Source organism: Streptopelia decaocto, assembly GCF_964273445.1.
Source record: "Streptopelia decaocto genome assembly, chromosome: 4".
NCBI classification, from domain to species: Eukaryota; Metazoa; Chordata; class Aves; order Columbiformes; family Columbidae; genus Streptopelia; species Streptopelia decaocto.
This window is the reverse complement of record NC_138658.1, coordinates 8,908,238-8,966,107: the sequence shown is the minus strand read 5'-3', so window position 1 is coordinate 8,966,107 and position 57,870 is coordinate 8,908,238. Positions and strand designations below refer to the sequence as shown.

The 57,870-nt window shown below is 45.0% G+C and overlaps 1 protein-coding gene across 1 annotated transcript; it reads right to left on the bottom strand.

Moving 5' to 3' along the window:
* Positions 1–14,947: 14,947 nt before the first annotated feature.
* Positions 14,948–48,013, bottom strand: ALPK1 (alpha kinase 1). The gene is made up of 13 exons (XM_082051132.1): positions 47,860–48,013; positions 42,431–42,585; positions 30,854–31,052; positions 28,813–28,872; positions 27,032–27,118; positions 26,246–26,322; positions 24,236–24,331; positions 23,627–23,731; positions 21,183–23,172; positions 20,341–20,494; positions 19,103–19,265; positions 16,207–16,393; positions 14,948–15,588 (listed from the first exon to the last, which is right to left on the bottom strand). Exons 1-13 carry the CDS (start codon positions 47,978–47,980, stop codon positions 15,392–15,394), a joined length of 3,591 nt encoding a protein of 1,196 aa, XP_081907258.1. The 5' UTR covers positions 47,981–48,013; the 3' UTR covers positions 14,948–15,391.
* Between the last annotated feature and the right edge of the window lie 9,857 nt (positions 48,014–57,870).

Genomic DNA, 57,870 nt, shown 5'->3' with positions numbered 1-57,870 from the left:
TTAATTAAATTAAGTGGAAGATCATTTACTTTTGCCTCTCAGTACAGAAGATGCTGTGCAGCGAACAATGGATGGATGGATGGATGGATGGATGGATAAACTGTCAACACACTTCCTCAAACTGATGGCTCAGGGATTTTACAGAGAAGGACATAGGAAACAAATGTTACTGGGAAAAAAATCCTGCATGGATTTAAAGAGAAGAACTCAGTTTCTCTGTTGGATGGATGAAACCCAAGTCACAGGCAAGTCCTGGAGGTTCAGGTCAGCATGGTCAGCAAGCTGCACAAGCCCATGGCTTACAGCACTCCTGGCTGTCCCAGGGGACTGTGGTGTCCACATCAAGAGGCGATCGGTGGCAGCTGGTGGTGGTGCCAGTGACCCGCATTGCCGAACCCCGCCCCGGTGACTGCAAAGCCCTTTATGGAAAAGTTTCTAGTTTTTCCACTGATGCCTTATGTTCTACAGAGGCCACATCACAAATTTTAAGTAGGACCAGTGGGTTCCCCTTCAGTTCACCTCCTTCCAGCCTTGCCCTCGCCTCCCCTGGCTGCCCAGGTGTCCTCAGGCTCTGTGTCTGTGGTGTGAGCCAAACCCAGGCAGTTGTTTTCAGTCCCTTTCTAGGTAGTTTGGACCTGTTCCTGGGCAGGTCTCCAGGGACACCTTTGCAAAAGCTGGCGGAAAACGTGGCAAGGGGATAAGGGTCCTGCCATCCACGCAGAGGAGGGGCAGGCAGGAAGCCCACCCCAGCAGTCCAACTAGCCACCGGGGCCGGACCTTGGCCCCCCATGTGGTGATGGGCCCCTTAGGGAGCAGGGGTGGCCCACAGACCCCCTGAGCACTGCCAGCTGGGCTGTTACCAGCCAGCACAGGCTCCATCAGCTCAGTCCCCACAGAGCGTGGGTACGAGCAGCACATGGCTGGGCACGCGTGACCCTGCCAGGCCCAGGGGTGTCACCGTGGAGGGGGATGTCGGAGGCTGCCGGCACGGCTGGCGTGCTCCAAGGCCCTTCAATCATCGTCCCATGCACCCGGGAGCACTTTGTGACTTCTGGGTACAAACACCTGGAAATCATTAAAAACCAGCAGAGGCGCCTGAATGTATTAATTAAATAAAATGTGCGGCACATGAATCTGCCCGGTGCCCCCGGATCTTGGGAGCGTGAAACCCAGCCCTCGGAGCGATGTCTCCGAAGGGGGAGAAAAAAAGAGAGAGAGAAAGAAAAAAACGTGTGAAAAGAGAATTAGTGAAATTAGGTTAGGCCAATAAAACGTGCGGGGGTTCGCCCCCCCGGCCCCACAGCCTCAGGCGAGCAGCGCTATCTAGCCTGATCTATTGTTTCCCCCCCTGGCAGGGGGGTTATTGTGTGATAAATAATTCCTTAAAAAAAAGTAGGTACATTTGCATAATCACTGCTTTGATGTGGCCAGCAATATGAAGCTGTGTCCCCCCAAATCTGCCATGGGCCAGAAGGAACAAAACAAGAGGCACCCTTTCAATCCACTGGCAGTGCGTGGGGCAGCCCGTCGGGAGCAGTTTTTACTCTCGCTCTCTTTTAACGACCCTTTTAAATGATTAAACTCCAGGAATGCCAAAAAGAAGGCTAGTGCCTTGCTTGCTCTCTCTGTCTTTTCTAAGGCCAGGCTGGTTGGGCCTCATTGTCCTTCCCGGTTTCTCTCCTGCTTTTGAGAGGGGCTGCAATAGGTGTGTTTGGCTCTTCAAAAGGCCAGGACGGATGGGATATGCGTTCTCTATGGAAGGAGGGCCATGCAAGGGCAAGAGGGACATCTTGGGTGGCTCAGCACCAGGATGCTCCTTCCACTGTCCTCAGGGGGGGACATTGCATCTTGCCAGGTTTGTCCTCCTGGAGGTATTTCCTTCCATCCCAGGTATACACCCTGTTATCAGGAGCATCCCCTGTCCAGCTGGGGCTGTGGGAGGGGGAACCACCGTGGAAAAAAGTGCATTTCCTTTATCAGGAGGATGGAGTGGGGACTGAGAGAGGGTTTTCTGTGGACCGGGACCCTTGAAAGTCAAACCTTCCCTGGTCCCCAGGCAGGGCCACTGGCTGGGCTCAGCTGTCTCACTGCTGATGTTTTACACCCCGAGGGGGTAAGGACGCCTTTAAGGAGACGGGCCCGAGCGGGGCAGGCTGGGAGGGGGAGGTAGGACAGAGCTGATAAGGGATGAGCCAGAGGCTGGTCCGTGTTCCCAGCCTGGCAGGGCTGCCGCTCCGTCCCGCCGCTGGACGTCCCTGGGCGGCTTCTCCCTGTGGGAAAGGGGAAGGTAAGGGGCTCTGGAGACCTCCTGTGTCACCCCCATGCCCGGCTCAGCCTGCCCTTCAGCACATGAAGGCATGTCTGTTTTCCTGCGGGGTGAGCATCTGTCGGGAGCTCAACCCCAGACCGCTGCGGAGCGGGGGTGCTGCCGGCCCGACCCTGCAGCCCCTGTCACCTACCCTGGCCAAGTGGAGGCTGCGGTGGGTGGCGCTCAGTGGGTGCGGTCGCCCCAGGGCTGCCAAAAACCTCATGAAGCGGAAAAGATGGGGGGTAGCTTGCTAAGCATCAGCAAAATCCCAGGTGAAACGCAGCAAGGACTCCTGTGAGTCTTGCCATCTGATTTGTTACTTAACCCAGTCACCCGATTTTCTTTTGAGTGAGGCCAAAAGAGTTTCTTTCCCTTTAAACTTGAGAGATTTTATTTCCTTCTTTTTTTTTATTTTTTTATTTTTTAAAAATTTCCATCTTGTTCATCAGAAGACTTGTTTGGGAGGTCCCAGACCCAAGCAGTACTGTGGTTCCCCAGACTATTAGGAATTCAACGTGTGGGTCCAGAAATTATTATGGTGAACCTGAAAGTGTACCAGGGGATGCAGATGGGAAAGCACCTCTTTGAGTTAAGTGTAAAAAAAAGGGATGGTTTCTATGGCAGCATCTAGACATAGAAATGTAATTCCTAAAAAAGGTTGTCTTCCCTTTAAAAATGTATTTATGATCCTTCTGTGTATTGTATTTTGGCATAAAAGCCTCTCTGCGCTGTCAGAGCTGGAGAGGCAGCTCTATGGCTCCCGAGGGGGTTTATAGCCCTCCTCGGCATAAGAATAGAGACAAGAAGCCAAACTAGTGCCAGTGTGGCAGCAGCCGCACCCCAAGGGCTTGCACTTGCTTTCTTTCATGCCAGACATAAATCTTTTAACATATCACCATAATTAAAAAGAGTGTTCCCAACGTGGCCCTAATCTGGCTGGCTAATTTTAAGCCCAGCTTTCACCCTCCCTTGTAAATGAGCACCTATAGGCAAAGACAGAGAGCTGGCCTTTCAGGCTTGAGCATCTTGCCATTGGGCCCCTCTTCCCTACCTGTGTGCCATCCGGATGCTCACCAAGACTCCACGTCATGGTAGAAGACCTGAGAGGACTGTGAATTCAACTTAGTTTTCTAGGTAAATGTGAAGACATTTAGGCTCTATATGAAGAGTTTAGCTTAAAACCAAAATTCCCTAAGCACTCAAGCTGAAGGGTCAAGCTCTCAGCTCTCATGAGTTTGTTGTGCATTCTTGTTTTAATATTTCTTGTATTTCGAAGCCTTGCAACCCTTGCCCTTACTCCACCAGAATGCTAAGGCAGGTCTTATATTTGCCTTTTTAGTGGAAATCTTTCTAATGATTTTATTGTCACAATGACACCTGGATTTCATGATGGTGAAAAAGTAATGCTATTATGCACGGAAACAACTAGATTAGGGTTCACCTGTTATGGGGCATCCTTTGGTGCTCTGTAATGACTTTGCTATTGAGAAGTATATTACATTAAGTAATTAAGCACACACTGACTGTTTTTTAACACTGGATACATTAGGTATTGAATAATGTTATTTCAACTGAGAGGACCAATCATCTGGAATAGTGAACAGTTACATCTTTTCTTATTTCATTAAGAAAATATGTATGCAGCTGAAAGAAATGTAGCGCCTCTGTAAAACATATTTTAGTAAATGAAAGGGCATATGTGTCTCTGCAGTTAAAATGCAAGTGTCAAAATTAAACTTCAGATGAGCTCTGGGCCGGGTCCTGCAAGGAAAGAGAAAGGCAGATGTGGGAATCTGGAGACAGGTTAACTGTACACAACATTCAGCTGGCTGTAATGGAAGCTCTTGTCAATGCAGATGATACTGCGTATCAACATATGTACTGAAACAATGATTAAACATCATTTTACCACAGTGAAACTGAATTTGGGCTCATATCTCTATTATGACGACTATAATTACTCATTTACATACAGGTGTGTGCGGTGTAATTCAGTGTACTGTACTTCCCACAGATCCTCTGACCATAGCTTTGAAATGCAAGTCCTGTGAAACAGCTGGCATGGATACGATTCACATAAAATGTGCGTTCATGTCAGTGGGATCACACGCAAATTTTGTTGCTACCTTGTGCCTTGGGACAGGCATTTTGCTGACATTCTCCAGTTTAGCAACGCTCTGCCCCTGTCACCTCTGTGTCCTTAACTCCATCCCAAATCTCTGATTTCCATTGCAGAGAAGGCAAGTTTGGGCAACAGCCCTGTTTGCTCTTTCCAGGGCGCCAGGCAGGCAGGGAGGGAGCCATGTGGTGGGGACAAGGGTGGGGACAGTGCATGGGACCTACCTTCTCACAGCATGGCTCAGGCTCTGCGTTTCCCCACAGGATTTTGGTTTTGCATTTCACTGATGGTCTGCTGTCTCCTTGGGGACTCAGCCAAGTCTCCTTGGGGACTGGTGCAAGCTTCCTTTGCTTGCTTTTTACATAGGGCTGCTGGTCCTCAAATTTCTGTCTCATACTCTCCAGGTAGGAATTTCATGGTCTCTTCGCACTGAATTGTTTTAATGCTGTTTAACGTGCCAAGAGCTTTTAAGCTGTTCTCTCAAAAAGCCACCTTTCAATTTTTATGATGTGTAAGAATTAGTTAAGAGCAGCTGCTAGAGGAAAGTCCATCCCCACCTCAGTTCCCATCACTGCTGAGCTCCTCCAGCCTTTAAAGTTCCTGTTGCACATGCTTGTGCCAGCTCAGTTGGTAGACTGATTAAAACTCATTTGTCTTTTTTCCACATACATAGCACCAGAGATAATTTTTAAAACTTGTCCCCAAATGACTCTGGTGAAGCATCGAGAGGCTTTTCTGTGACAGATTGCCCCCTGAGATGCAGCTGCCCCTGGGTTACCCGTGAAGATGCTAGGGGGCACCAGAAACAGGGCAAATGCCGTGTCTGGGAAGGTTTTCCCATTTTACAGCCACACCTGTGGGAGTGGGTTTTGGTGCCCAGGGCTTGGGGAGCTGGCAGGCACAGCAGCAACCCTACGTGCTAGGAAGGGGGACCGACGCCCCAGGGGCACAAGCCGTGAGTGGCAGCTGCTGCCCCGGCCACAGGGCAAGGGGACGTCCCAGCAGCCACTCCAGGTGGGCCCAAGAACCCCCCAGGGAGAGGGATACCCAGGGGCTGCAGGTGGCTGGAGGGATGTCTGGTTTGGTCCCTGGCTTACTCTCCCTGTGATGCTCTCATGGGGCAAGAAAAAGCGCATATCCTCCAGGCACTGGGGGACGTGGGTGGCAGGGGAAGAGACACAAGTTAGGGGGTGGCAGAGAGGGGCACAGCTCTGGGTGGTGCATGCAGAGCGGGTCAGGAAAGGCCTGAGAGTAGGAGTGAGCCTGGTCCTGCTGAAGGGACCGTGCATCTGCAGGCGATGGTGGCACTCCCGGCATTGCTGGCAGGAGCGCGGCTGAGCTCTGTGTTCCCACAGTCTCCTCAACCCCGAGGGGCTCAGCTGCCAGCAGAGCCTCGCAATGTGCTCCTCTCAGATAGAGGCAGGGAAAGGATCAGAACCAGGTCTTGGGTCCCCAAAATGGTGTGGGCGCTTGGACCCGCAGCTTCGCAGCCAGGACCCTCGACTTTGCAGTAGAAATCAAGGCATTGCTTTGCCTGGCAAGTAGTAAAGCCCTTGCTGCTTGCTCAGCCCCCCCCGGGCTTGTCCCGCAAGCTGCTCTCAGCCTGGGGGGGACACTTCAGCTGAGCACTTGAGCATTCACCAGGGATGTCAACAGGCCGTCTGTTTCCCTCAGCCGAAGTAATCAGATAAACTCAGCGTGAAGGAATAAAAGTGAGCCAGGAGCAGGGCTAATGGTTACATGAAACTAAGCCAGTGTTTTCCAAGGAACAGGGAGCTTAGCAGGAGCGCCTTCCTCAGCGGCAAGCAGCTCAGGGCAGCTGCGCTCAGCCACACATTCAGGCTGGTCAATGGTGGAAAGGGGCTGCTTTCCCTAATCGTATTGCATCAGCAGGGAAAACAAGTTTGCACAGAAACAGGAGCATTAGCTGCCCCACTGGTAGCGCCGGGAGCTATGGGCGCAGGGTTTGCTCTTGCAATCCAGTGTTTGGGACAACACAGGTCTGAGCAAATGTACGGTGTTTATTTCTGATCTTGGAAACCTCTGGGCTGCACATATGGTAAAGAGTCACCAGGGATTTTGCAGGGCTCTGCTGACACATGGGGATCAGGGGGTGGCAACTTGTCCCTCCCGAGGTGAATCATACACACCAAATCCTGTAAGGGCTGTGACTTCATAAAGTTTTGCCTTTATTATATGTGGATTTGGCCTATGCAGCCCCAATTCCAATACCATATGGACAAAAACCCCCCATCCTTTATATAGTAATTGTAGTACTGCAGTCCACTTGGATGAACAGAAATCCTAGTGGGATTTTTTTTTTTACCTGGTGTAGGTTTTTACCTGGTTGTCTTACTATGGGGCCAAACCTTGCGCCTTAAAGTCTAAGACAGACTCTTTTGCTCTGGTGAGCTAGTCGATACCTTCAACTTCAGCACATATCCTGCCTTCAGCCTCTGATGCTGCAACATTGGTTCAGCAAACTTCTGGCAACCTTCTCATCCTTCTGACTTCTTGTACTGAATTCAGCCTTGTAATTAAACGGAGGTGTAATCTTGCAGTGCTGAGATTTAAAATAAAGCCTTTAAAAAATGGATTTGAGAAACGACTCTTTGGACTGCTGAATGAGCAAGCGTGCCGGAGATGGAGGGTTGCAGCAAACGGCAGCGGGTGACGGCAGGCGGTTGTGCAGGGAGGGAATATTGATGGTGCTGGGGTGGCGGTGACACACAGCCGTCCCCTTTCTCTCGCCTCCCCTCCCCCTCCTTTTATTAAAAAGAAGAGAGAGTGGACCAAAGCTGATGGCATATTTACCTTCATGAGTTTTAAAAAAGTTAATTACTGCTTGGAGCAAGTTGGTATGGCTGTCCTGAGCTGTCTTTTATTAGTAGTTGCCTTCATTAATTTCCCTCGCTGGATTTGCTGCTAATAGCTGCTTGGTCCTGGGCAGCACAAAGCAGCATCTGTGCCATTGAGCAGAAAAGCGGGAGTCAGGCAAAGGGGGGCGAGGCGGGGGGGGGGCTGACGCTGTTTGCAAATCAACCTCTATTAACGTGATGGCCTGTTCGGAAGGGACAGCAGCCCCGGTAGCCAGCACGGCAGTTTGGGCTCCGCTGGGCTGTTACTGACCCCTCAGCCAAGGGAGGGAGGAAAGGCACCGGCTGCCACCCGGGGTTTCCTGCCCTTTGTTGGCCGGGCTGCACCCCTTGGAGTGGGAGGGGAAGTGGGGTGCCAGCCCTACACCCCCTCAGTGCTGCTGCCACCATGCCGGCCAGCGGGTGCTCCGCTCCTGTGGCACACGGTGCTTCCAGCCGAGGTGTTGAGCAGTATCTAGCCATAACTGAATTATTAATAACTTGGTATCTTTTAATGAAAGATACAATCCATCTTAAAAATAGTTTACCAGATAAGATTTCTGATTAAGTAATGGGATTAAGTTCTATTTGAGAAGAATGAACAAGGGTTTAATTTTTTGTTTTTTTTTGGATGGTCAGACTGGCGTGTTACACTGGTATGAACTTCTCCAAATGAGCTGCCTTACTTCAAGCACCATCCGTGTGCCACGGACAATTTATGGTCTCCCCTGCTGTGGGGGAGCAGGATGCCGTGGTGCCAGAGGGGTGATGGGACAATCTGTGCAACCAGCCCCGCAAATCCACCCAACTGCCTGGTGCAAGCCTGGATTTTTGCTGGGGCACAGAGTTGCTGTGGGCAAGCTGGGGGTGGCTGAAGGCACCACAGGCTCACACAAGCCGGGGCAGAGGGCGGCTGCAGGGACCAATAGCCCCATCTGCTCCCCCTCTGCAGAGTACCGGGGATGATTTCATCCAAGTGGCATAAAGGAGGGTGGTGCGTGCCATTCCCAGGAGGGGAGTGACAGTGGTAGGCTGCTGCCGTGGGGTCCTCAGGCTGCTGGTCTCCCTGCAGGGCTGGGCGAGTCACCTGGATACTGGTACAGGGACTTCCCTCCAAGGCAGCAGGTGACAGTGACAGTTACTTTGCTGCAAATAGCCCTGTTCCAGTTATTTAAAGGCAGCAGCACTTACAACAGTAAGTAAATAGTGTGCTCTTCTCGACACAGATGCAATGCCTCGAGACACACGTGTGTGGGAGTAGTGCTTGTTTTCCCTCCCCTTGGGGGCTCCCCCAGCCCAGACATCAGTGGGGACCCCCCGCGGCTCTGCCGGCCGGGGGGCAGGATGCACTGGGAGAACTCCCCAGCTGGGGAGAGCAGCCCCGTCCCCGCTACCAAGCTGTACCGGGGGAGTGGGAAAGACATCGCTGAGGACGTGGGTGCTGCTGTGTTCAGTGTTAGTGTTGAGTTTTGCTGAAGAGAAGAGATCTGGCAGTGCCAGGCTGCCTTTGTGAGCTCACTTACGCAAACTTTTCTCCTCAGTACCCGTGTAAGCTGTGAATAGCTTCCTGGTAAAGGACTGATGCCTAAATCCAGCAGCTGGGCTCTTGGGGCAGCTGACGTGGGTTTTATAGCAGCAGGGACGTGCTGCCTCGCGTGCAGGGGCTGCCTCACAGCTGGAGGGGTCACTCGGCGCCCGCTCTTGCTGCCCTTAATTGCCCAGGCTGCTGCTGGCTCAGAGGGAGAGGGAAGGAGGCAAACCTGGCTCAGCCTCCGCATGGTTTTACAAGTGTTATTGTTGGGATAGCTGAGGATCTCCCTCTTACATGGCACCTTTTGTAGGAGAAGTTCACCAAAGTGCTTCATAGTGACATTAGGTATTGGCAAAAGAGTGAGAAAATCATTCTGTTTGCAATTAACAGGCTTTGGCTGTATCAACTTGTTCCTTCTTGATATCAATTTGCTAACTTTTATGCACAAGTGCATAACACACAGCAAACGAGACTTCTGTCTCTCACCTGAACACTTGCAGAAAGGTAAGTGGAAAAAACTTTCGTAACCAAGTATCTTCCCCCAAAGACTGGGAAGTTTGTCATCGCCTTGCCAAGAACCTGAAGTTTTTGTGCTGGACTTAGTGCAGCACTTACACTGGGTGTAAACTCAAGTCCTTGAGGTAGATGCTTTAGCCAACAGGAGGGAATGTTTCTTCAGACTTTATGTCCCTGTAGTTAATGGTAATATTTCACTGTACCAGCACAAGGTAGTTTCGCTCACTTAGTGGAGACAACAAGATGACTGGCTCTTAATGGTCATATCGAGCTCTTATGTCAGACTTTGGAGTGTGCTATAATTAATCAGCCCCCAAAAGCACCCTTGGTAGCAAGTTGCTTAATATAAACCACCGATTTTCTAAGGAAAAAAAAAGATTAAAGGGAAATAAGAATTCCCTAAATCTTGGTCAGTTCAAATGACTTGCTTCTGAAATCAGAGGAAATAACAGAACAGTGGGTTGTGTTGTTTTTGTTTGTTTTTTTTTTCTTTGGTCATTAGTTCTAAGATGAAACTTACAGGCATAATATTAAATACTCTGTCATCAGTCTGAGTCAACTATTTATTTTCCCTGCTATTTATACCACAAATACCAAACAGTAAGTTTTGTGTGTTTTAAGCCATAGATGTGCTGCAGCTGCCCACACCTGTCTTGACCTAAAGCCTGGCCACACACCTGGGCCTTTTTCACCAGTAGCTGCTAACTCTGTGGGAGTTACTCCAGGTTTATATTGATCCAAGGCAACAAGGCTTCGCCCAGATGCGCCTCCTTTAAAACTTTTTCCAGCACGGCCAACTGGGTGCAAGGTCTGTGGTTTGGCTTAAGGAGAGATTCCACTGGCCAATATGGGGAGAAATCCCACTGGGAGCGACCGCAGCGGCCGCAGCCTTCCCGACTGCTCTGTGCACGCCGGCTCATGGAGCTTTGGGAAGCGACACTGTGGCTGGTGAGTTTGCAGCCTGTTGTGAAACTGTCAATGTGTGAGACCCCCCTGAAGTCTGCTCATATCCCTCTGGGCTAGGGGCAGGGAGATTTGTGGCCAATGCATTCAGAGCTCAGACTGAGACTGAGCGTGATGGAGGTGACCAGACAAAAAGTGCTGGGCACATCAAGTCAAAAAAAAGAGGAAAAACTCAGTAATGCATCATTATTACGACTAACTGCATTCTGCAAATGGAAAACTCAGGTATCAGGGATGGGAAAGGGACAGCTGTTCCAATGTTTGTATGCAAGTTCTTCAGTCAATGAGCTTATAGAGCACATAAATACAGGATTTCCAGTTTCCAAGCACTGGATGAGGGCAGAGTGCTAAATGCATTTGTGAAGAACTGAGACCTCTGAATTTGTGCCTGAGCCTGTAAAGACTAAGACCAGTATAAGCTATGAGGTTAAATATGATGATGTCTGTTTTACCGGGGAACTGGACAAGCTGATAGTTGGTATTAACTTTTAACTGTGAATAGCTGTAACTTTGGCTGAGATGGTAAAATGTATTCGACAAGACAACAAAAGAAATGAGCTGCTAAATGCAAATACTACTATAATAGGAAGAATTCGGAATATTAACATTTCCCATATATCAATTTATTAAAAAGTCTATCCAAACACATAATTTTCTTCTCTCTTTGAACAAGAGGCATAAGCTGGAAAAGGCGTTACTTTTCAGGGGTCTCAAAACTGCATGTGCTATTACAACAGCCGTTGCAGGGCGGCTGTTGACAGTGTATTAGGACACTTTGTTCTGCAGCGATTGTCAGGAAGGTTTTGTTTTGCTTTTAATTGTCACTATAGAGGAGGGAAAGCCTCTGCCGAGAGGCTTTAACACAGTGTCTCTGCTGCCTTTTAATTCCTGAGATCTTGCTAACTAGCTTTGTTTCCTCCTTAGGGTCTAGCACACTGTTTTGCCGGAGCACGAAGCTATGTGTGCGCAGCATTTGTCACTTGGTTAAAGCCAGCATCGATTTCCTACTGCTGCAGACAAGGCTGCCCTTTATTGGCTGCAGAACAAGATAACGGACTTAATCTTCCCAGTAACACGTGAGTTTTCATGTATCACTTTAATCTGCAAAACACTGGGGCTGGGTGTACCGTCACATGCCGATTTTACTTTTCTATGAGCGACTGACTCCCGGGCTCAATGATGGATTGTTTGCTCTCTTTTAACAACAGTCAAGATGGTGAATGCCCTGGGGTGATAGACAGTGTGCAATGGGAACGGCAGCAAATCTGATGGCCCAGTTCAAGTTCACCTGACAAAGCTGAAGCAGTCTGCAAGCAGCATTTGAGAAAGGATTATTCACACTAGCATTATATTTTTGAATGCATTTTTCTTCCTGCGCAGCTGCCCAGCTCCCCAACACTGAAGGTTTATGCACCATAATAAAGAGATTTAATTTTTTTTCTCTTGCTTCTCCCTCTTTACACCTAGTTCTAATCGGTCGGTGCAGTGATAGGGCATCTTTCCAAACAACTCAGCACAAACATCGTGTAGAAAACAATAGCATTGATAAAAAGTGGGAACAAAAGCCTAAAAATCTCTGCTGGCTGCAGAAACAAAAGCGGACGGTTTTGTTAAAGCTAACTCTCTGTTGGGGACCCATCTTTTTGTGGAAGTTTGATGCTGTGTTCCCTTTCTCATCATGAAAATCTCCCCAAAGAAACAATCCCAGCCTTTGCGCTCTGGGTCTGTGGAATGCCAGGGCTTTGGAGGAGAAGAGGAGAATTTGAAATTAAGGCAGCTTTTCACTGCTTATGTAGCAGAAAAGCTACTTGTCATCAACTGGATGAAAAACCCTGTAATACACGTGCGAGTGCACACACGTGCACACACGTGCACACGTGCACACATACATATATTCTGGAGGTGCTGGCATGGTCTTTGAAGAGTAGAATATAGGCCTCATCACATTTTATTTTGGCTGGAGACCCAGGTTCCTGAGAAGCAACATGTTTGCTCCAGTCCTGCGTATGTATTCCAGTTGTATGTGGCACTGTTAAGGGGAATATGTGTAACTGTTTATCGAACTTCCCTACAAGTAGTTTTTCTACCTACCAGCTAAACTAATAATGCCAGAAAAGATGTGATGAAAGAATATAAGATCATGTGCTGGTTTGACTGAAAGCAGGTTAATTTTCTTCGTACAGTTAGAAACCTTTCTTTTTTGTAGCTAGCATGGTCATTGTTGTTTGGATTTGAGAACGAGATGATAGTACCCTGGAACAGAGTTAATGTTTTTTAGTTGTTGTTTGGGAGCCAAGGACTTTCAGAACTCTCTGCCCACAGGTGCGAGGCAGCTGGGAATGAGGGCATAGATGGGGCAGACCTTGACTGGCATCCAGAATAAGAATTACCCATGCCATTAATGTCATGCTTCACATTTAAGGCAAGTTGGGATTTTCCAGCTAGAGGGACAGAGACCAAGATAGAGACCTATCCCGGTTCTGCTCCGTTTCAGTGGAATTCCATTCAGGAGTTCTTTTAGTTGGGCCTTGTTGCCATCCTGCCGTTTTGCGGAGGCCTCTGGGTGTTTCTGCCTTTTCCCTCTTCCCCTGGGATCTGTTCAGGACCAGGGTGCTCGCTCTCTCTTCCTGGGACTGGCTGCTCAGTGTGGACAGAGTTTGTGAGGAATGGCATTGAGTATCTTTTATTTTATATTCTATTTTCCATTTTATATATATTACTAGTAGTAGCGGTATTAATATATTAGTATTGTTATTTTATTAACTGCATTTATCTCAATCCAGGAGTTTCTCCCTTCCCTTTCGATTCTCTCCCCTACTTGTAGGTAGGGGGTAGGAAATGAGTGAGCGGCTGTCATGGGTTTGAATTTCTAGCTCAGGTTAAACTGGGACAGATCACTTGCCTTCTCCCGTGGAACAGAAATTTAGCTGCCACATGTATATGCAGATATACGCTCTCTGCTTTAAATCAAAATACGAAATGCATCCCTAACAGAGGCTGAAACAAGCAGCCTCCTGTAAGCCCATGAAGGTTAATCACCCATGGGAAATTAAGGTTGAAGCCCATCCATCCTGGCCAGGTAAACCATTAAAAGTCTGACCACAGTAGGCATAAAATGGACAGTTGAATTTTTTAGGACTAGAGTGCAATAGTGAGCATATTTGATTTGAAAGTGCTTCTTTCATCAGAATCTGAATTTGGATAATATTGCCAATAGCTTTTGATTTTTTTAGTTCAACTAGGCACTCTGGTTGGCTTAATTCAGCATTGAGTCGGTGCAGCACTTTGTGTGAGGAGCTCCCATGCCCTCTTTTTTTATGTCTCTTTTCTCTACGGTACATGTACATATTATCTGGCCATGCCAGAAAGTTTTACTCTTTCCAGCTAACCAGCCTGTGTGGAGGAAAAAATGTGTTCTCAATGGGAAAAGACCAGCCTAGCTCTGCATTTCATACCTTCCAGTTCTCCACGTGGTGGCTGGAGTATAAGGGGGTCACATGCATGAAGTACAAGGTTTATTTAAAAAAAAAAAAAAAAACAAACCAAAAATCATAAGACAACAGAACAACAACAACAAAACAACCACATAAAAGATTGTTTCATAAGAAGTAAAAAGCTGCAGCTGCCCCTAACCCAAGCCCACACTACAGAAGTGTGTGGTCGGCATACATGACACAAGCTGCTCAGCCCTGGTGTTAAAAATCGGGCTGAGTATGCTCTATGACAACCACTAATAATAGCAAAAATACTGCTGAAATGTTGGAGTTAAAGGACTAACTAAGTTGCAGCTCTTTGTATATGTGATAGTAAAGTGTGATCTCAGCACAGGCATCGTGTAGGTATGAACTTAGTCTTTGGCTGTAAGGATGGAGTGGAGATGGAGTGGGTTGTTGGTAGGGGCAGTGTGTAAATATATCACTTAAATATTATCGGACATCTGTTTTACTTTCATAAATGTGTTTTCTGCATTATGCCAGAAAAGCATGAGACTGGAAGCTCTGCAGGCTGTGCCTCAACCAGCACTGAGGCACAACCCAACAGACACGTCTTCCTTGCTACTGGAAGCAAATTGCAAGTCCCCTTGCTGGGGACTCTGTCAAGAAAGGTGCCTCTCTTTCCTGAACACCTTCTATCTTGCAGCTTTGTGAGCCTGGATTACAGAGCCTTGAAGGGAGAAGTGCTTTGCCTGTCCGGATAGAATGAAAACTGGCACTGAGGCTGCTCATTCTGTATCAGTCCTTGTGCTTATCAGATGCTGGACTGCCCCCAGAACCGCTCCTTTGTACAAGTGGGTACGTTCACGTCCAGTGAGATTACGTGTGGGAATTAGTTATAAAACTGGTCACCAAATCTATGACATTCACAGTTTCATTACAAGCAAAAGAGATGTGCTGGCCTAAGTGGGAACTATTCTTGGGAAAGTCTTCTGAGAGTTTGTTAAATGTAGCAGTCCTAAATTATTTATGTAAAGCATCTCTTGGTTCAAGTAAAAGATCTTTTCCTTGCAGAACAACTCAGTTTTCTTGGCTGTTAACAGTTAAAACCATATTTCCATTTGTTTAGATGTTATATGGTCACATATACACATACACTTCTGAAAGAAACTTTTTTATTTTTTGAGCAAACCAGAACATTATCATTTGTTCCCTGAAGCATTAATACAAGTTTTTGAGAATTTTACAGCTTGTTGAAATACAACTCTCTGCTTCTGTCTCATTCCATCTCATTTCAAAGAGCAGATGGTGCACATTGCCTTTACTGAGTCTGCTGATGGATTAGAAGTGTATACAGTCTTGTAGTACAGCTCGAGCTGAATTTTTGAGGCTGTTTTCTTACTCTTCCTATGTTCTTCTGTTAGTTTTTACAGAAGGTTATAACAACATGATGTTCAGATGGTACAGAAGATGGTAATGTGGTATTACCAGCCTGGATACAAAGACCAGAACTTGCCAAACTCATGCAGGTAAGGACTGGCCCGACTCACACGGGTATCATCACGGTGGCTCTGTTCTCACAAAGACAGTATGTTGCTAAGTGTGTGTAGGATAAAATACTGTCCAGCTTATGCGTCATTTCTTGTTTGACTGTCTTGTGTGAGTCTACATTGGCAGCTCTATTGAGGGTCTTGTTAAAGAAAGGCAGCGACAGATTTCATTGCACTCCACATGTTGATCATTGAAGAAGTAATAAATTCCTTTCTTCCCAAAGTTGGAGCGTGAAACATCTTTGCTATTAAGAGAATGAATCTGGGGGTCTGTGAGGTAGATGAGGCCTTTCCCATTACCTGTCACCCAACCTGTGGAAGAAAGGATGCATCCTGGTATCAAACATCACAGCATTTATATTATCGTACTCAGGACTGTCTGCTTGGCACAGCCCATGTCTGTTAATGTCACTTCAGTAATTCCCAGTTTGCACCTATGTCAGCAAAAGCAGAACCCTAAGAGGTACAAAATGAATATTTAATGAAATTAATATCCCAAAGATACCTGTGAGCTAAAGGCTGAGTCTGAAAGGTTTTATCCTTGACTCTCAATCAAAGAGGTCAATTCTCCTTTAGCTGAGTAGGGGACCCTTTTTTAGGTTTGCCAATTTTAGGAAGGAGGAGGTGTGACAAAACTCGCTGCTTCTTTCAGTGGTTCTCTTTTAGATGGTTCTACAGGACACATCCTTGCAGACTGGCTTTAGTCTAATTGGATGCAGACCACTCCATGGCATGAAGCTGTGGCACACCTGGGAGTGTGGCTTATGTTCTTGCTGTGATGCAGTGGTAAGCAAGAGCACTGCTCAAGTCAAAAACATACCTGCACATACCTCCCTTGCTTTATGTCATTTAGAGACAGTATGTCCTTTATATAGCACATTCTGTAACTTGAGAGAATATGCAATAAATGAAGATCGCTGTAATACAAACCTTGCAGATCAACAACAACGTCTGTTCCATTGGAGAACTCATAGGAGAAATGGCCGTAGGCCAGACCATACTCTGTGGCTTTGTACTCATTCCTTACTACCTTTGTGTTATTGGACAGCTTCACAAATTCCCCAGGGATGTAGGGCTCCACACTCACACATCCTTTTATAGTTCTGTCTTCCAGTATCTGAAAAGAGAGTTTTAAAGACAGTAATGCAAGCAGAGATGTGAAAACAAGGATGCTAAAGCTCTTCTAACTGAAGTCTCACTTTTTCCTCCTAGAGCTTTCCATCTATAAGATCGATAGAAAGTTTCCATATTAACCTTCTGCTGACTCAAGACACAGGCTGTTTAAATAAGGAGCTCACATTTAACTAAAACAAAAGGTTGTACAAGATCCAACACGAAGTCAGCCTGACAAGCCAAACTCTGTAAGCAAAGAATTCTAGAAATGTGTAGTTTGTCTAGAAAAAGGAAACTTATTTCAGGAGACTATGTCTAAAGAATAAGCTAGAAAGTTGAAAAAGATTTGGGTAAACCTGAACCCAGTCTTTCTGCAGTGTGTGAATACTCAATGGAAGATTTTGGCATTTTTTTAGTCACTTCTATGTTCAGAGACTTGGAGATACTGATGCCAGGCTCTCATTAGGCCTTATTAGCAAGTGGCATAGAGCCAGATGTAGTGTTAAAATGGCTAACAGAAATAGTAATATGCATAGCATGCTATCATATACGTACTTATAACAAAACAGTGAATGCAACTCTGTACTGTGGAGGGTAGCTCTCTGGATTTGACACACAAGTCAAATAGAAAGTTGAGCGTAAGAATATAGAAGAGATCCTTTACTTTCCTGCTGAGCTTTAACCTCTATGCCAGATGCAGCTCCTGCCTCTCATGATAAGGTTGGGTGCTGGCACTGCAGGGCTGTCTGCCTTGTGGCTTTGAATGCTGCCCTCGTAACCATCTCATAGAGGAAAGAGAGCAGAAGAAAGAGCTGTTACCTGAAACACGTGAGACCACTATGATCCATGCATTAAGCCTTGAGGGCATGTCTAATGCAGCCTTTCCAGCCTCCACGTATTTGGAAGTGAGCGAACAAAGCAAGTATCTCCCATGATCAAAAGTGCGTGTTGCTTTAGCTGAGTTGTAGGTATTTTAGCAGCTGTTTTTTGTTGTTTAAATAGACTAACCACAAAGTGCTTTTTCTCTTGAAATGTCTAGCTTCTGGTTCCTTGTTTTTTCACCCCACTCAAGAGAAAGTAATTCTTGTGACTGCTGTCTCTCCCTCCCAGGCTCTCTCAGATAATGCTCCACATCCCACCAGCTCTCAGCCGCTTGGTTTGTGTGTCTTTCAGCAGGCCGTCTCTGAGGTTGGACCATTGGGATGGAGGGACAGAAATGCTCCTCAGTGAGAGGTGACTGATGGATCTGTGGCCCTGCTGAAGCTCATAGCCCTGCCAATTCCACTAGCCTTTCTTCATCTGTCCACATATACTCAGCTGCATGGAGTGCACAGGTATTTCCTTCTTGTGACAGAGTACATCCCATGCAGAGATGTGGTGAAGAGATACCAGTTGTGCTGCCAGGGACAAGCCGGAAAGGAGCCGAATGTAGGGCACTGTATCAGTGGTGAGGCTGTGTCAACAAGTTAATTGAACTGTGGTTTAAAGGTGTCCGTGTCAGTGGAGCACGCTTCACAGACGTGTGTTTGGCATGGGATGGAGCAACTGCCAGGGAATGGTGTCTCAGAGAGAGGTAGGGCACTTCTGCCCAGGCAAGTCCCATCCCTCTGTCCACAGAGGTGGGCCACTTCTTAATTTGGTGACCTATTCCACTCCTTATAAGAACTATGCTAAGGGGCTGTTCTTTAGGAAAAGAGGGGTTTTTTTGTGATAGCCATTTGAAGGACAACTGAGCTGCCAGTGTGATAAGGCCATGAAAAATGTAGATCTCACTAAGGGTAAGGATCTCTGGGGAACACTGTACAGTTCTGATCATCAATATTTAAGAAATAGGAATTCAAAGTAGAACAGGCTCAGGGCTTCAGGAATGAACAAGGAAAGACAGACCTGTATCTTGAGGTGACACTAAACAAAGCTCGGCTTCCCTAGCTGAGAGACCAGAGGTTATGAGGAGGTAATATTGCTGCTCATTTCTTAAATCTAGGCCTCAGAGAAGTAGTGAGAAAAATGAGAAGTGTAAACTGCTTTATTTTAGGTCAGAAAATAACAAAAAGTTTCCAGTCATCAGGAGAGCAGTTCTAGAATGATTTGTTATTGGAAACAATGGAGGTTAAAATACAAACCACAACATGGCCACTTTTAAGATCTGTCTTCATGAGTGTAAAAAGGGATTATGCAGTGTTGTTGCCTGTGATATCAGGGCACAAGACCAAATCAGTCACAGAGAGGTCCTTTCCAGTGTGTTTCTGTGTTTCTGAAATTTAGCATGCAGGTACGGCCTCAAAGTTGTCCTGCAGCAAATTATCTTGTCTGCAAGAACCTCACTTACTGGGTTCTAGTGAAGTTCAGATGTTTTTGTGCTGCTCAGAAGGGGTCACTTTGTTGTTCACATTTCATAACTACCCCTGAAAATAGATGTTCATGTACTATAAGAATGATATAAAAGGCTGGGTGACTCCTGGGCTTCACTGACAAGTGAATTTCTGGCTTCTAACAGGACACAGCATCTTTTCTGCCAGTTTACCCATGAACTCATAGCTCTACTGTAGGATTTTCTTGTCCTGAAATAAGCGAATGCACCTACCAGGTAAGATCACATGAATTATAGTGTGTCATCTAGAGGTGGTCTAACTCCTAATATTTTAAAAAACAAAATTTACTTAAGACCCTCTTCCCATCAATTAATTTGTATTGTTTAGAAGATAGTTCTTACCAGGAGTACTGCAGATGGGATATAAAAGATTTGGGTAGGGACCTTTTGCTCATACAGTCTTTTGTTGAATTCTGTCACATAGTACTGGGCAGTCATTTGCCGTTCCACATCACTGAAATGATGAAGAAGCCCCTTTTCTTGTTTATATTCTTTCCCGATATACCTAAACAACACAGTGATACAGAAACATCACTACAAAGCAGAGCTTGGCTTTTCAGAAGCAAAGTCAGCTGTTGGTGGTATGTTTAAAATGGCAGTGGGTTTTTTTCTTTTATAGCTCTTAGAGGCATAAAATATTGTACTGATCAATCAAATCCTATGATGGGGGTGGTTTCATAACACCAGAATGTTTAAAGTCAGCTCTTCTTGACTTTGTATTGAGATCCTATTTAGAGATACCTAAAATACTATTCTTAACCCATAAGAATTCTTAAGCTGCTTCTAGTAACAATGCAAAACCTGCAACTAGCAGTTATCAGAGCTCTTCTGGTGCACAGGCCTTTATCAAGCAAATAATTGATTTTAATCCTGCTTTCAGAGAAGATGAATCCATTGCATAAACGCACAGCTAAAATTAAAGAAAAGCAACTTAAACACCTTTTTGCCTATAGGTGTTGAGATATTTACATATATATATATCTGTATATCTTGCTATGTGTATATATATATATATATATATATATAGCTGTATTACTAATTCTCTAATGCAAAGATAGAGGTCAAGTTAAACGGAAGCAACATTTAAGATCTCATGAGATTATCCCAGCACAGACAAAAGCGAAGTGAGGCCTAAGAGCTGTCATGAGCAAAGAGGCACTAACGTGGCAGTTAGAAAACAACAGTGAAGTAGATTTTTCTTCCCAGAAATTCAACAGTAGAGACTTACATGGGGTGATGGGAAGAATTAGCATAGTAGAGATTGCCAAAGTGCCCAAGAGATTTGGGAAAGCCATAAAACATTCTTGCTACAGGAAACCACTCGAAATCTGACCAAATGTAAACTAGGTTGAAACAGAATAGAAAAGAATCAATCTTCTCCCACTGTAACTATGATTTCTGTAGCTGTCCAAGTAAAAACTTGTACTATCTTCTGTACTTGCTAAAAGCTACTGTCCAACAAGGCACTGGACTAGCTGAATCATAGGTATAAGACAAACCTTACCAGACAGTTTCCATTCATATTTACATAGAAGTAGCACTGATAAACATTCTGTTTCAGAAATTGGTTTGGTCAATACCTTCCCAGGCTTTCTTCTTGGTGCAGGAAGTGTATCCAAAATGCACTTCTCTGTTTGCCTTCCTTTGCCACATTCAGGTAGTCTCCAATGAATACAGCCGTTTCTTGGCCTGTCCACAGGCCCGATTTCTTTGAGTACTTTAAAAGAAGAGCTGCTATAAAAAGAAAACACCATAGGTAGAAGGGATAGTTCCACAGGACTGCTCTAAGCCTGTGCTGAGGATATGCAGCCTCCTCTGAAAGCAAAGTATTGGGCTATAAAATATACAGTAAGAGATATCTAGATGCAGAGTTGGATATTTTACATCAATGACAAAAAGTGGGGCTTGAGACATGCAAGATGGGATGAGCCCTAAGTGGATTGTACTTACTGAGTTCAATGAGGCATCCTATAGTGGTGCTACTCCTAGCTTCTGTATTTCTTAGTATATTGATCAAGTGTCTGTATATTAAGGTATGGTAAATAAATAGGGCCATTATTTATGATTAATTTAATAATAATTATCTCACATGTGGTTTTCGGGGAACTGAAGCAGGAGGGACTGAGTGGACATGAAGACGGAGCCCATTTCCATGAGGCTGTGACTGATGTGCAAATGGGAAAGAATGAATAGGAGAAAATGGTTCAAGGGAACTATGCTATTACTAGATGCTACTAGTATGTAGTTAGTTAGTTACTAGTATGCTATAACTAAAATTCTTGTACAGAAACTCATAAACCAACAGGAAATAAAGTCCTAATAAACGATGACTAAAACATTGTTAGAAAGCCTCAGTCAAGACTGTTCTCTGTAGGAGCACCTGTTGTTGTGTGAAAATGCCCATCGCTGTATGGAAACTTACAGTATGCTTTATGAAGCTGATTAGACTTAAAAATTCCAGTAGGCATCAGTCTCTGGACAAGCCAATTATGTTCTACCCCTGCCAGAAGCTGCATGTAATCATCGTCCCTCAGAAATCGAGCATCAAGGACTTCTTCCTTTGTTCTCCCAGGTATGAAGAGAAAACCACTTCCCCTTGTGTTCAGAAACGCACCTTCAGGGGAATTCTTGGACATCTGTGCTGATTTGTGCCATGAACTCAGAGATGAACTGGACTGTCTCTTGCTGCTCACCACGTCCTGAGACTTTTCTTCATTTTCCTCAGTAGTGGCACATTCAAAGTGCTTGGTTATGGATATCTTTCCCCTCAAGGACAAAGCTGTTCGTGCACTGGGAGTTGGCTGATGCTCTGGAACCGATGCTGCAGGATAATTGTTTACTAGGTCTCCAATTCTGACAAAATCATATTCAGTGTCATCTTCGTCTCTTGTTTCTGCTTGAGGATCTACGTGGGGCACTTTGACTGTTCTGTTTCCCACCACGGCAGATTTCCTCAGCCACTCACACACAGAGGAGTCACTGGCCATTTTTGGAAAGATGCTCCTCGACAGCACCGCAGCAGCACCGCCCTCCCTGCCGCTGTCCAGGGTGCTGCAGCCCGGGCCCACGGGCGGGGCTCCGGCCACCGCCTCCAGCTCCGCCCAGGACGAGCCGGACTCCTCCTCCTCCTTCTCCTTCTTCTCCTCCTCCGACCTGGTAGGAACAGACAAAGACATGGAGAGGGATGGAACGGTGTTGTTATCTACGTCTGCGTTATCCACCTTCCCAGCTTTCTTTTCTGAAGATCTCCTTCCATGGTGTCTTCTTTCACGCAGCTTTTCTCCACCGAGAGAAGACTTCTCCACCAGCCTCCCAGCTAGGGGTGTATCTACCTCTTGGGAAGGTGGAGGAGATCCCAAATTGCTATTTGAAGGCTCTGGAGGACAAGCATGGCAGGCTCTGCGAGGCAATGAATGCAAGTATGCAGCTTGACCATTTTCATCAGATTCTGTTGTGCAACACTGCTCCTCCGCTGGGCCCTTTTCCTGCTGAGACCCTTTGCTGCTATTATAGTCCAGTTCCTCCCAGCTGGAGGAGTAACTTGATTTTGACAGCTTGCACCAAGAGTTCTGTGAAGTAGTCGTTTGACTCCTGTTTTGCCACCTGCTGAAACTGTTTTCATCATTTGTTTCTATTTCTAGTGGTTCAGTCTCTTCATCAAAGGAATTTTTCATCACATCAGAACCAATGTGCTTATTTCTTGTTTGGCCACTGAGTATCTTCAAGTTACTTCCTGCTGTTGGTGAATTAAGCATTTTGGCAGGACCTTTCCTCTGGTTCACTGTTTCTTCAGTGTTATACACAGTGTCTATGTTTTTGGTTTCTGTTTTTAAGGTTGTGATACAAGCTCCCACTTGGTTTTCTCCCAGTGTGGTTTTATGAACCCTGCAAGTGTTTTTGAACACTTCACACACTGACAGATGATGCTGAGAATGCTTGGCCAGGATTTTCTCAAAGCTGGCTTCCCCTTGCAGGATTGATTTTTCTGCTGTGCTCTTATAACTGTCTGGAATGTAAGACCTGGCATCAGAATTAGGGAAGTTTTCCACTTGCAGGCGCTTCTTAACAGATGTTATCAGAGCCATGATCTCTTTGGCAAGCATTCCTTTCTCTTCCTCTTCTGTACACGAAGTGCTGTACGTATGCAGCTTCCCCAAGGCTTCTCTACATAGTTGACCCACTTCATGGAGTTTCTCACTCTCCCCATAGAGCCATCGATGCACGGTTGTGAGGCAGAAAGCAGCTTTAATAAAACTATGGAGCTCCTGCTTGCTGGTGACAGAACTGTTATCATTCTTGGTGAGAAGGCCAATCTCAAAGGATTCTTTGGCTTCAGACAAGTAGAACTTTCTTCTTTCTGGAGGACAGTCCTTGGAATGACTATAGGATAGCAAACACACCCCACGGATGTTCTGGGAGGGGACAAAAGAGGAATCAAGGAATTAAAAACTCGGACCTCTGTCAGAGATAAATAAAGGCAGGAAAAAATATGTTTCTTTCCCTTATACAGTTTGAAGTGAATGGCTGCTCCTAACTCCCTGCTGCTCTGCTTCCTGCAGGAAATAAACTTTTTTTTAAAATTTATTTTTTAATTTATATTTCCCTCTGAAATATAGCTGTAGTTATAGGAGAAGCAGGACTCCTAGATAGGTTTGAAAGCCCATCCTTACTCTGTGGACAGATGCTGCTTTCTGCCCATCTTCTTAGCTTCTGATGGGAGTTCAGAGTAACATATAGCAGCATACCCACAACACAGACACAACCCCCTCTATGATGCAATGATTGAAAGCTGGATTAGAGCCAAATTTAATAGCCTGAACTCTTCCCTTATAAAAATAACATTTCAGAATGAGGACTAACACTTACCACGGCCGTGAGCACAAACAGCGGGGTGTACTGGCTGTAGGCGGCCGCCAGCTTGCAGGCCTCAGCAGCTGCTAATAAACGATGACTGAACTCTTGGAGAAGGCCCTGGTGAAGCAAAAAAAGCGAGAGGGGAACCCTTATCTCAAAGGCTCTCTTTTCAAAAGAGACTGGTCTACCTGGTAAGCAACCCTGCTAGATTGAAGCAAGGCAGCTTGGGATTCGTTTATTGTCTTTTGTAGATTCCCTGAGGTCTCTGAGACCTTTGAGTCCTGATAGAGCAGGATGTCATATCTTAAACAACAGCCAGGTCCATTTCTGCATGAGCCTTTTTGATTACGTTTACCATAGATGTGTCACTTTTTCACCCTATACATATTCTAGATATAACACAGACTCACATACACTCTGTAAATATTCTAAATGTTTTCCTTTTCCTGAAGCAAGAAATTCTTCCAACTAGGTGCTAATTAACTTTTTCAATGGGACTTTCTTCAGCCCTCTCAGCACAAGAGAGGAACTACAGGAAGAACAAAGCACGGGTGAATTTGGCACAATGACATACAGTCCATCTGAAGAACCTACACACACAAATACCAAACCAAGTCTTACCAGGTCAATCTCAGCATTGGTTTTAAAACGTACATAATCCTTCTCATTCATGGAAGCAAAGATGTCTGCCATAATACCCAAAGAAGTAGCAATTCCCTGAAAGAGAAATGGAACATTATAATATTGGTTTTCTCCTTGTATTTGAATTTTACTGCTCACAATAAAGTAGGTTCTATGTATAACATACCAGAAAAACAAATAAGAAAAAACAAACAAACACAAAACCAACCAAACAACAACCAAAAAAAAAAAAAAACCCAACCAAACAAGATTCAAAGAGAAGCACTGCTAAGAAAATCAGAAATGTCATCTTGGCAGGGTTCTATTAATTTCAACTTGCAGAAAGTGCAGCCTGGTGGATCCATATGAGTTTCCATGAGTGACAGCTATCCTGAGTACCACTAGCTCTAGGTTTCAACTTAAATGCCATTGGAAAACTTAGCATTGCATTTTCCAAGGTGCTGTTTGTGACAATGAAAGTGTAGTCTTGTGATGTCACTAAATCTGCAATAAATCCTTGGCTAATCATATCTGAAAAAAGACTCAATCTGTTTTATGATTGTTTTTCAGAGAAGACCATAGGAAGCCAAAAAATATGTTTAAGAACTGGCCAGTTGATCCCAGTCTTTCTGAAAAATACAGGGTATAGATGTCTAGACAGATGACAGAAGTAATAAATGCTCATCACACATAGCCTAAGAAAACACACTTTTTAAACATCCTTCCCTAGGTTATTGAACTGTTTGAAAAAGAAGTAAACAGAGCTGGACAAAAGTCAAGAGTTCTTGAGTTTAGAATTGGGTTTTTTTTTGATAATTTGTAATTGGTTTTATAGAACCAATTAAAAAATAAGACATGAATGTAACACATAGATCTATGAACTTGCTAGTTGTCTCTCTCTCTCTCTGGAAGACTTTAATTATTTGTGCTAGCTATGGGCCTGCTCAGCTAAACAGTTAAGAATGTCAGGAAGCATCTGTACGCTTTCTGCAAAATTCACTACACATCTTTGGTCCCATAGAAATGTTTTGTGATTGAGGTCAAGCCTTAAGGTATGGCAGAGAAGAGGTGACGAGGTCTGTTTTTGTGCTGTATCCTATGCTGGGATACAATTACAAAACTTCTTAAAGCATCACCCTAGGACTTGCAAGACTTAGGTTCACATTCCTGTTTAGCTACGGACACACGGTGTGACTGTTGCTTCATCTACAGTGAGAAGATTAGTGTGGGCAAGCCTCACAAAGCTATTAAAGACAGATATGGCAGCTGTTGCAAGGTGTTCAGATGCTGCAGTGCCAGGGAACACCCATTACTCACAACAGATAGTGTAGTGCAGCTTGTGAACACCCCAGCAATAGACATTCTTGGTTACTGGGAAAGAAATTTAATCTTTAGTCAGGAAAGGAAAGAAGGGAAGGAGAGGGAAGGAGAGGAAGGTAAAGGAAAAGGGAAAGGAAAAAAAAAAAGGGAAGGAAAAAAAAAAGGAAAGGAAAAAAAAGGGAAAGAAAAAAAAGGGAAAGGGAAAAACCAGGGAAAGGGAAAAACCAGGGAAAGGGAAAAACCAGGGAAAGGGAAAAACCAGGGAAAGGGAAAACCAGGGAAAGGAAAAACCAGGGAAAGGAAAAAACAGGGAAAGGAAAAAACAGGGAAAGGAAAAAACAGGGAAAGGAAAAGGAAAATCTATGACTGCATTCTGGGATTAGTTTCTCCTTTAGCCTGTCAGAAGCTCCTGTGACATACTAGGTGGTGGTTCACTTCAGATGATTCTGCTTAATGAAAACTATTACTTCCATTACCTTGCAGGAAAAACGGTGTCTGTAAGTCCGTGTATGCATGCGGAAACAACGTGCAATACCGACTTGGGCTAGAATATTTGTCCTGCATGTTAACCTTGTCTGAGGTGCATAATTGAAACTTCATTGCTAAAAGACTTTTCTGAAGTAAACAAAGGCTAATCTGGACTGATTATTAGATTGGCAAGGATATCCAGAGTGAAAAGGAAAATCCTACCTTTTTATCTGGTTGAGGTAGTTTGAAATATCCCACAACAGAAGCCCAAATCAACTCTGCTGCTTCATACCACATCCCTGAAATAATTCAGAAAAATAGTCACTAAGGAGATTACTGCTACAGATGGTTTTCAGTAATTTATTTTATATCTTCTTGAGTTAGGAGCCCTGAAAACAGTATAAAACCATACTACGGCATTTTTTGCTTTGACAACGCCAAACATTTATTGGTTTCCTTTAGTTTTTGGCTGTGCATAAACAGACATTTTATACTCATGAAAGACCTCAGCTCAACAGTCATGGAAGGTGAAAGGCTATGCCAAAAAATCTTAAAATGAAGGCTGTTGGCCTCAGGTACCAGGCCCTGAATACACAAGTCCATCACGCTGAAAATGAGGGATTTTCTTATCCTGAGAGAGGAATTGCTGGGATGTACCTCTGATAAGCTACTGCATGCCTTTGGGAACAGCAAATTTGGGAAGAGCATTAGCAAACACAGAGTAGCACAGGGCAGAAGGGAACAATGTTCCAGAATGCTTCTTGACTGCTGCTAAGATTAATAACATAATGCTTATTTCTAAAGTGCGTTTGCTTGGCACATGGCTCTAGGTCCTTGCTGCAAACAGATGTGTGTACAACTCATCTTCTATGGCTGTGTTATAGGCATCAGGCAGATGTTCTACACATGCTAAAATGCTGGCATATGACAAATGTACTATTTGAAAGCTTGACTGCAAAGAAAAAAAATAGGGGAAAACATCGAGCAGGAAAAACAAAACCATCTTACCAAGCTTTTGCAGAATCTGTCCTCTGATTTGTAAGCAGACTGACTGAACGAGAACCCTATCGCTTTCCTTAGCATATCGCCAGGTACCTGCAGAAAGAGTTGAAAAACTCAGTATAGAATGAAAAATGCTGCTGTCATTTCAACCCTCTGAGGGTAACCCAAATCCCAGTGAATTGCCAGGTTTCTCTCCACTGAATTCAGCTGGTTTGAGTCAGGACTTACAGCCAGAAAGATGACAAAGCCACAGTGCATTAAGGAATATACGTAGACAGGTAGATGAGCATGTAGCTTCAGTGACAGCAACACAGAGCATAGAAACAACATAAAAAGTAAAAGGTACCTCTCTTCCGTGAAGTAACAAAAAGTCATTGTATAGAAGCATCGTACAGAGTTACACTAAAAATCAGTCAAAAGGGTGAATATGGCATATCTTTGCTGTCATCAGTATATACAGCAGAGCAAAACACTTTTAATCATTGGCAAAACATGTTCTTTTCAGATATTAGTATCTCATGAAGACTAAAACAAAAGTTTTCATGTTAACACAGCATGATTAGATACACAAATGAAGTCTTTCATTATCAAATCTATATTGAATTTCAGAAACTAAGAAGAAATAAAATAATTAAGCTTTCCTGAGTATTACAAACATTTCACTGCAATCCTCAGCATGAAGTATCTGTTCAATAACAGCTCCTCAGTGTTAAACAAGCAAGTATGATCATTGAATATTAGGAAAATATCTTAAAAGAAAAGCATAATTCCAAGAGAGATGAAATGCAGTGTTTTCCATAGCCACTGCTACTGTAACAGTGATAGCTGGTATTTTGTTTAAAGCCCTCTTGTGTGGGGGCCCTTCTTGCATGAGAATCTCAGTTTCACACAAAAAATAAACCAACAAAAACCAGAACAGGCTTCTTACATTTTTCTAAGTTTGATGGTAGTAAAGAAACCTGAATGTATTTATTAAATAAGCCTGAAGGCTAAGAAAATGGATAACAGATATATAATTCTAAAATATATTGTCTCAAAAACATAACTAAATAATTATTATGGATGTCTGTCAAAGTTAGTGCTTTATTACCACTAGAAAAACTACACATCCCTCCAGATCTGAAACAAACCACATAACCAGCAGTATAATCATTTGACAGACGGGAAAAAAATGTTAAAAAAAAGTAATTTCTACAAACTTCATCATGCATTAAGGAATGTTCATATTTTTACTGTTTTGCACATCTATCCAGCAATAGAAGAAAGTGCTGTAACATCCATAACTTGCTCTCTTTCTTTCTTAACCCCAAAAGGTACTAAATAATTGCACCACAGTCTGTTACAGGTCTAGAAGAAATTATTCATTTAGATCATAGGATCAGTGTGAATTTGGAGGATAAGCATTACTCTAACAATCTGAATTTTTGAGGGGGAGGAGTTGTCTTTGTTTTCTAGATCAGTCAATTGCTTGGCATTGGTCTACATTTTAAAATTCTCTGGGCAGACAAATTACTAGGAAAGCTGTCGATCCAGAATATTTCTTCCACCTAAGAGAAGATACACAAGCATGAGTTACGGAAGTTTCAAAACAGAGTTGCAGTTTCCACATTTTAGCAAAGAATGGTAAAGAAAATAAAAATGTGATGTAAGGAGTCATGACAGAGGTCAGACTGTCTGTATTTGAAGACTGTGTGACTGTTAAAATGAGTACCAAAAAGTCCCACCAAAATACGAACTAGGAAATTGGAAGAGATATATATTATATAGATACATGTATATACACGTACCCGTTGCTCCATTGTCATTAATAAGGCTGCTTAGGATATATTCAGCTTTTAAAAGTTTACCTGATTAAAAAAAAAAAGAAAATAAATATAAGAATGTATAACGTGGCATGAAGTGAACAAAACCACTCATCAGTGAAAGCCTCTTCCTCCCAGCACCATCATTGTGTCCACACTTGGACTAAACTTTGCAATTAACTGCGCACTGCAGATGCTGCCTCAGGCTCAGGAACCTCTTTGACACAGGCTATTTCACAGGTACAAAAAATATTGCAAAAAAATGCTGATGAGACAACTGTTTCTAGCTAGACACTTGCTTCAGAAAACCTCATAGAGAAGCTGTGTGATATTTAACCTGATACATCCCAGTATCACCTGCACGTAGGTTTGTTGTTGTCAATAGTCATAAATGTACAGGTGCTACATTCTGTAATATGCGGTTGCACAGTAAGATGAAATTATGTGTACATCTGCTTTGCTTAACACACTATACATTCCTGAAAAGTGCTTAATCTTAGAACGTGGGAGTCAGGCTCTGGTATTTCTGTTGAATTTCTCTGTGTGCCATCTATGGTCTACACTGCAGCTTCGGTAAAGCCATCACAAGGAGCAAACAACAGATACCTCTCTGCGCATTGGCTTTAGAGTAAATCCAGGTGCTAAAACACGAGCCCCATGGTGTAGGCAGATGGCTCCAGGCACTCATTTCTCACTCTGCTCCTTCCCATGTGTTGAGCTGCTGCAGGATTCAGAGCAGGGGAGGTGGCAACAAGACTGTGGCAGGCACTGAGCTTCTGGCCCCCCCACCGGTTGCAGATCCTGCCCTTCTCTTGCAGAAGAAAGTAGCCTACCCTGCTTCCCTCAGCAGCAGAGCTGCCTGTTTCTGTCCCACAGGTTTTCTAAATGGAAACGTATTTTAATCTCACTGGGGAGTTGACCATGAGAGGAAGCTCTGCAGATGCACCTCAAAGCCAGCTGACCTGACGTCCCACCACAAAAAGCACAGCCACAGGCCATGCTGCCTCCCTGTCACTCTCTACCTAGCTTTTAAGAACCACCCTAAGCATAGAATATATAGCCAAAACCACAGCATAGAAAGGATGCAACGTGCAACACACGGTGGAGATTCTGCATTTCAGCCACCTGTCACACAGCTCAGAGGTTTTGTCGCATGGCCTGAGCTGGCTTGATGGGCTGCAGGAGATGCCTTAAGGTCTAATTTGATCAGCTTTATTCATGTCAAACCTTGCTTTTGTCTCAGTTGTCCATCAGAATTCAAGAAGGCTGCTCCAGTCAGTGAAGCAGTGCAAGTGTTGGCTGAACTAGCCCATCAATTGGAGTGTGTCGGTGTAGAATGCCAATGGGAACATTAGAAGTCTACAGCCATAAATAAAAATGGATATGCAGAGAACATATAGCTCTTTTCTCTGCAAATAAAATATTTGTCAGTTGTGTTTTTCAGAGCAGGTTTGTGTGATTTTGTTTTCTTCTCCACAGTGGGACAGTGTGAAGATACATAAGATACATCAAAAATGCTTCAGGTGTTGTCTACTTTATAGGAATGATGGATTTTGGTTTTTAATCAGTTTATCCTCAAGGGGTTGTTAGCTGCATTGTTTGCATAGTCAAGTGGTCCCAATGAAAAATAAAAAAAGCAGCTGGGACAGTGCAGAGAGAACGCTGTGATTCTAATTTATTTTTTAAAGGCCCTTGGTCAGAAGTATAGCAATTCAGATATCCCCGTTTGAAACCAGCAGGGAAGATTTGTTAAGGAACAAAAGCTCCAATTAGTATTTTCCACACCCTTTCACAATTTTCTCTCCTGCTTTTGGCTCTGAAACCCTTTATACCAGCCCCTTTGTGCTAGTGAGAGATGCTGGGAGGGCTCGAGGGGGCTGGGAGTGGGCTGCGTGTTTGAAAAGATGGCACCAGGGCCATAAGCATGTCATCCCTTGTAAGGGACAAAGTATCTTCTTCAAAGTCAAGTAGCTCCTAATTGGGCCTGAGCTGAGAAAATGGAGCGGGGGCTGCGCAGGGGCATTACCTGCGTTGGCGGAGAGGCGAGCCTGGCGGATGACCACCTGAGGGCCGATCGGCGTGGTGGGCTGCAGCTTGTGCAGACCCTTGGCAATCTGAAGAAGTTTGCTGGAGGCATCAATCCAATATAGGAACCGGTCAATCAGGAACACAATAGCAGCTGCCGTCACGCAGTCCTTGACCACGATGGAGGCTTTCAAATAAACCTGAAAAGAACACCAGCGCCACGGGGCAACCTTGGAGAAATTCGCCTCGCAAAGGCTCAGCTAACTGTTTACAGAAAATATTCAGCTTTAGTAATCCTCCGCCTAATGGTACTGCCTACCTGCCGTTTTAAAGCAGATTGAATATCCTTAACCATTTGCTGTAAGGCAGTCACACAGTTTTATAGCAAGTAAACTACTGAATATCCCGAGAAGCAAATACTCCCTGGCAATTAAAAGGCTGTCTCAAAATTTCTATTCACCTTATAATCTTTATGTTCCTAGGCATTTATACAAAGGAGTAAGTCTTTCTGGCAGTGATCAGATAAGATTTATTATAACCTATAATTATGACTGTTTCTGGTCATATTTTCATTTTTAGGATAGGAAGGTTCCAGCTGTTAATTTTGTTTGAACTGTAGATATCGTTCCTGATTTTTTTTGGCCTTTCTAATTGTTTTTTAGTATTTGGAGCCACATAATTTGGTGGTCTGTTAATGAATTTAAATCATGCCCAACAAATTAACAGCACTAATAACAATTAGTTTAAAAGGAGGACGTGAGTCTGGAAAGACTGGAAATGGCCACTATAGCCATTGTCCCAGATGGAGCTCAAGCCATCTATACAGAGACAGGAATCACCACTGTCTTGTGCGTAGAAAGTAAACTGAGGCACGCACAGCTCAGAAAATGCCTTTTCAAACCATTTCTGAAAAAAGCAAGGCTCTTGGAATATGCGTGAACATGCAAATGTCTACCGGGTCTGCTATCACTGCTGCTGGTTAGCTGGTGCTCCCAGTAGCTTTAGTGGGAGGACTACATTTCAGTGCCAGCTTTCCTTTTCCTCTTTTTCCTTAGAAGTCCCCTAGGAAACAAGTAACTAACTCATGGGGGACATATAGCTCTCCATGGGACCAGGCCCTAAATATATGCAACCAGCATCAATGCAGCATTAAGACCACGGGATCAAACACTCCTTTGTACACCACAAACAAACAGGCCAGGAGTCCAATGTCTTTCCCTTGGAGGTCATCTTTAATGATTTCTAAGTCTATATGAACTATCTTGGATTCCCACAGTGGCTGAGCCATCACACCAACATGAGGAATCAGCCAGAGCTCCTGAGGTAGGACGTTGTTGAGGGGACAGGAGGCCAGGGAGACAGCCATGAGGAGGCACATAGCCTCATTGTGGTTGCAGAAGTCCACATAGATCTGAGGACATCTACCAAAAAAGTGACCCCTTTCCACGGTGGGCAGGGGTCAGCACTCCTGCTGATCGATCAAGGAGGTGTTCTACATGTCTGACACATCGAGGTGCTTCTTTTTGTACAGGTTTGTCATGTAGGGTGTGGAGGACAGCATCTGGTCCATCATTTCACTGGAACACTTTCCTGGTGCAATCATGTTTAGCTAGCACAATGAATGACTAATAACACTGCCTCGAGCCTTCGCCTTCCTATCATGTGTCAAAACCTCTCTGTAGCACAGAAGACAGGATAAAGAGTACAAAATGATGCCTCTAGACTCATCTCTTAGTTAGATTCTTACAAAATTGCTGCAAACTATGAAGAAGGCAGTGGAGGGGAGAGGCACATCGCTTCTGAAATACAGCTTCAGTTATGGAGCCTCGTGGGTGCCAAATGCAGCCCTGACCTGTCTGGTCTACATGGTCTCCAGCCATTTCTCATCAGCCTCACATTGCCTATGGAGAGTCTGGCCTTCCACTGCATGGCTTTAATCAATCATCTGGGAGGTGGCTGTGGCCAAGTTCTGCTTCGTGGTGTGGTAAGTCACAGGAGGAACAAACCAAACCAAAACAGAAGACAGAGAACACCTTAAACCACACGAAGCCTCCACAGAAAAAGGATGCGTTTCTCATCTCATTCATGTCAGCAAGTAACTCTACTAACAACAGAGTTAAAGCAACACAGGGGAGAGAGGATTGGGCCCCACAGCACCATCAGAGGATGAGAGACTGGCAAGAAAACTTTGTCCAAATCTATACTAAAACATTGAGTTTGGCAGCTGCCTCCCATTTTTGTCTTAGCATCCGTCTCCTTCCTTGTATAAACACATGGGCAGAGCCAGAGAGACACCAAGGTCCGCTAAATGCTTTAGACACAACTAGGGCTTCTCAGGCACACCCCTTGGGCTCCTCCCTGCCTAATTTCTATTCTCTTTGCTTTTAGCCAAGAGCTCCACAATCTGACAACAAGACTTGTTCTTGCTTTATAGCAGCATAACCCCCATCTGATCTGGGGGAGGAATCGTAGCAGCCTGACCAAATGACATTTAGTAGTTTCACAAGCCCAGAGCCCTCCGCGGTGCAGGATAAAGCCCGTGTCAAACGGTTTGGAAAAGAGCCTACAGTATATGGCAGGAAGGCCGGCTTGTAGCGCTGATCTGTTGCAAGTATTTGCTAGCTTGTTTGCACTTCAGTGAGGTGGATTTGTACAAATTTCCTTTTTTTCCTGAGCCCGAGTTGGATTTTCTAAGAGGCTGGCACTTGAAAAGGATTCCTGGAGCCGGACACGCACAACTCCACTTGTGCCACTCAACAATGGAGGAATCCCCCTCTCTAGGCACCTGTAAACTGACACTGCAAACCAGCCATTCGAAATGCTCATGAACAGGCCATATATTTAAGCACAGAGCATCGCCTAATCTATTTTTTTCCTCCCCTTCTTCCTTTAATAGATTGGAGCACAAAAGCCTGAGAGAGGGTGACCTACCAAACAAAAGGGCCTTTGAGTTCCTAGGAAAAGTAGACTTGGAGGAGGATGGAAGGAATCCAAGTGGCCCTATTATTTCCACTTGCACTAATTAGACATTTTTCTGTCAGCTATTGAGCACTGCTGAGAGGCCAAACTCACTGAATTCATTTCTAAAGTGTTTACAGAAGTTTGCATCTGTTTGTGTCTCTTCAGGAGGAAAATAAGCACTTCAATAGCATTGTGGAAAATCTAAACGAAGCATCCTATTCTGAAGGGCTTGGCAGTCTTGCAGCTGCATAACTTAACTCTCCGCTCAATGCTGAAACCTCTTGTGTCCCTCTCCAAAACCAAATGGACACAAAATGTAGAAAAGTCAAGCCAGGGAGAGAAACTCGGCTTTTTTTTTTTTCTTTTTTTTTTAAAAAAAGGCAGGGCTGCATGCTGTGTGGCACACAGAAACATGGTTCGATGTCAGCCTTTGCATTTATGTCCCCCTGTTCTGAGCTGTACACCGAGAAATTAATACCCGCTCCTTTTATTCACTGCCAACTCGTGTGGCTGTAGAATTCCTCAGCACCTACAGCTAGTGCACCGTCCTGCTGGGCACACACACGAACACGCACAAAGACACTTGCGTCGCCACTCTTAAATGAAACACACGGCTCCCTGTCACCCAGCCCAGACCCAGGGAAACTCTATTGACTTCAAAGATGTCTCAGCCTACCCCAACACAATCAGAAACTCGGCGCCGCTTGCCGCATACAGACACTTTGTTCTGCATAGCAGGCTAGTGCCATAAACAGATTTACTCACTTTCTTTATCACTTTAAAGCCTATGTAGATGCATTGAGAGAGAGAGAGAGAGAGAGGTATGCACGCACTTTGTTTTCACATCTGTGTCCATGATGTGAAATGCATATGTCTAATTGAGTTTATGACACAAAGGGAGCCTCGCGGCTGGGAAGTGGAATCAGGTGGTGACAGAATTAAATTTGCACGAGATTTCTATACATGGACCATTGGGGGAAAATGCAAAACAGCCTTTAGTGAAGGGTTTTTCCTTAATGGCGATGAGTGGGAGGGTGTGCTGTTTGCATGGTTTCCTGCATTAGTGGGTTAGCTCCTCCTCACGCTGGGGCTGAAGTTTGGGTCCCAGCTTTGGGTTCAAAGCCACGATGCCTCCTTTGCATGGACAATGGGGGCTGCCCCCAAGAGAGGGGAGAAGCTCAGAACTGGGGCCATCTGGCACTAGAACTGGCAGGAAAGCGTCAAAGGGAAATTATTGGTGCATAGTAAATGAGGATGAGGAGGAGGGGAAGAAAATAGGGGAAAATCTTTATGTGGCAGCTGATGTAAGAGGAATTACAAGCCCAAATAAATGAAATATTGATTTAATCCACTCTCTCTGCGCTCTTTATAAAGCGAGGATCCCATAGGCAAATCTCCCCCAGCCCAGTCTGCAGGCTTGGGAGGGCCCCCTTTGGGAAAACGCCTCTGCAAACAGTGAGGTTAGAAATCAGGGGCAGGAATCATTTCATTTCCAGAGTATCCCCACAGTTTTGCAGACACTCTGGATTCCCGTGTTTGCTTATATCCATTCACCTCAGACTATTTCACTCTTTTTTTTTTTTTTTTTGTTTGTGGCTGAGCTTTAAAATCTTAGAAGAATCCCCAAGAGAAGTCAACAAAGACATTCTAATTCTGCACACAGGGCAGGAGTGTCAGTAGCACATACTTCCAGGTACTCTATTTCTCTCCCAAGAGCTGTTCCTAGTTAGCACTTCACTGAACCCTAACAAATTGCCCGGTTTTCTTTTCCCCTACATTCGTTCCCTGTCAGATTAAACACAGAGTCACAACACCAATGGATCTGGCTGAAGTCTCACCCTTTTACCCCACGCACTGTTTGCAAAGCCCGTCTTTCCAAGAGACCAAAGCTGCTGTCACCTCACGGGACTTCTCTATCAATCTCTGCCTTTCATCTGGCAATCAGAGCCCACTCAGCGAATAACAATGAATTAAGCCTCCTACCACCTCTGCGATGGGCAGAAGAAAGCAGGTCCATGATGTGCAGATGGATACACTTGAAACACAGGACAGTCAAGTCACACAGTAAATAGCTGCAGACTGAGGAATAAGAAACTTCTGGACACTTTCCCCTCCGCTCAGAGCAGCAGAGAACCCTATTTAATGGCTTGAGCTTCTGAAGCTGTTAATTAGCTCAAGTTATTCATCCTGAAGGCAAAGGGTGTTTATTCAATGACAGCAGCATTAGGTCCATTATTAGCAGCTCAAAACACCACAGAATCAGTCAGATTTTTTTACAACCGACCACATCTTGCTTCACAAACTGAGAAAGTACTAGAGTGAGAATGACCCCCACTTTTATAAATAGCTTTTTTTTTTTTTTTTTGCAATTTAACTTGCCACTGATTTAATTTTACTATTATTGGTATGTTCCACATGCCGCCCTTGGCTTCTGCTGTCTGCGGGACATTGCCATCTGCAGGGAGCAGAGCTCCAGCAGCCCAGTGCCCGGATTGTCCCTTGGACAGGACCAGCTCCCATGCTGCAGCCCCATCCCTTGCAGGGCATGGACCCACAGCCATTGACACCCAGCAGAGAAGGCACCATCCCTACACAAGCTGCTGTTTGCATGTAGCTCTCAGAGCTGCTCATGGATAGAGGTGATGAAGGGCATGCACCTACCTGTGAGGGAAAGTGGGACAACCACCTATGTGATAACTTGAGAGGTCTCAGGAGGGCGGAAAGCAGCAGGTGGCTCAGGCTGCTGAACAGCAGCATTTCGGGGCAAGGGCAGAAGAACAACTCTACAAAGTGCGGAGGAAGCTCCTCGAGTGGGAGTTCCTATGGGCCTTGTTACCTGACAAGGCAGTAGGGATTTGGGGTAACCAGAGTCATCTGCAAGAGGGCCTCATTTTTACTTCTTACTAAGGATAGGTGCAGCAATAATTTTGTGGCCCTGATTTGTCCTGCCATGCTCAAGCTCTAGACTATAAACTATTGTGGTGATTCCCTGTGGTACATTAAAAGACTATGTTGAAGTATATATTTCAATACTCAAAAATAGCTAAGTGCCAGTGACAGAACCACCCCCCTGAGAGGGCAGCATCAAGACTGCTAAATCAGCTAAAATTCCAGGAGTCTCTTTCCTAAATCTGTGTTCTCAAAACAGAAATCCATTTGAGAAGTAATTTAATTTGGAAGGAAAACACAACATATAGCCATCTCAGTAATACATTTCCAGGAAGAAAACACTTCACAAAGTTGCATTGGAGAACAGGAAACCCTACCCGTAAGCAAAGCGAACTGGTATCTCCACAAGCACCCAGGATCAGACTTCCCATTTTTAAATTCTGCTGCAGTTTTCCCACATAGGCAGTGGAAGACCAAGTGCTTTGCAGCACTACAGGCTGGCAGCATCAGGGCAGTCACCCTGCACAGCTGAAGCTCTTCTATTTTCATCCCGCAGTTTTGCCAGCAGTGCAGCATCCCCAGCCCTGGGCATCATAAGTGAAAATGAGACATCTGCCAGCCTCCTGTGCTGACAGGACATCAGCTCTGATACTTCTCATTTACAAAGCGACAGAGATCATGCATTGTAAGGGAGACTGGGATGCCACCAGTTCCCTCTCATGCTGAATTCAGCTCACAGTCACAGCTGTCCTGTACGTCACCCTTCGTTCCACTAGGATCACCTAAGAAGAGCTCTTATGAGGCAGGTAGCAAAAGGTCAGCCTGAACAACTAGGATCCCAGGGCTACGATTTAGGGCTTTAATTCTCCCGTTACCACACCAACAGGTAGAAAGAGAAGAAAACTAAATCCTCAGGCCCTTCTTTAGTTCTCTTTCAAAAGCTCCCACCTCTCAAGTGCCACACAGATCTAAGGGCAGTTAGGGCAGGTCCCTCAGAATGGTTTCCCTAATGATAATCCACCAGCACATAATTAGCCAAAGCCCAGGCAAGGGCTGTGGGGACTCATTTTCTAGTTTTTCCAATATTCCCATTAACTCCAATGAGATTCCACGCCAGCAGGGCCAGGATCCACTTTTCCCTGTGCATGGCAGGGAGCGCGGGGTCAGCCTGCGCAGCTCCCTGCAGCGGGTGCAGAGGTACCTGCAGGATCCCCGCTTTTGGGCAGCCCTGGTAGCACAGCACCAGCAGCACCCCTGGGGTGAGGGCTCCCTGTGACCCACTGCACACAGCTGGAGACCTGACAGACACGCATGGCTGGCGTACCCCACAGATTTAACGACATTTTAATAGTCCATTTAAACATTAACGGCAGATCATTTTTCTCAGTATCGTTCCACAGGCAAGCCCTTGGATGATGAAAGCTGGGACTTTCCTTTTGCATTGTTACTGTACCTACCCCAGCAGACCCTGGTCCATGGCTGAATGCCTGAGCCTGGGTACAGGAACTATTGATACATGCGATAAAACTAAAGTGAAGCCCTACATCATTGCAATAGCTTTGAAAACAGGTTCTGATCTTGCAAAAAATAATTAAAATATCAATGTTGCATGAATAACCCCACAAGACAACTACTTGTGTGCATAGAGTTGTCCTTCAATGAAACCTGCAATAGGGTTTGTGGGATCAAAGCCTACGTGTACATGGACATGTTGCCCTCTATTGGCTGGTAATTAACTGAACGTAAAGACATTTCCATCCCTTCACACATGGGAGATCTGCAGGAAGGTTCACAACAGCAGCCTCTGTTTTGGAACTGCAGCCCCAGTCCTAACCCCACAGAGCATTTGTTAGTTACAGAGACAAAGTAATCCCTCCTTATTTATATTTGTCAACAAGGATTCCATTACAATTGATTTTACTTTGATGATAAAAACAAAAATCCCAGTGCTTCCTAGTTTTTGCTTTGGATACAAATGTTGGTTATTGCTCTTCAAGCCTTAGTGCAGATTCCCACTAAAGGGTTGTTCAGGCTGGGAGGGAGGGCTGCAGGATGGGCCTGGTTTGCTACCCAGTGGCAGTGAAGCTGCTAGGAAAATGTGGCAAACAGTATGTTGAGCTTGTTGAATTGAGGTGTCCTTTGCTTTAGTTGGTGAACGCCTGGCAGGGAAAACAAAAACTAAAACCATACCGCCCCAAGAAATCCAAAATACCCCATCTTCTATAAGATGCAAAGATTTTGTAAAACCAGAAGTGCTGATTTGCCTCAGGAATTACAATAAATCCATTGCCTCAAAATCCCTAGGGAGGTTCAATAATTTCATATAGCACAGAAAGAAGAGGAAAAACAATATGTTTGCATCCACTGCCAGAATCTGCTGCAGCAGCAGCACAACTCCCGTTGAACTGAGGCTGCAGTGGGGGAGTACCAAGGAAAGCCTGGCTTGCTCCTTCCTACCACCCCCTGAGCTGTTTTTGCCATGTTTTCTTACTGCCTCAGTCAGCGTGTAGAAGTAGTGAGCATCCCACGGCAGAGGTGAAGAAGAGTACTTTAAAAGGATGCAGGTGCAGGTGGCTTTGCCTTCTTGACATGTTAAACTAGCATGCAGCCGCCAGCAATGGGTATCCCACTTTTTAAAGTGCAACACTAAGGCAAACCCTTGAAGCCAAAGCCTAATCCGCTTACTCACTGTGCTGGTCTCATGGAGCTTTTCAGCCTACTCGCAGAGTAAAACATCCTCATGGTGAGCGCTGCTTGCCCGCTCGGCCTCCTCGTAACACTGCCAGTGTGTTATGGTAATGAAGTGCCTTTCATTCATGGATCTCAAAAGCACTTTTTAAATATAATGAATTACGGTTTATGAGCTTATTGTAAGCATGGCAAATTAAAATAAACAGAGATGAAAAAATTTAAAGGTCTTTCCGAACAATAAATCGACAAAGACTTATTTTTTTCCTTCGGGGAATTAAATTATCCTTCTCTGTCTCATGCCAAAAAAAAAAAAAAAAGTTGTTTGGACTTTTATCTTTCCTCATCACACTGTAATCACTTCTCTTCAGCCTCATTTCAAACCCCCCCCCCAGCTTTTCATTCAATGAACTGAAGCAGCCTTTGCTCTGCCTTGAAATTTTATTTAAAAAAAAAAAGGGAGGGGGGAAGGAATGCATGAAGGGGAAAAAAATCCCTTTTCCTGAGTAATACTAATAATACAGGTCAAAATGTCAGTCTATCTACAATTAAATGGAAAACAAAAAAGGTTTTCCCTTTTTCCCATGGTACAATGGCACTGGAATATAAATTACCGATGAAGATGAAATAATACTTCAAAGCACATGGGGAAAGGCAGCACAATGTTTACAAAGTATTTTTAACTGCAGGATGAAACATTGAAGACAACGGTAACCAATGGACTTCAGGGGGTGTCGGTGAATAGTCTAAAACTAGCATGCGGTAGGATTTTAGGTCCCTATGGTCTATGACCCCACGATATGCTTTGTTTAACAAAGGCAGCTGCAGTTATCAACAGATGTTTCAGCAATAAATAATTGGTATCATCTCAGAAAAGATCCGTCTACCTGGGGAGAGGGCATAATGCTGCAAATACTGCTCTGCTATTACAGCCACATTAATCTCCCATCTAGCCAGGTCTCTCAGGGAGTTTACTGCAGGTGTTTATCCTGGGAGAGAGCAGACAAACGCTCCCAAGTTAGAGCGCTGTGTGGGGATTGTAAAGGAGGTCAACCTCTGCCATAAATTTCTGTCTAAGGCCACACACACCAAAGAGAAAAAGAAAATAAATACCCAAGCAGCAGCCGCTCCCCGCCTCCCCCGCCTGCCCACCCCAAGCAAACTCAGGGTTCCCGTAATGTGGGATGCTGGTGATGGGACGCTGGGGCTGACACCTCGCAGCCCTGCAGTTGGCTTTTCTGAGCCTCTCATTGCTATTAAAAGTAATCTTCGTCCTCACACAAAACTTGCTGGCCTTACTCGGGCAGGGCTCTCTCTGAAGCAGGTGAAATCTCCCTGCCACCTTGGAGTTAACAGCAGTTTTGCAGATGGATTTCAGTGGGGTCAGACTCTCCCTACCCCAGCCACCAGATTTTCAGGCCGAACTGCCTCTTCCCATTAGGACTGGGATTGTCTTGGCTTCAGACATGCACCACTGTAAGCACAAAAACCCCCTCACAAACCTCATCTTTACTTCATGTCTGTCCTGCCAAAGGGATACTCGTTAGCCTAGAGACTAAGTTTACCACCGAAAAGGGAGTCCTCTGATTGCTACAAGTCATGTCTGACGTGCCTCCAAGAAAATCAGAAAAGCAAAAAGCAATGCACGTTTCTTGCTGCTTTCTAATCTTCAAGCTCAAAATGATCATCACCTTACAGCAGGGGCATCAAGCTCATTTTCACTGGGGGCCCCATCAGCCTCATGATTGCCTTCAAAGGGCCGAATGTAGCTTTAGGACTGTATAGATGTAGGAGTAGTTACAGGTTGACACCCCTTCCTTACAGGACAGGATTCCCATGCACCATCTGGTATCCTGCAACTCCTACATAGCTAAGTATCCTTTAATCACAGGAGAAGTCGCGTTAAATTCTCCCCTTTCCTGCTTAGATTTTGGCCAGCTTTAGTCCCCAGAGGGAACCTGTCAAGTAATTTTCTTGAAAAAAAGGAAAAACAGGTGATGAATTGTGCAAGCCCTACTAAAGTGAATAAACCTCACTGCCTCCTAGCAGCACTGAATTAAACAAGGAACATGGCTCTCTTCAAACTCATGTTTTTTGTAAAACTTCATGCAAACATTTGCATTTTAATTTTTATTATAATGCTGGCTCTTCAGGGAAGAGGTGAACATTGCCTTAGTGGAAACAGACCCAGAACTGCCCTGTGAAGCCAGAGGAACTGAAAAACCAAGCACCCAAACTAACGTGGGTTGACCACAAAAGTGGGTAGAAACAGCATAAAAAGTCAAAGTCATTGCTGCATACTTAAATGGACAGGGTTGTTGTTCTGCAGGGTGCTCAATACATGGACAATCCCTATATGTTTCTGGGACCACTCCCAGACAAGGCAGAGCCAGCGCGCTCTGCTCTGCGATGTCTTTGTCATTGCCATCTAGGCACTTTTTTCCTTGCATAGCAGCAGCCAAATGCCCAGACATACTCAAAACTTCACCACTTGAATCAGTTTCATCTTCTCTGTGTCAGGAAACCACATAAAACTGCAGGTACCAGCAAGACCTCGAACCAACAGCCTTGTGTGGCCACGAGCTACGTAGCCAATGGACCAGAAGCCTAACAGTGAGGCAGAACTGCCCCTGATCTTACACCCTTGGGGTCACACAGCAGTGGAGAGAAGGACCTTCCTCTCCTTTGAAGAAGCAGTGGTGACATAGAGATGAGCTGTCTCACAAGGAGGAGGAAACCAGGATTCACACATGTTGCTTCAGAGCAATTTCAATGAAAAAATCCGAAAGCAAAAGTAACCTCTGGATCCTTCCCTTGTCTGAGGACCGAAACAGATAAAAGTCACATCTCTACTTTGGCCCTTAGACCTTTCTTAGCAGCCCCTTCCCAACACAGACTTGCCCACCTCTGCTTGCCAGGCAGCTCCTCACCTACTGCAGTTACAGTGCAGAAAAACAAGTCCCTGAACCCACAGGGGCTTTGCACACCCTCAGATACCTCAGCGGGACATTTTATGCAACAGGTGTGTTGAACTTCATACCAGCAAATGAGGGAGCCTCACGCTGATCATATCTTGCAGGTTTGTTTTGTCTTCTGGGCCTACATCTTGTTTGTATTGCCACCTCTCTGGCACAAAGGGCCACTTCATTTCCTTTGCCTCCTCCAGAAGGGTCCTCAAGTCCTCGGGAAGCAAAGCTGAAAAGATCAAAGTACAGGTCAAGGTATTGCAGTCTGTTCAGCCGTATTGTTTCACAGAGCACCCACCCTGCAAACAAGCATACCTTCCCTCCTGCTCCCAACCTACCTTCTCCCAGTTGCTGCCAGCTCTTAGCCCTTGCCACCAGCCTTTTCAGGAGGGAAGGTGAGCTGGCCTCTCATCCCTCACCCTTGGCTGCTTTGCCCTGCAGGTAAATGGCAGCCACCAGCCATTAAAAAGGTTTTTAGGAGGAAGTCCCGCTGGCTGGTGGCTGTGGGCGTGAAGAGCTCCTCCAAGAGAGAAAGGAGAGAACCCATTCCCCCCTGTCAGAGCAAATGAAAAAAAACCTGTCTCCCTTGCTCAGGACTGCCTTTAAGATCTTGCTTGCGGCAGTGGCACAGCCAGCTTGAAAAGCCACATCCAAACTGAGAGAAACCCTGACCATATACAGCAATTAGACAAAGATCTAAAGGGTTGTAATGAATAACGAGCACAGACCCTTGAGAGTAATTGACTGATAATTCATTAAAAATGCTGCTGGCTTGAGTTACTCAACCTACTCTTATAGTAGCAGCCGTAAACTACAGGACACACCTTCCCTCAGCACAAGAGAACCCACTGCTATAGCAAGACAAAATCATTTCAGCCACATGCATGGGAACCACCATTAACACTGCAGTGCCCAGGAATGCATGGCAGATACCAGCTGAAGCCTTTTGATGAGATTCACTGTTTGAGGCTGATGCAACTTCCTTGAAGCCAGCTTAGCCAAGTAATTCACAGCAGCTGAGGAACTTGAGCTTCTGCATTTCTCTTGCAGTTTGCAACAGAAGTTAAAAATAAGTTAAAAGGACAAGGTGCCCCTGCTCCATGCCTGCTCCTACCAACAGGCACAGCCAGCATGGAGCTGCACAGAAACCCCAGTCCTCATACCTTTCACCTGAGGATTCCCAAACCCTACCCAAAGCACAGCTTACCTCCCAACTGGAAAGACCAAGCACAGAGGAGTCAAAAGACAGACTTTTTGATGAGGGTAAAGTATTCCTGTCCTACTCAAAGTGCAACAAGAGGGAACTACCTCAAGTTGAAACAGGGAAGGTTTAGATTTGATATTAGGGAAAATTTCCTCATGGAAAGGGTTGTCAAGCACTGGAACAGGCTGCCTAGGGAAGTGGTTGAGTCACCGTTCCTGGAAGTGCTTAAAAGATGTGTAAATGAGGTTCTTGGGGACATGGTTTAGAGGTGGACTTGGCAGTGCTAGGTTAATGGTTGGACTCGATAATCTTAAAGGTACTTTCCAACCTAAACAATTCTATGATTCTACTCCCAGCTCCCAGGCACTGAGCCTGGGCTGACCTGTGCCTACTCCTTCCTCAGCCTGGCCCTTCGCCTCTCAGCACAGTGCGTAACCAGTGGCTTCAGTTGGATCTCTGACCTGACCCGACTAAGGATGTCACTGCTAGTAGGAGAACACAGCTAGAGATCTGGGCCCAGATTTGTCCCTTCCTTTCAGCTTCCTTTCACATTCATTCTCCCTGAATCAGCAGTGAAACTGCAGCCTGAGTGTGTGCTGTGCTAACCACTCAGCCAGGCAGCCCCTTTGGCCAATAAAAGTGGATTAACAGGGATTATTGACCAGATGGGGTTAATGGTGATCATCAGCTGCACATCTAGCTCCTTCTGGCCATTAATCCTCAGGAAAAACCTGCTCAGAGACCATAATTGCTTTAACAGAGCAATGCAATAAATGTATTACTACATATTTTTTAATCAATACTCTATGGATGACTGTAGAAAAAGCACTACCTAAAAATTCGATGTCATGATCATATTACTGTGCGCTTTTCCTGGGAAAAAGTGGGAAGTCATATATTTAGGGCCCTTTTCCAAAAGTCGCCTTTAAAACTATATCACTTTATCCAGCCCAAGTTTACTCACTTGTTGCTGCAACTCTGGACACGCTTCCCATTGCACATCACAGCTTCACAAGTTTCCCTGCCCTTCTGAAATGGTGTCTAGAGAGGCTCAGCCCTCTGCAAGTGGCAAGGTGGCCAAGGGGCAGGGCTGGAAGGGAGCAAGCAACCACCCTCACACTTCTCATGGCTCCCACTGCAAAATCAGCACATGAGCAGGGACACCCACCGCACCACAAGGAGCACAAAATGAGGAATGGAGGGATTTATCCCCTATGTAGAAAGGTCAGAAGGATGTTAGTACTCATAGAGCTTCCCAAGATCTTCCCTAAAGAAAAATGGGGAGTGCCTGAAGGGAGTCACAGCACGCACCACTGTAATGTTTACCCATATGATCCCATAGGACTGGCTTTTGGGGGAGAATTTAGAGAAACAGAAATGGGATGCTTACAAAGGCAGCCTTTCTGTCTCCTTCTCTACCACCTTATTCAGTCTTTCCCACACAAACTCATGCTTACTTAAATAATGTTAAACCAAGAAAAAGTAATAGTGTCAGTAACTATGGAAATAATGGCATAACACGGATGTTAGCATTCTCTCTAAAGCATAAAAGGTATTACTGCTGTTGTCTTGTTTTCTGTGTTATCCTTAGTTAAACCTCAATCCTCCTACTTGATGCACTGAAGAACAAAGAACATGGCCAAATTCTTTCATATTGAACTTTACTTTTTTAATAGAGGCATCTCCAGCAGTCACTACTGCTGAGCTGGTTAGAAAAGGAAACCAGTGTAACATTTTCAGAAGGACTTGGTGATCTAGAAACCTTCAGACATCTTTGGGGTTGGACATTCATGTAAGCCTAGCATGATGCCACTTCCAGCCTGGCTCCAGATCTAGTTGTCACCGCACGGAAATAAACACAGCGTGTAAATGACCATGGGATTATGTTGAATTGCAAGAACATCCACTAGAACCACACAAACCAGTTAGGGAGCTAGTGTGAACATCCACTAGAACCACACAAACCAGTTAGGGAGCTAGCATGAACATCCACTAGAACCACACAAACCAGTTAGGGAGCTAGCATGAACATCCACTAGATGGGAGCTAGTATGAACACACTCCTGTAGATTTTGCCTAAAATCCAACTCTAAGGACACGAGTTTACTCTTGTAACAGTGAATTTATATTGCCTGTGTGAGAACAGCTGATTAACAGTTTGAACGGGTTTAGAAGTTGATCTGAATGATTTCTAGCCTGAAAAAAAGAGAAATCCAGACCCATCTAACACCCATTCTGCCCCCTCAAATAAGGCAAGATAAGGATTTGCTCCCCCTCGCCCCTCTCCCCCCCCATTTATGTGTATTTGGCTTTCAGTTCCTCCTGCGCCCGATCTGAGCAAGCCGGGGTGAACAAAGGCAGCGCCGGGAGGAGGGGGGTGAAGAACCCCCCTTGCTTTGGGAGGAGGGGGGTGAAGACCCCCCCCCCCCCCCCGCTTTGGGAGGGTCCCCCCAGCCCGCCCGCGCCGCCAGAAGTGACCCTGGGATAATGTCGCTATTCTGCGGGAGGCACATGTGGACCCGCCGCTCGGCACCGCTGCCTCCGAACCACCTGCCAGAGGAAAAGGGGCTCTCCGGAGCCCCGAGACACCGGCCTGCGAGGAGCCTTCCCGGGCTGGGAGCCCCAGCGGTTATTAATGTCGCTGTCACCGCCCCGCTGCTGGGCTCTTTTTCTTTCTGCTTCCAGGCAGCTGAGAGGAACAGGTCCCTCGGAAAAGCCTGAGCCCTTCACTTCGGGCTCTGATCGCCCATTTCCTGAAGCAGTTTACCTGAAGGACCATGTCTAATTGAGTGATTATAAGGGCACTGATTTACCTTATCTGGAACTAAACTGATTATTTCTCATACTTTGTGGTATTTAATAGGAGAAAAGGAGGGAGGAGGATGAGGGGAAAAAAGCGCTACCTGATTAGGAGTTCAAGAGCCTATTCTAAAGAGCCATAATAAAGCTTAAAAGAATTTGTGGTGAAAAAACAAAGTGCCCTTTGTTGAAAACAAGAAAAGAAGAGAAAAATCTTCCAGTATCCATAACAGAAACCTATACACCACCCTCCACCGCAAACAGACTTAGGTGCTTCAGAAAAAGGCAGCTGACCTCCCAGCAAGAACAAGGATGTTCAGAAAAACATATTCTCAACGGCTCCGCGCTCTGAGACAAACAAAGGATTTTAAAGATCAAATTAACATTATGGCCGAGTCATTCATGCAAACCAAACCCAAACATTATTAACACTAAACCGAAAAAACAGACAGTACTGCAAAAGTGTCATGCAAAGGAAAATCTGCACATGGCTAGATTATTTTTTTTGTGATGCCCTTATTTTTTTTCCACCAGAAATTTCATCTTCATGCTTTACTATATTCTTCTTCTGTATTTCCTGAAGTTATTTTTCTGTGTGGCACAAAGGAATACATAACCTCCCTGCCCTGCACCAAAAAGGTCTAATTCAAACAAGTCCAGCAATTCAAATGTGGGTTTTATTTTGTGAATAAAAAAGCTGTGGCAATTAAGTTACGTAGCCCTCTGGAAGTCTGAATCTAGAGAAAACAAAACTGAGTGTATTACACCCTTTTGTGATTGACATGAACGAATTTTGGGATTTCCACTGGAATTAAGAAACAAGCAATTTTTTTACAAACCACTGTCAAAGCACCACAGCGATACCTAAATAAATGCTGTTTTCCAGCATGTCACGCCAGCATTAGAACAAATGAAGAACCCTTCTATTACAGCTCTCACTAAATACTGCTTCCTCTCCTGGTTATTTATTCCAGCCATTAGCCCACATGGATTTTCTTTTCAGGAGGGATATTGCAAGATTTTTTTTTCTTTGGACACCACTTATAGAGGTCACGCACATTTTACAAGATAAAGATTCAGGCAATGAGCTCTTTAATATATTAGGAGAAGCTGACAAACAGAAAAGGCCCTCCCCCAGTTCCTATGAAAGAAGAGGAAATATGTGCCCTTATTCAGAAGTTGTATCCTTTTTTTCTTTTTTCTTTTTTTTTTTTTTTAATAACTGAAATTTATGTGCATCAGCAAACTTTCAGGCATTGTTCTTCCCAAACTGAACTGTTCCTTGCAGCCTCATGTTTACTGAAGCCTAAAATTAGAACTGACAGCAATTCACTGCAACAAAGTGGGCTTCTTTCCCTGCCTGCCTGTAGCCCGCATCCCATTCATGGCCTCGAAATCCAGGCATCTCTTGACACTCATCTGCCAGGAGAATAAAAATAGGGCAGGGCTCAGGACTGGCCGCTGCTGCCGTGGTCCTGCCGGCTCTCCTGGGGACCTCACCTTGGCACCGCCGGTATTCTCGCTCGTCTTCCTCGCATGTGTCAGCCTTGGCCGACAGGAGCGCATCCAGAGCCCACTTGCACTCCTGCAGCAGCGTGGCCACGGCGTTTTGATTATTCATGAAGGCTGATCCCACTCGGCTGTGAATTGGATGTCCCCGGGTGCACAGTGATCAATTACTTAAGAGAAGACATGGATTCTAAATGAAAAGGATCCCTTCAAGGCTGAGGTACCTGGTGAACAAAAGAGGGGGAAAATGATTAACTAAAGTATCATCAATTATCTGAAAGGCTCAAGCAGGGAGAAATAATAGGGGAAATACATGAAAATACATGACAGCCTCGGAGGACTTTATTAGAGGAGTGTGTGAAATTACTGCAGGGTCTTGGCGACAAACTGTGCAAGGCAAACATCTCTGAGGTACCAGGGAGAAAAGACGCTTTTCAATGGAGCTGTGAAAGCCCAAGCAGGGAAGTGACCAGCCAGGGTGTGCTGAAGCCCCTTGCATCTGGGAGGCTCAGACTGTCGTACACTGTGAGCCTGGACTGAATGGCAGACCCACGTGTGCTCTGAGCTCACGGAGAATGCTGTGTACGTTTCCCAAACCCTGGAGGAAACCACAAGGCCACCTCTTTTACCCTGAGGCACGGGAGCACATCACTCTCTCCCCTCACACTATCCCCACTCCTGCCATGCAACATGGTGTCCTACCAATATTTGCTTGAGGTAGTCAAGTAAAAACGGTCTTTGAAGGAGCCCGCCTGAATTAATGGTCCTTTTGCTGATGATGTAGTAGGTACCAGGAGCTACACAAAGTCACAGGCCTGCAGGACAAGTGCTGGCATTAATCAGAGCTGCCCTAGCTTTGTGACATACAGAAGGGACTGGGGCTTTTGACAGTCTTAATGAAATGCACGAGGCTTGTTTTTGTCACAGACGGGTCTCCCACCATCAGACCAGCTGTCCGGAGCCCTTCCAAACCTGATAACCACTTCTTCCCACCTCTCACACTGATGCCACACCACTGCCTCCCCTCCTTGTGCCTCTCCCCACCCTCAGGACGCGCTCCTGGCACAAGTGCTGCCAAGCATCCTTCGAGGCAGGAGCCAGAAGCACCCACGGATCAGGGCTGAGATCAGCTGGTAGCAGCCACATGCACACTCTGGATACACTGCGGCTGCTGCAGAACAACTCGCACGTGATGTGCAAGGTACCAGCACCAAATCCTTTCCAGTAATCTTGGGGTGAAGCTCCTAGTAGCATAAGTCTGCCAGAATCTGCTTGGACTGCTTTTATCCAAGGCCAGCTCTCTGTACATCCCCCTGGCTGTGTGGCCTGCCATATCTTTTCTACTGCAAGTCCTTCAGGTGCTTGTGACATTGCCAATGGTGGTGTAGAGAAAACCCCAGGTATCCAGCTTGGCATCTGCCAAAACAAGCAAGCATTTTTCAAAAACGAAGCATGGAAGAAACACTTCCCCCCACCCCCAATTTGGTGATCGTCTTACTTAGAAAACTGCTCCCACAATTTCGAAGCAATGTGGTCAGAAACAGCCTCTATGAAAACACTTTTAGAGCTGGGAACTGTAAGATTCTGAAGTGGGAGGGGGCGTGCAAAGGAACACATACAGGTACAGCTTGCTCTGCCGACTAGAAACAGCTTACATTTTAGCAAATAAATTTCCAGACATTTTTTCCTTTCTATTGCAGCTGTGGGATCACTGGATCCCGGAGCTGGTGGCGGATAGCCTCTGTTTTCAACAGCACCAAGTAAGAGTGCGTGGCCAGATTGAAAAGCAGAGGGCAAAAGAGATGCACTCATGCGAAAGCAGAGAGGATCAGAGAGCCTGCCATGCAAGGGCAGGTGGAGCAGGGCAAAACATGGGATTCATCAGCAAAGAGCCTGGAGGCAGGAGCTAGTCAGTGAGGCTGTGATTGACTTTGCAGACAAATGTCAAAGAAAGAAGAAATCGGGAGAGTAGCTGTAAAAGGGAGACTGAGGGCAGGAGCACAGGCATATAAGAGCAATGGGAGAGCAGGGTGGACAAGCAAAAGATCAGCCAGATGCAGAGCCACGGATAAAAACATAGACAAGAGTAAGACTGATGAAATGCTGCACATTTCCTAGCATCTGAGGCTTGGCTTTGTGATTGCAATGGTGTTTTGCTGCTGTAAATTCTTTCTGTGCAACCCACACCGTGGAGTACCTTGGCAGGGCTTCCTTCTATTGCAGCTCCACTCCAGAGCACAGCATGAAAAGGTCCTGGCACCAAACTCAGCTGCAAAAGCAGACTGCAGTCTGCATGTTCTGGAGGGTACAAACCATCCTCTAGTAAGAATTAAGGAGCCTTAAGAGTATAGCATCAGACTGAGATAGAGAGGAGGTAGCTTCAGTTCTTAGATCTGTTGTTGATGTCCTAGTGATGTCAAGTCACAAACACTGTGCCTCATTTCTCCTTCCAGTGCCACATATATGAGAGGAACAGAGAAACCAGCTGATATTTGGCCTGCGAGGCCTGTCAATGGACAGCTAGAAACCTTGGGTGCTGTGAAGTCAAATTTGTCAGTGTCTGCAAGATGTTTGCTGTATGAATGAATAAAAAACCCATATAGGGAAAAAAATGCTCAGAGGAACAGCATAGGTTTCATTGCCAGCCAACCATTTCATCAGCCAACCAACTCCATGGTCAGAAAGCTGTCAAAAAAGTTAACCCACCAGGAAAAACAATCAAATAAAATATACAAGTCAGAGCTCTTCCAACAAGGGCAGATTAAAGTCTGCACTCAGGTTCAGTTCCCATCCCTCCAAAAAAACACTGAGGTGAGATTTCTACTGTTTTCTTTCTCCTGTATATCTCTGCCCGAGTTGATATTTCTACCTTACTTTTCTCCAATGACTTTTGTATTAGAAATGCCTTCCTAAGAGAGGATTTAGCAATGTTTTCCAAAAGTGGGTGCACATCAGTATCAACACAGTCCAAGAACACAACTACTAAGCATGTCAAAGTCAAAAGAAGGCCATGATTGCAGAATTTAGAGCTGAAGGCCTCTCCCTCCCCCATCTTGGTACAGGACATCAAGAAATAAAGCAGAAGAAAAACTTATCAAGTGTTCTCCATCTTTTTTAATCTCCAACTAACAGCAAGCAGGACTGTCCCATGCAGGGCACTGTCCCACAGGGTTTGAGCCAGGTGAGCGTACCTGGGTGCTGTAGTCATCCCCCACATGGCAAAGGGATAGACCAGGCTCAGGGCCCATTTAGGGGCTCCCGTCAGGAGCAAAAGGAGACAAGACCAGACACAGGCTGGAGACGCAGCTACAGTGTGGTCCAAAGTCCTACCCCAGCAGGAGATGGGGTGGGAGACTGGTACCCTATGATGTAGGTCAGGCCAAGACTGAGTGCCCTGGGCTGAGCTTGGGGCCTTGGGAGAGCCTGGTGAGGACAATGAAGACTCTCTGAGCCCTGACCCTTCATCATTCCACAGGGGCTGGTGGGACCTGGGGGAACAGAGGCTGGACAGCACCATCTGGTTTGACTCAGTACAACGCATCATCATGACAGTGGTACAGTGGATACAGCAGAGCAGAGGTACCCTGGCAGGATGTCAATGCCTGCCACAGAATAAACAGTGTTCATCACCGTGTGAGTTACAGATTACTTTTTTCCAGTGGTAGCTCACAAAGAAAAGGCAAATAATACTCCCAGGGCTGAACTGTCAGCACCAAAGATCATTCTAAAAAAAGATCACCAAACTGATGGGATGTGCTCAGTGCACAAGGACCTAGTCCACATCCTAGTTCACAAACCACCCCTCTCCCTAAACACCTCCAGGCTGGCAAGGACAAACATCTGAACCTGGTGACAACACTCAAAAAGCACAATATTGGGAAAGGCAGAGCCCTCTCCTACCCTGCAAGGCCCAGATCTAGTTGGATGGTTATCCATCAGTGAAAACAAAAGCAGCCCTGCTATAACCACAGTAAAACACCTATGCTACTGTTGCTTGCTCTGTTAACTACACTGACATCTGCTAATTGATTTATCTGATTACACAGCCCCACGCGAATGAGTGTGCGGCTGTCCCGTGAGTACCTCCCAAGTTGGGATGAAGCATCCCTGCCATCTGGCCCTGACTCCACTCCTTTGTGAGACTGATTTCTCAAAAATCGTATTTTCTAGGGAGTCCTCTCTAGTAACCACGAAGCACATACACATGGATCTTACATCCACTGTGATCATTGGCCTGTATGAGCGGAGGAGATGATTTCAAGAGTGTGCAGAAGTGTGTTGGAGGAAGCCTCCATTCGACAGCCACCTGTGGCCCTGGTAAATACACGTTCACAAACACAACTTTCTGTGAGGATGAACTAAAGCAAACAAGTGCTGGGACACCTGCCTTTATAAAAAGATCCCATAGCATTAAGAGCATTCAAGGGAGCTTACAGACATGCTCCAACTTTCTATCTATGTTGCAGTTAAAAGACCAAAACTAGTCTTTAAGCCCAGCTCGTGGAAAGGCTGGAGGGCTGCAGTGCTGCAGCCGGGAAGATCACGTTGGGTCTCTACTGTAAGCGGGAGGGCCCCGTGGCTTTGTGAGCCACACAGACTGCGAGCCTCACAAAGAACTGATGGGGCTTAGCAGGGAAGCTTAAATTAGTGGAGAAGTACAGCACTTGCCTTCCTAGGATTGTAAAGATTTAACTCACCGGGAAACTGCCAGATGTATAGCAGTGATACATGAATAACAGCAAGCGAGAATTTTTTCTCCAAGTACATTTTTCCAAAGAAGTGAATAAACAGCAAGGACACTTGGAGTAAAAAATAATGATTTACAACAGTGATGATAACAAAGTGCTGGAATCATATAGGAAAGTGCAATAAACTGTACATTAGTACTTCGAAGGAAAATAGCCTTTTGAGACCCATTACTAGGGGCAATGACTTGCATCATAAAATCAACTTAAAATGCACCAAAGAGCTTTAAACTATAGCAGCACCCTTTACACAGATGCCACTTTGTAAGTTGTGTTTTGTGACAGCTGTAGCATTGAATGACAGCTGGGACGCGAAAATAACGGAGCACGCAGCTTACGGACTTGGGGCAAATGCAGGACCTGAGACTAAAGCCAAACAGCAGAACCAGCACAAAATCCTCAAGGTCTTTGGGACCCTCTCAATGCTTACTAATTAGCTTTCTTAACGTGCTATTAAATCCTAACAAACAGTACTTTAAGGGGGCTGGAATTTTGAAGTGATAAAAATTGCAGCTTGATACGTTGCAAAATTGTCTAGACAAAAATGTTTTCTGAGGACACACCAACAAATGCTGTAGCTACCACCTTCAAAAGACATAATGAAGACAATTTTGCATTAGATTGAGGATTTAAGCATTTTCCAGTGACAGTAAAGCTCCTTTACTCCAGCTTTTGGCACAGTGTGTTTTTCAATAGTCGACGTAATTGTTGAGAGACTTTAAAACAGAAATCATGAACAAAAAAAGAAATCTGTGCCATTTCTGTTTGGAGCCTGGATCAAAATAACTTCTTTCATCAAATATGATGAAAAAATTTTACAAAGGTCTCCGGGGGAGAGAAAGTATATTTCTGTGGTTGTCCTCTAATCAGAGCTGGGGTTCAGAACAAGAGGGAGGGAGGGAGGGAGGAATTGGGTGGGCTACAGTGAAATGATCTCTTTAATAACAAACGGGCCATACTGTGACATTTCAGAGCCCTTGGGCTAGAAGACCAAAAGATCCGTCAAGAGAAAGGAATTTTAAGTTCTGCTGTGGATAGAAGGGAGCCTGGGAGTCAATCTAGTCAGTTTAAGACTGCAATCAGCTTTGGAGGCTTTAAGAAAAGTTGTAGTTGCTGCATTCAAACTTCAAATACGGCAAGCATAACAAGCATTGGTTTCTCAGACAACATAATTTAGGGAATTTTCCACAGCATTATGGTCCTGAAACACAAATTAGAGATCGACAGACCTTTTCTCTCTGAAAATATATTATCCTAATTTTCATCTTATTCAGGCTACCCTCCAGTTCCACGGAGACTAATGAAGAGGAAGCAAAGACCTGATGAGTTCCATGTGGAGACTACATTTATGGATTAATCCCAACAGGGAGCAAATAAACCTTATTCCCAGAGCTCTCGGTTGGGACTCGACACAATCAATCGAGGAATGGATAGTTATTTATGACTGAGGCTGTTTTGACTTTCAAATAAACATTTTAATTATTTTAAGTGCTACACTGGAACTTAGAATCTGAGCCCTGTTTTCGTTTTGATGCCTTGCTCTCCTCCCTCCTAGTCCCAAACCACTCCAGTCATTATGATACCGTGCAAATGATACTGATTTTCATGCCTGTAACATTTGAAAGCATTTGCCAAGGCAAAATCTACTGGCCAGACAAACTGGGGAAAAGGAAGGAGGAAAAGGGAGGAGGATTGCTCTGAGTGGAGCTGCTATAAATGAAAGGAGCACCCTCAAACTAGTTTAGGCCTAAAGAAGCAGAGATGCCCAACTCTGAAACCCTCTTGTGATCTTGTTGGCATACCCTGATCCATCTTTGTGTGGTATTTTTTCTTTGCTGGCCTTTACAAGCAATTTTAATACCAAAATATTTAAGAGTGTTTCTTTTTAACAGCTGTTTTTCAGTTTGAGTATCTGTACCACTTGCACTTCCAGCTTTTCCCTCTGGTGTAATTCAACTGGCTTTCCTGTACACTTCAGCCATACAACACCACGAGGTGGGACAGCATTTTTTGGGGATGCTGAGGTAGGAATCCTCGCCCCTGACAATATGAAATCCAATTTCATTGTTCTAATCAAGTAATTAACTGCCCAACATGAAGACTGCACACAACAGCATGTACCTTCACTGGGGCCAATGAAGCTACACTGATTTTTGAAAGATCTTTTTAAGCTGGCATAGTCTCTTGGTTAAATAAGAGGGATGGGGTGAAATCATGACCCAGAGGCAGTGCTGGACCTGTTCTAGCTGCACACCCTCCCAGGCCTGATCATGTTATGATCTCATCTTCACTCTACAAGTGCATACTATGACATTTTGGATCCCCTTGCTTTCTGTATGTAGACTGAAACAACTACAAAAGATTGTCACTAGAAGAGCTATTGAGCAGTGAGGCTGGTTATTTTTCCTTCAGTAGGTAACAGGGAGCATGCACATTGTATAACACCTTTGGCTGAGCCTTCTGGAGTGCTTCCCATTGCATGTGTCAAAAACAACAGGCTCAACTTTATTTTCAGATTTTGCAGCTCGAGGGGAAAAAAAAGAAAAGAAAAAAAAAAAAGAAAACATGCTTATGTTGCTTTAGCAAAGGTTTCAGTGATCGAATTAATATCACTTTCCACAGAAAGCAAATTCAGTTTCCTGACTATTTCAATGCGCACATGCTTGTGTTTTCCTAGAGCATTTACCTTTCTTTGCAGCACCCAGGGGCTTTACCACATGAAAGATAAAAGATGGGTTAAGGGGAGGGGGAGAAAAAAAATCGATTTGCTAAGGGCTTGCGTTTTTTATTTACTTAGTTTACTTCTCCGGCTTAAAGATTAGATGTTTTCTTTTGGTAAAGCTGGATATACCAACCGGCATTGGCTGTATTAAAATAAGGAAGAACCTCAATCAAAAAGCCTCTCCTAAGGCAAGCTTTCTTGTTAATATGCACCAACATGAAAGGCTTTCTTTTCATCCTATACAACTACAGTGTGTGTAAATTGCAGGGGGCTCATTGGCATAAATCTTGGCTGTGACCTCTGAGGTAAACTGGATTTACATTACTTTCTGACAAGAATTAAATGAAGGCCTTGTGGATATATGAACAGCCTTCTAGACTGCAACAGATGGGCATGAATGTGCTCCCTAGGCAAACTATCAGTGACATCTGTGTCCTCCAAATTCTGGTGGTCTCAGCCAATTAGCAGGCAAAAGGGGAAAAAAGAAAAAAGGAGAAAAACGAGGCAGGCTCTGCAGAGCTACCCCAGCCAGTGCTGAAGCCCAAGTGTTTCTGTTTAGAAATGGGATCAAGAGCAGCCTCCAGCAGCAAGGAGGCGGTTAGCTGGCTGGGTATAATACGTTACAGAAAAAAGCCAAAGTAATTAGGTAGAGCAGATATTAATATTTATACAGAACAAGTCCCAGCCTCATCTAAGCCTGCGTGAGGCTGGTGTAATGGGCTGCCGTGGTGGATTTACACTGTTTTGTCAGAACTAAAAAGCAGAGGAGGGGCCAAAGTGAAGCCTGGTGCCTGACACAGCTAAGGCAGGTGTTGCAAAAGCCCGGCTCTAGATCCACATTCAAACCTCCAGCACAGCCCAGTCTCCCTACAGCAGTGTGAACCAGGCACCTGAGCAGGAATGCTGCTCCTTTGGCGGATGGGCTCAGGTAAGCAACGCCCTCAATGTCCACGGCACCTGCCTGGTCCAAAGCTGAGCTTAGCGCTTTGTGGAAGAGCATTTAAGTTGCAATCAGACCAGGAAAAGAGCTTTTATAGTTTTGTTTGTTAGAATGACGTTTGGGATTTCTTAGTGTAGCACAGACACAGAACAGAGCTTCAGTAAATTATTCCTACAGAAAAACAAACAAAAAAAGGAACTCCAGAGCTTTACTTCAAAGCTGTGCTTTATCAGAGAAGGCCATTTGCAAGCACTTTTGTAGGAGCAGTAAGGGTGTAGGGTCTCAGGGGGTGGCAGGTGGAGGGGGGAGGTGATCACCCACAGAAAACTGTATAAGGCCAAAGCACACGAACGGAGCTGACACAGCAGGGTACCTGGGAGTCAAAACCGACCACCGAGCTACACAAACTCCAGTTTGCTAAACACTTGCTGCCCAAGATCCATGTTTTCAGGCCATTCAAATATACCAGCGGAGTGACCAGACAAACACAACATGCACAATAAGCCGTTTGCTATGAAACACATATTCTCTGTCTTCCCAGTTTTCAACCGATCTCTACACCCAGCTGCACATCCCTCCCATGGCTGGAGCAGGCGGGACCTCTGGCTAAAACCAGATCTGGGATGCAGCCGGCGTTTGATGCCAAACAAAAGCACCTGTTGTTTTGCCCTGGTAATGACTTCTCAGAGTGGCCATTTGGGCACTTTCCCCTCATCATCACCATCTCATGTACTACTAGGGGATGCAAAAAAAAAAAAAAAGAATAATTGAGGGGCAGATCAATAAATTAAAAAGTTCTTAAAAAAAAAAAAAAGACATAATGAATTTGGTACAGCACATATTTTTAGATCAAAGATGCCTTTGAAGTGACAAACCCTTAATCTACAAACTACTGAAGCACTTCCTTTCTCTCCCAAACTACTTGTTGTCAAATAAAATGGAAGTTAAGGAAATTATCTTTATCTGAAAATGGCCAAAAGAAGCCATCACCTAATGACAGCCTTGTCAAAATGACAATTGGGGAAATTGTTAGGAAGGGGAAGCCTAACAACTGGACGAATAAGCTTGCTGTTTGCTCTAATCTGGTCAGGCAGGCCCCACACAATTCCACTCAGCTTGCTGTGTGAAACAGCGAAGTCTTTGTCAACGTGAGCAGGGGCTGGAAAGACTTCTCTTTCATGAATATGTATCACCACCCCTCTGCGTCTACAGAAAAAAAGCCCTTCCCAATGGCAAAATAATAATAATAAAAAATTCCCAAACCAAACAGCCACTATCCACCAACATAAAAAATAAATCCCAAACCAACAAAATCCTAAGATATGGAGGTCTGCGGAGTGAAAAACTACTGAGTAGGGAAAGCTCATGTTTTAGAAACAGAGCCAGAAGGATCTTCTTCGTAAAGGCTTTCTTTGGACTTCTATCCCCCAGCACACTGGGATGAGGCACTTCAAGTCATCACTTGTAAGTATACAAAAGCAAATTGGCCCATTGGCGTACATAGTGTCTATCACTGTATTTTATATCTAGCATTTGTCTGAGTGGGCTGCATGGGCATCAAAACCTACACCACAAATACACATCACAGGGCTGAG

Bases quoted from the DNA above. Each gene is read 5' to 3' on its own strand.
- ALPK1 (XM_082051132.1), bottom strand. From the start codon at position 47,980: ATGAATAATCAAAACGCCGTGGCCACGCTGCTGCAGGAGTGCAAGTGG. The intron at 24,332-26,245 runs GTAGGATTTTCC...TTTCTCTTTCAG, and splicing joins TACCTCAACCAGATAAAAAG to GGAATTGCTACTTCTTTGGG. The intron at 19,266-20,340 runs GTATTGACCAAA...TGTGTTGTTTAG, and splicing joins CAAGAAGAAAGCCTGGGAAG to GTATATCGGGAAAGAATATA.